Below are 61,664 nucleotides of genomic sequence, written 5' to 3'. Positions count from 1 at the left end.
ATAATTTTTCTTATGCCATGCTCTCAGTCTAATCCTTCACTTTTTTTTATCTCATCCTAGATTTGGGGTTTAGTCCAGTTGGTGAGCCACTTCGGCTGGCGCTGGGTTGGCATCCTGGGCACCTCGGACGACTACAGTCGCTATGGCATCCAGGCCTTTACCAAGCAGCTGAAGGACCAGGGAGGCTGCCTGGCGTTCCACCTCACCATCCCCAATTCGCCCTCCCCAGCTGGGCTACGTGCCATGGCGGACACCCTGCAGAGCTCCAAGGCTCGCGTGGTGGTAGCCTTCGCTACAGAGGGCCAGCTGCTGGAGTTTCTCTCTGAGGTGAGTTCTCCTCTATAAAATATTCTGTCAAGTATTTACTTCATTTTGATTTATTTATCTTCCTTTCTTCAGGTTTTATTGTGCTAAATAAAACTATGTAGAAACTCTCTGAGAACGTGGATAAGCAACATACAATACCAACTGTTTAATTCCTCATCCTCAGCTGGCAGTGAGGAACGTTACAGGGTTCCAGTGGGTGGCCAGTGAGGCCTGGGTTACGGCCAGCCTGCTCACCTCCCCTCAGTTCCACCCACTGCTACAGGGCACCCTGGGCTTCTCCTTCCCAGGAGTCAGTATCCCTGGCCTGGGGGACTTCCTGCTGAAGGTCAGGCCCTCGCCCACACCGGGGTCTGAGTTCATCAATATGTTCTGGGAGGAACTGTTTGGCTGCAAGTTGGATTTTGGGGCGGACAGCGGCTCAAAGTGTCCTAGACTGACTGCTATGTGTACCGGTTCAGAAGATCTGAGTGTGACATTGAGTCAGGATCTCCTATGATGTGTGAGTGTGTGTGTGTGTGTGTGTGTGTGTGTGTGTGTGTGTGTGTGTGTGTGTGTGTGTGTGTGTGTGTGTGTGTGTGTGTGTGTGTGTGTGTGTGTGTGTGTGTGTGTGTGTGTGTGTGTGTACGGGTGTGTAAGTTAGTGTGATTATTTATGAATGTATTTCCAGTAATATTTAACAATCCTTATATGTTACTTGTTTTTACAACATGATCTCCTCCCCTTTCTCTTTGCTTATTTGAGCTCTTCTTGCCATAATATGTACTTGGTCTCTTACCAAACAGGCTATCTTCTGTATACCACCACTACCTTGTCACAACACAAACTATTGGCTCAAACACATTAAGAAGGAAAGAAATTCCACAAATTATATTTTAACAAGCCACACCTGTTAATTGAAATGCATTCCAGGTGACTACCTCATGAAGCTGGTTGAAAGAATACCAAGTGTGCAAAGCTGTCATCAAGGCAGAATAATCTAAAACCCAAAATATGATTTATTTAACACTTTTTTGGTTACAACATGAATCCAAATGTTATTTAATAGATTTGATGTGTTCACTATTATTATACAATGTAGTAAATAATAGAAATAAAGAAAACCCCTTGAATGAGTAGCTGTGTTCTAACGTTTGACAGGTGCTACAAGTAAAGACAACTTAGTGTTAAGTGTTACTCATAACCACAGCTCATAATGGTTGCTGCCCACTACAGTACCTGTTCTCCAGAGTGGTGCAGCGGTCTAAGGCCCTGCATATCAGTGCTAGAGGTGTCACTACAGACCCTGGCTCGATTCCGGGCTGCATCACAACCGGCCGTGATTGGGAGGCCTGTAGGGCGACGCACAATTTGCCCAGCGTCGTCCGTGTTAGGGTTCTGCTGGGGTGGTCTGTGATTGTAAATAAGAAATTGGTCTTAAATGACTTGTTAAATAAATAGAAATTGAAGTACTCTACATGGCACTAGAAACTATTTGGCTTCTTGAACAGTGTGTGTCTTAATTAACTGCTCTAGTAGGTGATGTAAGCATAAGAAGACTGACCATCACTGGTGAAGTGTTTGCAAAAATGTGGTTGGTTTATTTGTGATCTGTAATTAATAAAATGCAATGAATATAAAAAACAAGGTATCTAACAAATGTGGATTGACAGGCCAAGCAATCATTGACAAGACACCAATATATCTGAAAATGTTTATTATATTATACTATTATAATACATACTATGATGAATTACAATAGCAATTGAACACATGCACTTCAATGTTATATAAATTCATAAAGGAATAAAGCTTTTCTCCAACAACATGGAAGTGGTTCCACTCTGTAGGCTACTGCTAATCACATCATTTAGCAGGTCATATTAGATTTTAACACTCTAGATTTGAAAACCTCTCAAAACATTGGAATATCTAAAGTGACCCTGTTACATGTTACTAGTTACAATGTTACCAATGATTACCTGCTAAATTGTTGGTCATCTCTGTCAGAGTAGTCCTACTGAACTGTATAATAAACCTTATAACTGAACGTGACAATGTTTTCCCCCTCAATCATTTCTTAATAACGTATATCATTGGATGTCTTCTCCATAAGGTGTTTCTTGGTGTTCTTCTCCGGCCTGAACAGAATAATAAAGCATTTAGGAACAAATAATAGAAAGAACAACCCAAAGCTAGAGGTGATGATGGCAAAGATCTCCACAGCTACTGTGAACTTCCCAGGAGAGCTGACATAAGCTGGGATAAAGGTGATCCAGACAGCACAGAATATGAGCATGCTGAAGGTGATGAATTTGGCCTCATTGAAGTTATCAGGCAGCTTCCGAGCCAGAAAAGCCAGCACAAAGCACAAGAGAGACAGGAGTCCTATATAGCCCAACACAGCCCAGAATGCCCCTACAGAGCCTAAGTCACACTCGAGAAGGACCTTTTCCTTGTAGGTAGTGAGGTTTTTAATGGGGAAGGGAGGAGACAGGACCAACCACAGAGTGCATATCAAAGCCTGGACAAATGTGAAGGACACTACAGTCAATCTCTGCTGTGGAGGACCAAACCATTTCATGACATTACTGGCTGGAATCGTAGCCTTGAAGGCCATCAACACCACTAGTGTTTTCCCCAGAACACAAGAGATGCAGAGGACGAAGGTGATCCCAAACGCTGTGTGGCGCAGCATACAGGACCACTCAGAGGGCCGGCCAATGAAAGTAAGAGAACACAGAAAACACAGAGTCAAGGAGAAGAGCAGCAGGAAGCTCAGCTCAGAGTTGTTTGCCCTGACGATGGGCGAAGTTCGGTGGCGGTAGAAGACGGTTGCCGTGGCGATGGCCAGACAAGCCCCGCCCACAGAGCAGGCGGTCAGGATGATTCCGAGGACCTCGTGGAAGGACAGGAACTCCACAGGCTTAAGGATACAGCGGTCTCTCTCAGCGTTGGGCCAGTACTCCTCGGGACAGATCAGACAGTCTGAAGAATCTGACCAGGACAAAACAACAGACATCAAATGTTAATAATAATAGATTCAGGTTTTATTTATTTACAAATACATGTCCCACAATGCTGCACTTCGTCAGTTTACAATAAAGAATGTTGAATTAATGTGCAGCTTACATGAGATAATAAGAATAGGAACATGATTGACAGACACTACCTTTGTAGTGCTGGTAATATGAATATACCACTACTTAGTTAACCGTGATAGAAATTACTACATATTTTATGCCAACTATTCCTATTGTCCTACCTGTGTTATTACTGATCTCTCCCTCTGCACATTGGATACAGTCATAACAGCATACAGGCTTTCCTTTCTGTACAGCCTTACGAGTGCCTGGGGGACAGCTCTCACTGCACACTGACACAGGTACTTGTGTACTGTTCTTTACCCAGGTGATTTCCCTCTCCATGTCAAACCTCTGGTCAGGAGGCAGGGACGCATCATAGCGCCCCACTGTCACAAACTCCATCTTACCACTCTCCCCTATCTGCCAGTTGACCAGCTCATATGTGGGCACTGGGTCCCCGTTTGCATCGAAAGACACCTGGTACCCATTACGAGAGAAATTCACCCTCCTCAATCTCTCCAGGACCTGGGGTTTGGAAGGGCAAGGGAGCGAGAGAGGGGACGAGAGAGAAGGAGAGCGGGGAAGAGAGATGGAGATAAGGGAAGAGAGATGGAGAGATAGATGGAGAGAGGGGAAGAGAGACAGAGATCAGGGAAGAGAGAGATGGAGTGAGTAGAAGAGAGATGGAGAGAGAGAAACTGAACTTTCATTTACGTCGTATATTTCTCAAAGGTTTTGCTTCAAAACCAGCCGTAATATCCTTCATACATGTAGTCTAAATAAACATATCTATCAGGACATTATACTACAGACTTGTCATTCACCTGTGTTGGCTTCACATGGAGGTTTTTGTCACAGTTCACAGTGGAGTTTTCTCTCTCTTCACAAACAATGCTGTGGATGGCGTGTGCTATGGCGTAAACAGCTTTATACACCATGTTAGTGACACGCAGCTGAGATGTATCTGTGTAGGGGGTCTGTAGCTGCTGTATATCCTCACTGCCATCACACACCTTCTCCTCAACCCCAACACCTGTAGAGGTCCAGACAGACAGACAGACAGACAGACAGACAGACAGACAGACAGACAGACAGACAGACAGACAGACAGACAGACAGACAGACAGACAGACAGACAGACAGACAGACAGACAGACAGACAGACAGACAGACAGACAGACAGACAGACAGACAGACAGACAGACAGACAGACAGACAGACAGACAGACAGACAGACAGATAGATAGATAGATAGATAGATAGATAGATAGATAGATAGATAGATAGATAGATAGATAGATAGATAGATAGATAGATAGATAGATAGATAGATAGATAGATAGATAGATAGATAGATAGATAGATAGATAGATAGATAGATAGATAGATAGATAGATAGATAGATAGATAGATAGATAGATAGATAGATAGATAGATAGATAGATAGATAGATAGATAGATAGATAGATAGATAGATACCTTTCCCCAGCCTACAGCCAAAGGCTCCCTCCCAGAACTCAGTGAGCAGGGGAGAGTTGGACACCTTCTGTGGGGAGAGGTCCAGGAGGAAGTCCCTGAGGCCGGGGATGACAGAGCGTTGGATGCCAAATCCGATGGCCCCGGCACACAGGCCGAAGCGCAGCATATCTGGGTCAGTGACCCAGGTCTCGCTCCCGATCCACTGGCGGGGCGGAGAGGGCAGGCGGTCCAACTCCATCAGCAGGATCCTCATGTCCCCAGTGGCTGCAAATGCAACCACCACCCGGGCTGTGGAGCTGGGGAACATGATTATATCATATGCTTAATATGCTGGTCATGAATGTCTCAGTGAAGTGAACATAAACAATAGTATTAATAAACACTTTTGACATGCTTAATATATGCAAAACATGTTAGTCTCACAGATCAGCTTTGGGAAAAGAGAGAAATTAATAACAATAATATTTTTTATAAATATAGTCTTGCATTTGTATGAATGAAAAGTTCACAAGTAATCATGGATCACCTGCGGATCACGTCGGCCACCCGTTGCACTCTGCTGAGTGGGTTGGTACGGTAGAAGGCTTCAGAATACTCCACACAGATGCCTTCCTCTTGTGCTGCCTGTAGGAAAGCCGCCATCCCGTTATTACCGTAGTCAGAGTCAGAACGGACCGCCCCAATCCAGGTCCAGCCGAAGTGCCTGATGAGGCGGGCCAGAGCGGCAGCCTGGAACTTATCACTGGGGATGGTTCTGAAGAAGGTTGGATACTGTTTCTTATCACTCAGACAAGCACAGCTGGCATAGTGGCTCACCTGGGTAAAAACAGACAGTCGAACACATTAAAAAGAACATCATGTCGGCCTAACAACTCTAATGTATTGGCTACTTCCTATTCTGCTTTCTTTCTTCAGCTATGTATTATGATGTTAGGGAGACATTAATAATAAGCTGATTTATTGTTTTTCATTTTACAAGAATGAAAAGGATACATATTTCTACACAAGACATTGGTCATTCTATTAATATTTAAAATAGTTTTATAAGACATACTGGTGCTGTGAAATACATGAGTAAAAGGTGTGAAACTAATCCCTGGTCTCCCATAACAACCTAGCCGATGAAAGATAGTCCTCAGATCATGTTGAAATGCATCCAGACATTTTCCAGACTCATATTCCTCAGTCTATGTTAAAATGCCTATAGAAGTTCTCCAGACTTTCTCCACATAATTTCACACGTAAATATTTATTCCTAAAAGAGAGGAGAATGCAGTTGGAATACAGGAAGTTAAAAGAAAATGTATTTCCTGAAAGAGAGGAGAATATATGATTTATTTCTACAGGAGTTTACCTGAGGAATGCCGAAAGGGCCGATGATGCGCAACATGCTGATGGTAGGCGTGGAGCCAGACTCCCCCACGATTGCTGTCACTGTAGCCAACCCCGAGCACTGTTCTCCGGTATCAGACATGGGATCCAGGCCGTTAGCCAGTTGGAAGGCCAATTTCACAGCCATGGGGACCGAGGAGCAGGAGTCGTGCACTTGATAACCGAGTGTGACACCCGGTAGAAGGTCTGAACTGTTGTTTATCTCCTCAACTGCGAAGACCATGGCGCGTGAGAAGCGCAACTCACGGGAATCCAAACTGTAAATAGAAGATAGGTGAATGATCACCTCTTGACTAAATGGTAAACTAGCCTATAGAATATCTGGTTATACAAGGGCAAACATCTTAATATCTAGTCTTATTTTACACACTGTCTACATGCCTACACTTTTGTTATCGGTAATTGAGGACATTGTAGGATAGCCTGCATTTGAAAATGTGACCCTTTGTAACAGTAGGCTTTACCTACTCTCTCAGATACAAACACACTTTTTATCTGTCTTAAAAACACTGTTAATCTGTCTTTAAAACACTGGTTATCTGTCTTTAAAACATTGTTTACCTGTCTTTAAACACACTGTTTCGCTGTCTTTAAAACACTGTTTATCTGTCTTTAAACACACTTTTTATCTGTCTTTAAAACACTTAATATGTATTTAAAACATTGTATATCAGTCTGTAAACACACTGTTTATCTGTCTTTAAAACACTTTTTATTTGTCTTTAAAACACTGTTAATCTATCTTTAAAACATTATTTATCTGTTTGTAAACACACTGTTTATCTGTCTTTAAAACACTGTTCCTCTGTCTTTAAAACACAATTTATCTGCCTCCCCACACAGTCACAGTCCTGTCCCCTGTTCCCTCTTGAGCTCACTGACCTCCCTGTGCACTGCAGGGGCTCAGGCAGGCTGGTGTAGCTGTGATCCACAGTGTGCATGTAGTAGTGCATGGAGAAAACACCCCCGATGACAAAGTCCCCGTCCTGGGAGAACGCCGGAGGACGAGGGGTGCCTTGGAGCCTGCATCTGACAGACTCCAGCCCAGAGGCAGAGGCAGACGAGAGCAAGGCAAGCCCACCAGCCACCACAGCTAGATGTAGTAGAACCAGACTACCAGCCAGACTTGGATCCAGAGCAGGAGCCGGAGAGAGCCTCATTCCCCTGATGTGTAGAAGGTATGGGGTAATACAGCGCCACACAGACCCACATAGGTCAGGTTACCTCTCTACTCTGGTTTAAATACCCACCGTACCTCTGTGGGGATTCCTCTGGGGGCCACACTGTGGGTATGGCCATGCCAAGGAGGGAGGGACCAGAGGCTCACCCAGTCTGGTCCTGCTTCTTTCAGCTATAGAGGGAAAATGCAGCAGCAACAGAACTACGTTGACTGAATTGGTTTAGATAGACATAAACATACAGTAAACACACAATAACCTTCTGGGTCTCTTATATTTCCTCTACAGTCTTGTCCTCTTGGCACGCTGGCTGTAAAGGAAGCTTGTTCTCAAGTGTCTGTCCTTTAATATCTGAGAGACATAAGAAAGATCAGAACGTATTATTACATTGTTTTTATTTTAACATGTGCTTAACCCCTTGTCCCCATACTATACAGTCGTGCCCAAAAGTTTAGAGAATATTCTCCAGAATGTTATGAAGAGTGATCACATGAATTGCAATTAATTGCAAAGTCCCTCTTTGCCATGCAAATGAACTGAATCCCCCAAAACATTTCACTGCATTTCAGCCCTGCCACAAAAGGACCAGATGACATCATGTCAGTGATTCTCTCGTTAACACAGGTGTGAGTGTTGACGAGGACAAGGCTGGAGGACGGTGGTGCTTGGAATCATTGTTCTTTCTCTGTTAACGATGGTTACCTGCAGGGAAACACATGCTGTCATCATTGCTTTGCACAAAAAGGGCTTCACAGACCAGGATATTGCTGCCAGTAAGAGCGCACCTAAACCAACCATTTATCGGATCATCAAGAACTTCAAGGAGAGCGGTTCAATTGTTGTGAAGAAGGCTTCAGGGTGCCCAAGAAAGTCCAGCAAGCGCCAGGACCATCTCCTAAAGTTGATTCAGCTGCGGGATTGGGGCACCACCAGTACAGAGCTTGGTCAGGAATGGCAGCAGGCAGGTGTGAGTGCATCTACATACGCACAGTGAGGCGAGGACTTTTGGAGGATGGACTGGTGTCAAGAAGGGCAGCAAAGAAGCCACTTCTCTCCAGGAAAAACATCAGGGACAGACTGATAGTCGGCAAAAGGTACAGGGATTGGACTGCTGAGGACTGGGATAAAGTATTTTTCTCTGATGAATCCCCTTTCCGATTGTTTGGTGCATCCGGAAAAAAACTTGTCCGGAGAAGACAAGGTGAGCGCTACCATCAGTCATGTGTCATGCCATCAGTAAAGCATCCTGAGACCCTTCATGTGTGGGATTGCTTCTCAGCCAAGGGAGTGGGCATGATGGAGCACCTTGCCATTAGGCAAAAGTGATAACTAAGTGGCTCAGGGAACAAAACATCGATATTTTGGGTCCATGGCCAGGAAACTCCCCAGACCTTAATTAATCCCATTGAAAACTTGTGGTCAATCCTCAAGAGGCGGGTTTTCAAACAAAAACCCACAAATTCTGACAAACTCCAAGCACTGATTATGCAAGAATGGGCTGCCAACAGTCAGGATGTGGCCCAAAAGTTAATTGACAGCATGCCAGGGCAGATTAAAGAGGTCTTGAAAAAGAAGTGTCACCGCTACAAATTTTGACTCTTTGCATCAACTTTATGTAATTGTCAATAAAAGCCTTTGACACTTATGAAATGCTTGTAATTATACTTCAGTATTCCATAGTAACATCTGACAAAAATATCTAAAGACACTGAAGCAGCAAACTTTGTGGAAATTAATATTTGTGTCATTCTCAAAACTTTTGGCCACGACTGTACATACTTCCATCATTTTTTATAACTGGTACCGGGGACATTCAGACGAGTATTGTAATGCCAGTGGGCTTCCTCGAGCAAAACAACCGACTAGTCTCACATTTGTTAGTGTGTAGCCCAAACGGTTTGGACGCTACAAAACAGGAGTTGGCAGATCGGCTGTACTGAATTCAGACGAGTCCCAAGAGCGTGTGGAGGTCATAGAGCAAATCAGAGAATACCATCGTGTTCGTGAGAGTCTCATCTTTCAATAGAGTTCGTAGGCAAACCGTTTGGATGGTACAGACGATTTTGTGAGAAGACGAATTTTCGGGATGTCTCATGGTCTGACAAACATCGCTCTAGCTCTTTCACCTTTCACCACAAATGCGGAAGTGTGAGATCTGCGGATTTGGTGGATGGAGACGCATCCAACGCAAAAAAATATCGCTATCTTAAACTAACAGATTTTTATGGAGATTTTTTTACTATGCTATTTGAATTTCTGTGGGTCTGCGGAAATCGACTCTAGGGGATTTTAAAGCCATTAATAGAATGTTAATGCTCAGTGGTGCTCAAATTAAGCAGTTTGTTACCATATATAGTCAGTCAACATAATTGCTGTGGTATTGCAATTTATTTATCTGGATGATTATGTGAGTTTCATTTGTTCATGATTATTCTGTGCTCTAATTTGGATATTTCTATTGAGGGTTTCATATTTTTGTTTCCCAAGTGTACCAATTACAGTAATTAGAGTCGCAACAATAACTCCAGATTAATAAATATACATTTTCTTTTTTCATCTTCCATGCAGAAAGATTCTACTCAACGGTTGTTGAGGTGGAAGATACAATTGTTAAACAAAGTTTCCAACATAATACTTACACTGACTTTACAAAACATTTGGAACACCTTCGAAATATTGAATTGCTGTAAGTGTGATGGTGATGCAATCACCATCACACTGCACACTGCCCTATCCCATCTGGACTAGAGGAATACCTATGTAAGAATGCTGTTCATTGACTACAGCTCAGCATTTAACACCATAGTACCTTCCAAACTCGTCACTAAGCTCAAGACCCTGGGTCTCGACCCCGTCCTGTGCAACTGCGTTCTGGACATTCTGACGGGCCGCCCCCAGGTGGTGAAGGTAGGAAACAACATCTCCACCCGGCTGATCCTCAACACTGGGGCCCCACAAGAGTGCATTCTCAGCCCTCTTCTGTACTCCCTGTTCACCCATGACTGCATGGCCATGCACGCTTCCAACTCAATCATCAAGATTGCAGACGACACTACAGTGGTATGCCTAGTTACCAGCAACGACGAGACAGCCTACAGGGAAGAGGTGAGGGCCCTCGGAGTGTGGTGTCAGGAAAATAACCTCTTAATCAACGTCAACAAAACAAAGGAGATGATCGTGGACTTCAGGAAACAGCAGAGGGAGCACCCCCCATCCACATTGACGGGACAGTAGTGGAGATGGCGGAAAATGTTATGTTCCTAGGCGTACACATCACGGACAAACTGAAATGGTCCACCCACAGAGACAGCGTGGTGAAGAAGGCGCAACAGTGCCTCTTCAACCTCAGGAGGCTGAAGAAATTTGGCTTGTCATCTAAAACACTTCACAAACTTTTACAGATGCACAATCGAGAGCATCCTGTCAGGCTGTATCACCGCCTGGTACGGCAATTGCACCACCCTCAACCGCAAGGCTCTCCAGAGGGTAGTGCGGTCTGCACAACGCATCATTGGGGGCAAACTACCTGCCCTCCACGAAACTTACAGCACCCGATGTCACAGGAAGGCCAAAAAGATCATCAACGACAACAACCACCCGAGCCACTGCCTGTTCACACTGCTATCGTCCAGAAGGCGAGGTCAGTACAGATGCATCAAAGCTGGGACCGAGAGGCTGAAAACAGCTTCTATCTCAAGGCCATCAGACTGTTAAACAGCCATCACTAACTTAGAGAGGCTGCTGCCAACAAACAGACTCAGATCTCTGGCCACTTAAATAAACTGACTTAATAAAGGTATCACTAGTCACTTTAAATACCGCCACTTTAATAATGTTTATATATCCTACATTACTCATCTCATATGTATATACTGTATTCTATACCATCTACTGCATCTTGCCTGTGCCGCAGGGCCATCGCTCATCGAAATATTTATATGTACATATTCTTATTCATCCCTTTACATTTGTGTGTATAAGGTAGTTGTTGTGAAAATGTTAGATTACTAGTTAGATTTTACTGCATAGTCGGAATTAGAAGCACAAGCATTTCGCTACACTTGCATTTACATCTGCAAACCATGTGTATGTGACCAATACAATTTGATTTGATTTGATTTGATTTGACATACACAATCCATGTCCCAATTTTCTCAAGGCTTAAAACTCCTCCCCTTCATCTACACTGATTGAACTGGATTTAACAAGTGACATAATTAACGGATCATATCTTTCACCCTGATTCACCTGGTCAATCTATCATGGAAAAAACATGCATTCTTAATGTGTTTTATACTCAGTGTATATTTTAGCCTATATGGGATATACTATACATGTTTTGTAACACAAAAGCATACAGTGCCTTCAGAAAGTATTCATACTACTTATTCCACATTGAGTTTTTTGTTACAACCTGAATTAAAACATGTTTTTTCTCACCCATCTACACACAAATCCCAACAATGAAAAAGTAAAAACATGTTTTTAGACATTTTAGCAAATTTATTGAAATTGAAATACAGACATCACCCCTGAGTGAATACTTTCTGAAGGTACTGTATACACTTTTTTGTTACATAAAATGTATAGTACATCTCAAATTATGTACAATATACACTGTGTATACAAAACATTAAGAATCACCTTTGGCAGCGATTACAGCTGTGAGTCTTTCTGGGTAAGTCTCTAAAAGCTTTACACAACTGGATTGTATAATATTTTCCCAGAAACATTTTTTTTAAATCTTCATGCTCTGTCAAGTCGGTTGTTGATTATTGCTAGACAGCCATTTTCAAGTCTTGGCATAGCATTTTAAAAGCTATGGCAAGGGATGGATAAAAAGTGTGACACCAATAAAGCCTACCCCTGCTGTAGGGGAAATACTGTGTTGAGCCAGAGTGCCAAGAGGACGAGACTGTAGGGAAAATAGTCATGAAATCTGTGTAGCCTACTAAGCTCAGCAAAAAAGAAACGTCCCTTTTTCAGGACCCTGTATTTCAAAGATAATTGGTAAAATTCCAAATAACTTCACAGATCTTCATTGTAAAGGGTTTAAACACTGTTTCCCATGCTAGTTCAATGAACCATAAATATTTAATGAACATGCTCCTGTGGAATGGTCGTTAAGACACGAACAGCTTGCAGATGGTAGGCAATTAATGTCACAGTTATGAAAACTTAGGACACTAAAGAGGCCTTTCTTCTGACTCTGAAAAACACCAAAAGAAAGATGCCCAGGGTCCCTGCTCATCTGCGTGAACGTGCCTTGGGCATGCTGCAAGGAGGCATGAGGACTGCAGATGTGGCCAGGGAAATAAATTGCAATATCCGTACTGTGAGCTGCCTAAGACAGAGCTACAGGGAGACAGGACGAACAGCTGATTGTCCTCACAGTGGCAGACCACGTGTAACAACACCTGCACAGGTCGGCACATCCGAACATCACACCTGCGGGACAGGTACAGGATGGCAGCAACAACTGCCCGAGTTACAACAGGAACGCACAATCCCTCCATCAGGGCTCAGACTGTCCGCAATAGGCTGATAGAGGCTTGACTGAGGGCTTGTAGGCCTGTTGTAAGGCTGGTCTTCACCAGACATCACCGGCAACAACATCGCCTATGGGCACAAACCCACCGTCGCTGGACCAGACACGACTGGCTAAAAGTGCTCTTCACAGACGAGTTGCGGTTTTGTCTCACCAGGGGTGATTGTTGGATTCGCGTTTATCGTCGAAGTAGTGAGTGTTGCACAGAGACCTGTACTCTGGAGCGGGATCAATTTCGAAGTGGAGGGTCTGTCATGGTCTGGGGCGGTGTGTCACAGCATCATCGGACTGAGTTTGTTGTCATTGCAGGCAATCTCAACGCTGTGCGTGGCCAGCGAAGAGCCCAGATTTCAATCCCTTTGACCACGTCTGGGACCTGTTGGATCGGAGGGTGAGGGCTAGGGCCAATCCCCCAAGAAATGTCCGGGAACTTGCAGGTGCCTTGGTGGAAGAGTGGGGTAACATCTCACAACAAGGATTGGCAAATCTGGTGCAGTCCATGAGGAGGAGATGCACTGTAGCACTTAATTTAGCTTATTTAGTGCTTTTTCCGGGTAGCCGGAAAGTAGAGCATTGCAGTAGTCCAACCTAGAAGTAACAAAAGCATGGTTTAATTTTTATGCATCATTTTTGGACAGAAAGTTTCTGATTTTTGCAATGTTACGTAGATGGAAAAAAGCTGTCCTTGAAACAGTCTTGATATGTTCTTCAAAAGAGAGATCAGGGTCCAGAGTAACGGCATGGTCCTTCACAGTTTTATTTGAGACGACTGTACAACCATCAAGATTAATTGTCAGATTCAACAGAAGATCTCTTTGTTTCTTGGGACCTAGAACAAGCATCCCTGTTTTGTCCGAGTTTAAAAGTAGAAAGTTTGCAGCCATCCACTTCCTTATGTCTGAAACACAGGCTTCTAGCGAGGGCAATTTTGGGGCTTCACCATGTTTCATTGAAATGTACAGCTGTGTGTCATCCGCATAGCAGTGAAATGTAACATTATGTTTTCAAATGACATCCCCAAGAGGTAAAATATATAGTGAAAACAATAGTGGTCCTAAAACGGAACCTTGAGGAACACCGAAATTTACAGTTGATTTGTCAGAGGACAAACCATTCACAGAGACAAACTGATATCTTTCCGATAGATAAGATCTAAACCAGGCCAGAACTTGTCCGTGTAGACCAATTTGGGTTTCCAATCTCTCCAAAAGTATGTGGTGATCGATGGTATCAAAGCAGCACTAAGATCTAGGAACAAGAGGACAGATGCAGAGCCTCGGTCTGACACCATTAAAAGGACATTTACCACATTCACAAGTGCAGTCTCAGTGCTGTGATGAGGTCTAAAACAAGACTGAAGTGTTTCGTATACATTGTTTGTCTTCAGGAAGGCAGTGAGTTGCTGCGCAACAGCTTTTTCTAAACATTTTGAGAGGAATGGAAGATTCGATATATGCCGATAGTTTTTTATATTTTCTGGGTAAAGGTTTGGCTTTTTCAAGAGAGGCTTTATTACTGCCACTTTTAGTGAGTTTGGTACACGTCCATTGGATAGAGAGCCGTTTATTATGTTCAACATAGGAGGGCCAAGCACAGGAAGCAGCTCTTTCAGTAGTTTAGTTGGAATAGGGTCCAGTATGCGGCTTGAAGGTTTAGAGGCCATGAATATTTTCATCATTGTGTCAAGAGATATAGTACTAAAACACTTTAGTGTCTCCCTTGATCCTAGGTCCTGGCAGAGTTGTGCAGACTCAGGACAGCGGAGCTTTGGAGGAATATGCAGATTTAAAGAGGAGTCCGTAATTTGCTTTCTAATGATCATGATCTTTTCCTCAAAGAAGTTCATTAATTTATTACTGCTGAAGTGAAAGCCATCATCTCTTGGGGAATGCTGCTTTTTAGTTAGCTTTGCGACAGTATCAAAAATTAATTTCGGATTGTTCTTATTTTCCTCAATTAAGTTGGAAAAATAGGATGATCGAGCAGCAGTGAGGGCTCATCGATACGGCACAGTAATGTATTTCCAAGCTAGTCGGAAGACTTCCAGTTTGGTGTGGCGCCATTTCCGTTCCAATTTTCTAGAAGCCTGCTTCAGAGCTTGTGTATTTTCTGTATACCAGGGAGCTAGTTTCTTATGACAAACGTTTTTAGTTTTTAAGGGTGCAACTGCATCTAGGGTATTGCACAAGGTTAAATTGGGTTCCTCAGTTAGGTGGTTAACTGATTTTTGTCCTCTGACCTCCTTGTGTAGGCAGAGGGAGTCTGGAAGGGCATCAAGGAATCTTTGGGTTGTCTGAGAATTTATAGCACGGCTTTTGATGCTCCTTGGTTGGGGTCTGAGCAGATTATTTGTTGCGATTGCAAACGTAATAAAATGGTGGTCCGATAGTCCAGGATTATGAGGAAAAATATTAAGATTCACAACATTTATTCCACGAGACAGAACTAGGTCCAGAGTATGCACTGAGTAGGTCCAGAGACATGTTGGACAAAACTGAGTCGATGATGGCTCCGAAAGCCTTTTGGACTGTGTCTGTGGACTTTTCCATGTGAATATTAAAGTCACCAAAAATTAGAATATTATCTGCTGTGACTTCAATGTCCGATAGGAATTCAGGGAACTCAGTGAGGAACGCTGTAAATGGCCCAGAAGGCCTGTAAACAGTAGCTATAAAAATTGATTGAGTAGGCTGCATAGATTTCATGACTAGACGCTCAAAAGACTAAAACGTCGTTGTTGTTTTTTTTGTAAATTGAAATTTGCTATCGTAAATGTTAGCAACACATCCGCCTTTGCGGGATGCACGGGGGATATGGTCACTAGTGTATCTAGGAGGTGAGGCCTCATTTAACACAGTAAAGTCATCAGGCTTAAGCCATGTTTCAGTCAGGCCAATCACATCAAGATTATGATCAGTGATTAGTTCATTGACTGTAACTGCCTTTGAAGTGAGGGATCTAACATTAAGTAGCCCTATTTTGAGCTGTGAGGTATCACGATCTCTTTCAATAATGGCAGGAATGGAGGAGGTCTTTATTCTAGTGAGATTGCTAAGGCGAACACTACCATGTTTAGTTTTGCCCAACCTAGGTCGAGGCACAGATACGGTCTCAATGGGGATAGCTGAGCTGACTATACTGACTGTGCTAGTGGTAGACTCCACTAAGCTGGCAGACTGGCTAACAGCCTGCTGCCTGGCCTGCACCCTATTTCTTTGTGGAGCTAGGGGAGTTAGAGCCCTGACTATGTTCGTAGATAAGATGCGAGCACCCCTCCAGCTAGGATGGGAGTCCGTCACTCCTCAACAGGCCAGGCTTGGTCCTGTTTGTGGGTGAGTCCCAGAAAGAAGGCCAATTATCTACAAATTCTATATTTTCAAATGACATAAAAACAGTTTTTAAACAGCGATTGAGTTGTGAGACTCTGCTGTAGAGCTCATCACTCCCCCTAACTGGGAGGGGGCCAGAGACAATTACTCGATGCCAACACATCTTTCTAACTGATTTACACGCTGAAGCTATGTTGCGCTTGGTGACCTCTGACTGTTTCATCCTAACATCGTTGGTGCCGACGTGGATAACAATATCTCTATACTCTCTAAACTCGCCAGTTTTAGCTTTAGCCAGCACCATCTTCAGATTAGACTTAACGTTGGTAGCCCTGCCCCCTGGACATGGACCTGCTGATTTCAACTCTCTCACTCTACCACACCTGCTGTCTCTAACGTTTGAACATCTTGGCCATGTACTGTTATAATCTCCACCTGGCAAAGTCAGAAGAGGACTGGCCTCCCCTCAGAGCATGGTTCCTCTCCAGGTTTATTTCTAGATTGTTGTGTAGAGCGAGCATGCCTAGAGGACTAGACTGCAGTGGAAATAAAAGAGAGCCAAATGGTTATCGTGTGTCTAGTGTATGTTTATGTCTATATAAACCATTACAGTCTAATTAGGGCTTACACTGGTGCATGCATATATATCTGAAAGAAGCAGGACCTGACTGAGTGAGCAGAGCAGCCTCTAACCCCTCCCTCCCTGGCATGGCCATACCCACAGTGTGGCCCCCAGAGGAATCTCCACAGAGGTACGGTGGGTATTTAAACCAGAGTAGAGAGGTAACCTGACTTATGTGGGTCTGTGTGGCGCTGTGCTACCCCATACCTTCTACACATCAGGGGAATGAGGCTCTCTCCGACTCCTGCTCTGGATCCAAGTCTGGCTGGTAGTCTGGTTCTACTACATCTAGCTGTGGTGGCTGGTGGGCTCGCCTTGCTCTCGTCTGCCTCTGCCTCTGGGCTGGAGTCTGTCAGATGCAGGCTCCAAGGCACCCCTCAGCCTCCGGCGTTCTCCCAGGACGGAGACTTTGTCATCGGGGGTGTTTTCTCCTTCCACTACTACATGCGCACTGTGGATCACAGCTACACCAGCCTGCCTGAGCCCCTGCAGTGCACAGGGAGGTCAGTGAGCACAAGAGGGAACAAGGGACAGGACTGTGGCTGTGTGGGTAGACAGATAAATTGTGTTTTAAAGACAGAGAAACAGTGTGTTTAAAGATCGGTAAACAGTGTGTTTAAAGACAGAGAGACAGTGTTAATGACAGAGAAACAATGTGTTTAAAGAAAGATAAACAGTGTTTTTAAAGACGATAAACAGTGTGTTTAAAGACAGAAAAGCAGTGTTATAAAGAGACAAACAGTGTTTTAATGACAGATTAACAGTGTTTTAAAGGCAGACAAACAGTATTTTAAAGACAGATAAACAGTGTTTTAAAGACAGGTAAACGTTGTTTTAAAGACAGATAAACAGTGCATGTAAAGACAGATTAACAGTGTTTTAATGACAGACAAACAGTGTTTTAAAGACAGATAAACAGTGTTTTAAAGAGACAGTGTGTGTAAAGACAGATAAACAGTGTTTTAAAGACAGGTAAACATTGTTTTAAAGACAGATAAACAGTGCGTGTAAAGACAGATAAATAGTGTGTTTAAAGACAGACAAACAATGTTTTAAAGACAGATTAACAGTGTTTTGAAGAATGACAAACAGTGTTTTAAAGACAGAAAAAGTGTTTTTAAGACAGATAAAAAGTGTGTTTGTGTCTGAGAGAGTAGGTAAAGCCTACTGTTACAAAGGATCACATTTTCAAATGTAGGCTATCCTACAATGTCCTCAATTACAGACAACAAAAGTGTAGGCGTATAGACGGTATGGAAAATAATACTAGATATTAGCCTGTTTGCCATGGTAACATTCTATAGGCTAGTTTATGATTCATCAGGAGGTGCTCACTGACCCATTTTCTATTTACAGCATGGATACCCGTGAGTTGCGCTTCTCGCGCGCCATGATCTTCGCAGTTGAGGAGATAAACAACAGTTCATATCTTCTACCGGGTGTCACGCTTGGTTATCAATTGTACGACTCCTGCTCCTCGGTCCCTTTCGCTGTGAAAGTGGCCTTCCAGCTGGCTAACGGCCTGGACCCCATGTTTGATACCGGAGAACAGTGCTCGGGGTCGTCTACAGTAACAGCTATCGTGGGCGAGTCTGCCTCCACGCCTACCATCAGCATGTTGCGCATCACCGGCCCTTTAGGCATTCCTCAGGTAAACTCCTGTGGAAAGAAATCATTCAGCTTCTTTTAAACTTACTGTATTCCTACTGTATATTCTCATCTCTTTCAGGAATGAGTTCAACTTTTAATTCACTGTATTCCTAGTGTATATTCTCCTCTCTTTCAGGAATGAGTTCAACTTTTAATTTACTGTATTCCAAGTGTATATTCTCCTCTCTTTCAGGAATGAGTTCAACTTTGAATTCACTGTATTCCAGCTGTATTCTCCTCTCTTTCAGGAATGTACATTTCTGAGTGAAATTACGTGGAGAAAGGCATTTGAACATAGACTGAGGAATATGAGTCTGGAGAACGTCTGGAGGCATTAAAACATGATCTGAGGACTATCTTTCATAGGCTAGGTTGTTATGGAGACCAGAGATTGGTGTCACACTTTTGTGTATCCTTTTCATTCTGGCCTAATGAAAAACAATGAATTGGCTTAGTTTTATTAATTTCTCCCTAACATCAAACTACATAGCTAAATAAAAAAAGCAGGACGTAGCCAATACATTAGAGTTGTTAAACCGACATGATGTTCTTTTTAATGTTTTCGACTGTCTGTTTTTACCTAGGTGAGCCACTCTTCCACCTGTGCTTGTCTGAGTGATAAGAAACAGTATCCAACCTTCTTCAGAACCATCCCCAGTGACCAGTTCCAGGCTGCCGCTCTGGCCCACCTCGTCAGGCACTTCGGCTGGACCTGGATTGGGGCGGTCCGTTCCGACTCTGACTACGGTAATAACGGTATGGCGGCTTTCCTACAGGCAGCACAAGAGGAAGGCATCTGTGTGGAGTATTCTGAAGCCTTCTACCGTACCAACCCACTCAGCAAAGTGCAACGGGTGGCCGACGTGATCCGCAGGTGATCCATGATTACTTGTGAACTTTTCATTCATACAAATGCAAGACTATATTTATAAAAAATACTATTGTTGTTAATTTCTCTCTTTTCCCAAAGCTGATCTGTGAGACCAACATGATTTGCATATCTTAAGCTTGTCAAAAGTCTTGATTAATACTAATGTTCATGTTCACTCCACGGAGACATTCCAATGAATGAGAAACATGACCAGCATATTAAGCATATGATATAATCATGTTCCCCAGCTCCACAGCCCGGGTGGTGGTTGCATTTGTTGCCATTGGGGACATGAGGATCCTGCTGAGGGAGTTGGAAAGCCTGCCCTCTCCGCCCCGCCAGTGGATCGGGAGCGAGTCCTGGGTCACTGACCCAGATATGCTGCGCTTCGGCCTGTGTGCCGGTGCCATCGGAATTGGCATCCAACGCTCTGTCATCCCCGGCCTCAGGAACTTCCTCCTGGACCTCTCCCCACAGAAGGTGTCCAACTCTCCCATTCTCACTGAGTTCTGGGAGGGAGGCTTTGGCTGTAGGCTGGGGAAAGGTATCTATCTATCTATCTATCTATCTATCTATCTATCTATCTATCTATCTATCTATCTATCTATCTATCTATCTATCTATCTATCTATCTATCTATCTATCTATCTATCTATCTATCTATCTATCTATCTATCTATCTATCTATCTATCTATCTATCTATCTATCTATCTATCTATCTATCTATCTATCTATCTATCTATCTATCTATCTATCTATCTATCTATCTATCTATCTATCTATCTATCTATCTATCTATCTATCTATCTATCTATCTATCATCCATCCATCCATCCATCCATCCGTCTGTCCGTCTGTCCGTCTTTCTGTCTGTCTGTAGGGACCTCCTCTACAGGTGTTGGGGTTGAGGAGAAGGTGTGTGATGGCAGTGAGGATATACAGCAGCTACAGACCCCCTACACAGATACATCTCAGCTGCGTATCACTAACATGGTGTATAAAGCTGTTTACGCCATAGCACACGCCATCCACAGCATTGTTTGTGAAAATAGAGAAAACTCCACTGTGAACTGTGACAAAAACCTTAATGTGAAGTCAACACAGGTAAATGACAAGTTTGTAGCATAATTTCCTGATAAATATGTTTATTTAGACGACATGTATGAAGGCCTATGAGTTCTCATTATACTTTACATTTTGTTCTGAAATAACACATCTGATAAATATGAGTTGAATTAATGTTCTGTTTCTCTCTCTCCCTCTCTCCATCTCTATTCCCTTCTCTCCATTTCTATCTCTCTTTCCATCTCTCTTCCCATCACTCATCTCTCTCTTCCCTTATCTCCATCTCTCTTCACCTCTCTCCTTCTCTCTCGTCCCCTCTCTCTCTCTCTCTCTCCCTTGCCCTTCCAAACCCCAGGTCCTGGAAAGATTGAAAAGGGTGAACTTCTCTCGTAATGGGTACCAGGTGTCTTTCGATGCCAACGGGGACCCAGTGGCCACCTATGAGCTGGTCAACTGGCAGATACGGGAGAGTGGGAAGATGGAGTATGTGACAGTGGGGCGCTATGATGCGTCCCTGCCTCCTGATCAGAGGCTTGACATCGAGAGTGAAATCACCTGGTTAAAGAACAGTACACAAGTACCTGTGTCAGTGTGCAGTGAGAGCTGTCCCCCAGGCACTCGTAAGGCTGTACAGAAAGGAAAGCCTGTATGCTGTTATGACTGTATCCAATGTGCAGAGGGAGAGATCAGTAATAACACAGGTAGGACAATAGGAATAGTTGGCATAAAATGTGTAGTAATTTCTATCACGGTTAACTAAGTAGTGGTTTATTCATATTACCAGCACTACAAAGGCAGTGTCTGTCAATCATGTTCCTGTTCTTATTATCTCATGTAAGCTGCACATTAATTCAACATTCTTTATAGTAAACTGACAAAGTGCAGCATTGTGGTACATGTATATGTAATTAAACAAAACCTGAATCTATTATTAGTAACATTTGATATATGTTGTTTTGTCCTGGTCAGATTCTTCAGACTGTATGATCTGTCCCGAGGAGTACTGGCCCAACGCTGAGAGAGACCGCTGTATCCTTAAGCCTGTGGAGTTCCTGTCCTTCCACGAGGTCCTCGGAATCATCCTGACCGCCTGCTCTGTGGGCGGGGCTTGTCTGGCCATCGCCACGGCAACCGTCTTCTACCGCCACCGAACTTCGGCCATCGTCAGGGCAAACAACTCTGAGCTGAGCTTCCTGCTTCTCTTCTCCTTGGCTCTGTGTTTTCTGTGTTCTCTTACTTTCATTGGCCGGCCCTCTGAATGGTCCTGTATGCTGCGCCACACAGCGTTTGGGATCACCTTCGTCCTCTGCATCTCTTGTGTTCTGGGGAAAACAATAGTGGTGTTGATGGCCTTCAGGGCTACGCTTCCAGGCAGTAATGTCATGAAATGGTTTGGTCCTCCACAGCAGAGAATGACTGTAGTGTCCTTCACGTTTGTCCAGGCTTTGATATGCACTCTGTGGTTGGTCCTGTCCCCTCCCTTCCCCATTAAAAACCTTACTACCTACAAGGAAAAGATCATTCTAGAGTGTAATGTGGGTTCAGCTATTGGTTTCTGGTCTGTGTTGGGCTATATAGGACTGCTGGCTCTCTTGTGCTTTGCGCTGGCTTTTCTGGCTAGGAAGCTGCCTGATAACTTCAATGAGGCCGAATTCATCACCTTCAGCATGCTCATATTCTGTGCAGTCTGGATCACCTTTATCCCAGCTTATGTCAGCTCTCCTGGGAAGTTCACTGTAGCTGTGGAGATATTTGCCATCATCACCTCTAGCTTTGGGTTGTTCTTTCTATTATTTGTTCCTAAATGCTTTATTATTCTGTTCAGGCCGGAGAAGAACACCAAGAAACACCTTATGGAGAAGACATCCAATGATATACGTTATTAAGAAATGATTGAGGGGAAAACATTGTAACGTTCAGTTATATGGTTTATTATACAGTTCAGTAGGACTACTCTGACAGAGATGACCAACAATTTAGCAGCTAATCATTGGTAACATTGTAACTAGTAACATGACACAGGTTCACTTTAGATATTCCAATGTAATGAGAGATTGTTCAAATCTAGAGTGTTAAAATCTAATTTGACCTGCTAAATTATGTGATTAGCAGTAGCCTACAGAGTGGAACCACTTCTATGTTGTTTGGAGAAAAGCTTTATTCCTATATGAATTGATATAACACTGAAGTGCATGTGTTCAATTGATATTGTAATTAATCAAATTATGTATTATAATAATATAATAAACATTTTCATACACATTTGAAGTCGGAAGTTTACATTCACTTAGGTTGGAGTAATTAAAACTCGTTTTTCAACCATTCCACACATTTCTTGTTAACAAATTATAGTTTTGGCAAGTCTGTTAGGACTTATACCTTGTGCATGACACAAGTAATTTTTCCAACAATTGTTTACAGTTGTTTCACTTATATTTCAGTTGTTCCACTTTTGTTTCACACTTCCAGTGGGTGAGAAGTTTACATACACTATGTTGACTGTGCTTGTTAAATAGCATGGAAAATTCCAGATAAAAATGTCATGTCTTTAGAAGCATCTGATAGGCTAAATGACATAATCTGAGTCAATTGGAGGTGTACCTGTGGATGTATTTCAAGGCCTACCTTCAAACTCAGTGCCTCTCTCCTTGACATCATGGTAAAATCAAATGAAATCAGCCAAAACCTCAGAAAAAAAATTGCAGACCTCCACAGTCTGATTCATCCTTGGGAGTGTATTAAGCCTGTGTGTAGCTGGTGTAGAGGTGTCAGGCGCAGGACAGCAGATATGAGTAATAAACATAATTTACTCAAAGAATCAATAATACAATGCAATAATCTAGCCCACAATAATGGACCGTATTACATACAAACAATCACTCACAAACAAACATGGGGGAACAGAGGGTTAAATAATGAACAAGTAATTGGGGGAATGAAACCAGGTGTGTAAGACAAGGACAAAACAAATGGAAAATGAAAAGTGGATTGGCGATGGCTTGAAGGCCGGTGATGTCAACTGCCGAACGCCGCCCGAACAAGGAGAATGACCGACTTCAGCGGAAGTCGTGACAGTACCCCCACTTGACGCGCGGCTCCTTCAGCGCGCCGACACCGACCTCGGGGACGACCCGGAGAACGAGGCACAGGGCGATCCGGATGGAGACGGTGGAACTCCCGCAGCAACGAAGGGTACAAGACGTCCTCCACCGGCAACCAGCATCTCTCCTCCAGACCGTACCCCTCCCACTCCACGAGGTACTGAAGGCCCCTCGCCCGACCCCTCGAGTCCAGGATGGCTCGAACAGCATACGCCGGGGCCCCCTCAATGTCCAGAGGGGGCGGAGGAACCTCCCGCACCTCAGACTCCTGGAGTGGACCAGCCACTACCGGCCTGAGGAGAGACACATGGAATGAGGAATTAATACGGTAATCTGGGGGAAGCTGTAACCTGTAGCATACCTCGTTCAGTCTCCTCAGGACTTTGAATGGCCCCACAAACCACGGTCCCAGCCACCACAGCTAGATGTAGTAGAACCAGACTACCAGCCAGACTTGGAGCCAGAGAGAGCCTCATTCCACTGATGAGTAGAAGGTATGGGGTAGCACAGCACCACACAGACCCACATAGGTTAGGTTACCTCTCTACTCTGGTTTAAATACCCACCGTAACTCTGTGGGTATTCCTCTGGGGGCCACGCTGTGGGTATGGCCATGCCAGGGTGGGAGGGACAAGAGGCTCACCCAGTCAGGTCCTGCTTCTTTCAGCTATAGAGGGAAAATGCAGCAGCATTAGAACTACGTTGACTGTATTGGTTTAGATAGACATAAACATACAGTAAACACACAATAACCATCTGGCTCTCTTATATTTCCTCTACAGTCTTGACCTTTTGGCACGCTGGCTGTAAAGGAAGCTTGTTCTCAAGTGTCTGTCCTGTCTGTCTGTCCTAAGAACGATCAGAATGTATTTTTACATTGTTTTTATTTTAGCATATGTTTAACCCCTTATATTTGGCAATAAACTGTCCCCATACTATACAGTCGTGGCCAAAAGTTTTGAGAATATTCTCCAGAATGTTATGAAGAGTGATCAGATGAATTGCAATTAATTGCAAAGTCCCTCTTTGCCATGCAAATTAACTGAATCCCCAAAAAACATTTCCACTGCATTTCAGCCCTGCCACAAAATTACCAACTGACATCATGTCAGTGATTCTCTCATTAACACAGGTGTGAGTGTTGACGAGGACATGGCTGGAGATCACTCAGTCATGCTGATTGAGTTCGAATAACAGAATGGAAGCTTCAAAAGGACGGTGGTGCTTGGAATCATTGTTCTTCCTCTGTCAACCATGGTTACCTGCAGGGAAACACGTGTCGTCATCATTGCTTTGCACAAAAAGGGCTTCAAAGCAAGGATATTGCTGCCAGTAAGATTGCAACTAAATCAACCATTTATCGGATCATCAAGAACTTCAAGGATAGCGGATCAATTGTTGTGAAGAAGGCTTCAGGGCGCCCAAGAAAGTCCAGCAAGCGCCAGAACCATCTCCTAAAGTTGATTCAGCTGCGGGATTGGGGCACCACCAGCACAGAGCTTGCTCAGGAATGGCAGCAGGCAGGTAGGTGTGAGTGCATCTGCACGCACAGTGAGGCGAGGACTTTTGGAGGCTGGCCTGGTGTCAAGAAGGGCAGCAAAGAAGCCACTTCTCTCCAGGAAAAACATCAGGGACAGACTGATATTCGGCAAAAGGTACAGGGATTGGACTGCTGAGGACTGGGGTAAAGTATTTTTTTTTGTCCAGAGAAGACAAGGTGAGCGCTACCATCAGTTCTGTGTCATGCCATCAGTAAAGCATCCTGAGACCATTCATGTATGGGGTTGCTTCTCAGCCAAGGGAGTGGGCTCACTCACAATTTTGCCTAAGAAGACAGGCATGAATAAAGAAGGTACCAACACATCCGCCAAGAGCAACTTCTCCCAACCATCCAGGAACAGTTTGGTGATGAACAATGCCTTTTCCAGCATGATGGAGCACCTTGCCATTAGGCAAAAGTGATAACTAAGTGGCTCGGGGAACAAAACATAGATATTTTAGGTCAATGGTCAGGAAACTCCCCAGACCTTAATCCCATTGAGAACTTGTGGTCAATCCTCAAGAGGCGGGTTTTCAAAAAACCCACAAATTCTGACAAACTCCAAGCATTGATTATGCAAGAATGGGCTGCCAACAGTTGACAGCATGCCAGGGCTGATTGCAGAGGTCTTGAAAAAGAAGGGTCACCACTACAAATTTTGACCTTTTGCATCAACTTCACGTAATTGTCAATAAAAGCCTTTGACACTTATGAAATGCTTGTATATATACTTCAGTATTCCAAAGTAACATCTGACAAAAATTTCTAAAGACACTGAAGCAGCAAACTTTGTGGAAATTAATATTTGTGTCATTCTCAAAACCTTTGGCCACGACTGTACATGCTTCTATCATTTTCCTATAACTGGTTCCGGGGACATTTACACAAGTATTGTAATGCCTATGGGCTTCCTCGAGCAAAACAACCGACTAGTCTCACATTTGTTAGTGTGTAGCCCAAACGGTTTGGACGCTACAAAACAGATGAATTCAGACGAGTCCCCAGACGAGTCCCAGTCCCATGAGAGTCTCATCTTTCAATAGAGTTCGTAGGCGAGCCATTTGGATGCTACAGACGATTTTGTGAGAAGACGAATTTTCAGGATGTCTCATGGTCCGACACACATCGCTCTAGCTCTGTCACCTTTCACCACAGATGCGGAAGTGTGACATCTGCGGATTTGGTGGATAGAGACACTTCCAATGCAAAAAAATATCGCTATCTTAAACTGACAGATTTTTATGGGGATATTTTACTATGCTATTTGAATTTCTATGGGTCTGCGGAAATAGACTCTAGGGGATTTTAAATCCATTTAACTTCTATGGGCTAGGTGGTACGTCACCGTTCCACTCTATTCAACAGCCAGTGGAAGAGCGTGGCGCGAAATACAAAACCTCAAAAATGCAATAATTACAATTTTTCAAACATGACTATTTTACACCATTTTAAAGACAAGACTCTCATTAATCTAACCACATTGTCCGATTTCAAAAAGGCTTTACAGCGAAAGCAAAACATTAGATTATGTTAGGAGAGTACATAGCCACAAATAATCAGACAGCCATTTTCCAAGCAAGCATATATGTCACATAAACCCAAAACACAGCTAAATGAAGCACTAACCTTTGATGATCTTCATCAGATGACACTCCTAGGACATTAAGTTAAACAATACATGCATGTTTTGTTCAATCAAGTTCATATTTATATCCAAAAACAGCTTTTTACATTGGCATGTGATGTTCAGAACATGCATTCCCACCCAAAACTTCCGGTGAATTTGCTAAATTACTCACCATAAACGTTGACAAAATACATAACAATTATTTTAAGAATTATAGATACAGAACTCCTTTATGCAATCGTTATGTCAGACTTTAAAATAGCTTTTCGGCGAAAGCACATTTTGCAATATTCCGAGTACATAGCTCAGCCATCACGGCTAGCTATTTTGACACCCACCAACTTCGGGGCTCACTAAACTCAGAATTAATATTAGAAAAATGGTATTACCTTTGCTGATCTTCATCAGAATGCACTCCCAGGACTGCTACTTCATCAACAAATGTTGTTTTTGTTCCAAATAATCCATAGTTATGTCCAAATACCTCCGTTTTGTTTGTGCGTTCAGGTCACTATCCAAAGGGTAACACGCGAGCGCATTTCGAGACCAAAAAAAATCTAAATGTTCCTTTACCGTACTTAGAAGCATGTCAAATGCTGTTTAAAATAAATGTTTATGGTATTTTTCTCGTAAAATAGCGATAATATTCCAACCGGACAATAGTGTTTTCATTCAAAGAGGAAAAGGAAAAACAGCATGGTCGCGGGACCGCGCATACCCAGTCTCTTAGTCACCAGGCAGACCACTGACAAACTGAGCTACCATACTCTGCCCAGAGACAGGAGACGCCTCAATCTGCTTTCTGAAGGCTTTAGAGAGCCAATGGAAGCCTTAGAAAGTGCAACGTAACCCCAGAGATACTGTAGTTTCGAAAGGGAATAGAAAGAAGAACTACAAATTGTCAGACAGGCCACTTCCTGCATGGAATCTTCTCAGGTTTTTGCCTGCCATATGAGTTCTGTTATACTCACAGACACCATTCAAACAGTTTTAAATCTACTAATAATATGCATATTCTCGTTTCTGGGAAAGAGCAGTAACCAGTTTAAATCGGGTACGTTTTTTATCCGGCTGTGAAAATACTGCCCCCTAGCCCAGACAGGTTAATAGAATGTTAATGCTCAGTGGTGCTCAAATTAAGCAGTGTGTTACCATGAATAGTCAGTCAACATAATTGCTGTGGTATTGCAATTGATTTTTCTGGATGATTATGTGAGTTTTATTTGTTCATGATTTTTCTGTGCTCTAATTTGGATATTTCTATTGAGGTTTTCATATTTTTCTATCCCAAGTGTACCAATTACAGTAATTAGAGTCGCAACAATAACTCCAGATTACTAAATATACATTTTTTTTTTCATCTTCCATGCAGCAAGATTCTACTCAAAGGTTGTTGAGGTGGAAGATACAATTGTTAAACAAAGTTTCCAACATAATACTTACACTGAGTTTACAAAACATTAGGAACCCCTTCAAAATATTGAATTGGAACCCCCCCCCTCCCTCACTTCAGCATCTATTCGTTATGGGAAATGGACTCTACAAGTTGTCAAAAGTGTTCCAGAGGGTTTCTGACTCTTGATGAATCCAATTGTTTTAAGTTGGCTGGATGTACTTTGGCTGGAGGACCATTCTTGATACACACAGGAAACTTTTGAGTGTGAAAATCCCAGCAGTGTTGCAGTTCTTGACACAAACCGGTGCACCTGGCACCTACCACCATAACCCATTCAAAGGCACTGAAATATCATTCACCCTCTGAATGGCACACACACCTAAACCCACTCCAATTTGCTTTCTTCCCCAATAGGTCCACTGATGATGCAATCACCATCACACTGCACACTGCACACTGCAGGATCGATTAGGAGGTGGAGGGTCTGTCATGGTCTGGGGCTGTGTGTCACAGCATCATCGGACTGAGCTTTTTGTCATTGCAGGCAATCTCAATGCTGTGCTTGGCCAGCGAAGAGCCCAGATCTCAATCCCATTGACCACGTCTGGGACCTGTTGGATCGGAGGGTGAGGGCTAGGGCCAATCCCCCAAGAAATGTCCGGGAACTTGTAGGTGCCTTGGTGGAAGAGTGGGGTAACATCTCACAACAAGGACTGGCAAATCTGGTGCAGTCCATGAGGAGGAGATGCACTGCAGAACATAATTTAGCTGGTGGCCACAACAGATACTGACTGTTACTTTTGATTTTGACCTACCCCCTTTGTTCAGGGACACATTATTCCATTTCTGTTTGTCACATGTCTGTGGAACTTGTTCATTTTATGTCTCAGTTGTTGAATCTTGATATGTTCAATCAAATATTTACACATGTTAAGTTTGCTGAAAATAAACGCAGTTGACAGTGAGAGGACGTTTCTTTTTTTGCTGAGTTTAATTCACTTTTTATAGCCACAGTTTGCATGCCTCTTGAGCCGTATACAGCATTCCTCACTGAGTTCCTTGAATTCCTATCAGACCTTGCAGTCATGGCAGATGATATTCTTATTTTTCGTGACTTTAATATTCACATGGAAAAGTCCACAGACACACTCCAAAAGGCTTTCAGAGCCATCATCGACTCAGTGGGCTTTGTCAAACATGTCTCCGGACCTACTCACTGCCACAGTCATACTCTGGACCTAGTTTTGTCTCGTAGAATACATTTTGTGGATCTTAATGTTTTTCCTCATAATCCTGGACTATCGGACCACCATTTTATTACGGTTGTAATCGCAACAAATAATCTGCTCAGACCCCAATCAAGGATCATCAAAAGCAGTACTACAAATTATTGGATGACCCAAAGATTCCTAGATGCCTTTCCAGACTCCCTCCACCTACACAAGGACGTCAGAGTACAACAATCTGTTAACCACCTAACGGAGGAACTTATTTTAACCTTACGTAATACCCTAGATTCAGTCGCACTCCTAAAAACAAAAAACATTTGTCACAATTATAAACTAGCTCCCTGGTTTACAGAAAATACCCGAGTCCTGAAGCAAGCTTCCAGAAAATTGGAATGAAAATGGCACTTCACCAAACTGGAAGTCTTCCGATTAGCTTGGTAAGACAGTACAGTGCAGAATCGAAGATCCCTCACTGCTGCTCGATCATCCTATTTTCCCACTTAATTGAGGAGAATAAGAACAATCCTAAATGTATTTTTGATACTGTCGCAAAGCTAACTAAAAAGCAGCATTCCCCAAGAGAGGATGGCTTTCACATCAGCAGTGATAAATTCATGAACTTCTTTGACGAAGAGATCATGATCATTAGATAGCAAGGTCTGAGCAACACTGACCTAGGATCAAGGGAGACACTTAATTTTTGAAAGATCTCTTGACACGTTGATGAAAATAGTAATGGCCTCTAAACCTTCAAGCTGCATACTGGACCCAATTCCAACTAAACTACTGAAAGAGCTGCTTCCTGTGCTTGGCCCTCCTATGTTGAACATAATAAACTGCTCCCTGTCCACCGGATGTGTACCAAACTCACTAAAAGTGGCAGAAATAAAGCCTCTTTTGAAAACCTTTTCACAGAAAATATAAAAAACTTTTGGCCTATATCAAAACTCCCGTTCCTCTCAAAAATGTTAGAAAAATCTGTTGCACAGCAACTCACTGCCTTCCTGAAGACAAACAATGCATAAAAAACACTTCAGTCTGATTTTAGACCCCATCATAACACTGAGACTGCATTCGTGAATATGGTAAATTACTTTTTGCTACTATCAGCATCTGTCCTCGTGCTCCTAGACCTTAGTGCTGCTTTTGATACCATCAATCACCACATTCTTTTGGAGAGATTTGAAACCCAAATTGGTCTACATGGACAAGTTCTGGCCTGGTTTCGATCTTATCTGTCAGAATGATATCAGTTTGTCTCTGTGGATGGTTTGTCCTCTGACAAATCAACTCTATTGTTTTCACTATATATTTTACATCTTGGTTAATTTTCACTGCTATGCGGACGATACAGAGCTGTACATTTCGATGAAACATGGTGGAGCCCCAAATTTGCCCTCCCTGGAAGCCTGTGTTTCAAACATAAGGAAGTGGATGGCGGCAAATGTTTTACTTTTTAACTCAGACAGAACATAAATGCTAGTTATAGGTCCCAAGAAACAAAAAGATCTTCTGTTGGATCTGACAATTGATCTTGATGTTTGTACAGTCGTCTCAAATAAAACTGTGAAGCTCCTTGGCGTAAATCTGGACCCTGATCTCTCTATTGACGAACATATCAAGACTGTTTCAAGGACAGCTTTTTTCCATAACATAACATTGCAAAAATCAGAAACTTTCTGTCCAAAAATGATGCAGAAAAATGTATCCATGCTTTTGTCACTTCTAGAATAGACTACTGCAATGCTCTACTTTCCGGCTACCCAGATAAAGCACTAAATAAACTTCAGTTACTCCAGTGCTAGCCTCTCTACACTGGCTTTCTGTTAAGACAAGGACTGATTTCAAGGTTTTACTGCTAACCTACAAAGCATTACATGACTTGCTCATATCTATCTTTCTGATTTGGTCCTGCCTTACATACCTACACATACGCTACGGTCACAAGACACAGGTCTCCTTATTGTCCCTAGAATTTCTAAGCAGGGCTTTCTCCAATAGAGCTCAATTTTTATGGAATGGTCTGCCTATCCATTTTGAGAGACGAAGACTCGGTCTCAACCTTTAAGGCGTTATTGAAGACTCATCTCTTCAGTATGTACCATGATTGAGTGTAGTCTGGCCCAGTGGTGTGAAGGTGAACGGAAAGATACTGGAGCGACGAACCGCCATTGCTGTCTCTGCCTAGCAGGTTCCCTTCTCTCAGGGATTCACAGGGATTCTCTGTCTCCAACCCTATTACCCTAAGTCACTGGCTTACTGGTGCTCTTCCATGCCGTCCCTAGGAGGGGTGCGTCACTTGAGTGGGTTGAGTCTCTGACGTGATCTTCCTGTCCGGGTTGGCGCCCCCCTCGGGTTTGTGCCATGGGGGAGATCTTCGTGGGCTATACTCTGTCTTGTCTCAGGGTAGTAAGTTGGTGGTTAAAGATATCTAGTGGTATGGAGGCTGTGCTTTGGCAGAGTTGGTGGGGTTATATCCTGCCTGATTGGCCCTGTCCAGGGGTATAGTCGGACAGGGCCACAGTATCTTCCGACCCCTCCTGTCTCAGCCTCCAGTAATTATGCTGTAATAGTTTGTGTCAGGGGGCTAGGTTCACTGCTATATCTGGAGTATTTCTCCTGTCTTATCCGGTGTCCTGTGTGAATTTAAGTATGCTCCCTCTAATTCTCTCTCTCTTTCTCTCTTTGTCTTTCTCTTCTCTCGGAGGACCTGAGCCCTGGGACCATGCCTCAGGACTACCTGGCCTGATGACTCCTTACTGTCCTCAGTCCACCTGGTCGTGCTGCTGTTCCAGTTTCAACTGAACCCTGACCTGTTCACCGGACGTGCTGCCTTGTCCCGGACCTGCTGTTATCAACTCTCTCACTCTACCACACCTGCTGTCTCTAACGTTTGAACATCTTGGCCATATACTCTTATAATCTCTACCTGGCACAGTCAGAAGAGGACTGGCGTACCCTCAGAGCCTGGTTCCTCTCCAGGTTTCTTTCTAGGTTCCTGTGTAGATCCAGCATGCCTAGAGGACTAGACTGCAGTGGAAATATAAGAGAGCCAGCATGCAAAGAGGACTAGACTGTTGGGGAAAAACTTTGTGGAGGCAGAGTGCCAAGGGCACTAGACTGTGGTGGAAATATAAAAGAGTAAACGTGCAAAGAGGATTAGACTATAGAGGAAATACTGTGTAGAGCCAGCGTGCCAAGGGGACTAGACTGTGGTGGAAATATAAGAGAGGAAACATACCAAGGGGAAAAGACTGAAGGGAAATACTGTGTAGAGTCAAAATGCCATTAGGACAAGTCTTTAGGAGAAATATAAGAGAGCCAGATGGTTATTGTGTGTCTACTGTATGTTTATGTCTATATAAACCATTACAGTCTAATTAGGGCTTACACTGGTGCATACAGTCTATATATCTGAAAGAAGCAGGACCTGACTGAGTGAGCAGAGCAGCCTCTAGCCCCTCCCTTCCTTGCACGGCCATACCCACAGTGTGGCCCCCAGAGGAATCCCCACAGAGGTACGGTGGGTATTTAACCCAGAGTAGAGAGGTAACCTGACCTATGTGGGTTTGTGTGGTGCTGTATTACGCCATCCCTTCTACACATCAGGGGAATGAGGCTCTCTCCGACTCCTGCTCTGGATCCAAGTCTGGCTGGTAGTCTGGTTCTACTACATCTAGCTGTGGTGGCTGGTGGGCTTGCCTTGCTCTCATCTGCCTCTGCCTCTGGGCTGGAGTCTGTCAGATGCAGGCTCCAAGGCACCCCTCGTCCTCCGGCGTTCTCCCAGCACGGGGACTTTGTCATCGGGGGTGTTTTCTCCATGCACTACAACATGCACACTGTGGATCACAGCTACACCAGCATGCCTGAGCCCCTGCAGTGCACAGGGAGGTCAGTGAACGCAAGAGAGAACAGGGGACAGGACTGTGGATGTGTGGGTAGACAGCTAAATTGTGTTTTAAAGACAGAGAAACAGTGTGTTTAAAGACAGATTAACAGTGTTTTTAAGACAGATAGTGTTTGAAAGAGACAAACAGTGTGTTTAAAGACAGATAAGCAGTGTTTTAAAGAGACAAACATTGTTTTAAAGACAGGTAAACAGTGTTTTAAAGACAGATAAACAGTCCGTTTAAAGACAGATTAACAGTGTGTTTAAAAACAGATAAGAAGTGTGTTTGTGTATGAGAGTGTAGTTAAAGCCTACTGTTACAATGGATCACATTTTCAAATGCAGGCTATCCTTCAATGTCCTCAATTACAGACAATAAAAGTGTAGGCATATGGGCGGTATGGAAAATAATACTAGATATTTGGCTGTTTGCATTTGTAACATTCTATAGGCTAGTTTATGATTCATCAGGAGGTGCTCACTAACCCATCTTCTATTTACAGTATGGATTCCCGTGAGTTGCGCTTCTCGCGCGCCCTGGTCTTCGCTGTTGAGGAGATTAACAACAGTTCATACCTTCTACCGGGTGTCACGCTTGGTTATCAAGTGCACGACTCCTGCTCCTCGGTCCCGATGGCCGTGAAAGTGGCCTTCCAGCTGGCTAACGGCATGGACCCCATGTTTGATACCGGAGAACAGTGCTCTGGTTCGGCTACAGTGACAGCTATTGTTGGCGAGTCTGCCTCGACGCCTACCATCAGCATGTTGCGCATCATCGGCCAATTCGGCATTCCTCAGGTAAACTCATATGGAAAGAAATCATTCAGCTTCTTTTAATTTACTGTATTCCTAGTGTATATTCTCCTCTCTTTCAGGAATGAGTTCAACTTTTAATTCCCTGTGTTCCAACTGTATTCTCCTCTCTTTCAGGAATATACATTTCTGTGTGAAATTATGTGGAGAAAGGCATTTGAACATAGACTGAGGAAAATGAGTCTGGAGAATGTCTGGAGGCATTTGAACATGATCTGAGGACTCTCTTTCATAGGCTACGTTGTTATGGGAGACCAGAGATTGGTGTCACACTTTTGTGTATCCTTTTCAACCTGGCCTAATGAAAAACAATGAATTGGCTTATTCTTATAATGTCTCCCTAACATCAAACTACATAGCTAAATTTAAAAAAGCAGGAAGTAGCCAATACATTAGAGTTGTTAGGCCGTTCTTAGGCTGTTCTTTCTAATGTTTTCGACTGTCTGTTTTTACCTAGGTGAGCCACTCTTCCACCTGTGCGTGTCTGAGTGATAAGAAACAGTATCCAACCTTCTTCAGAACCATCCCCAGTGACCAGTTCCAGGCTGCCGCTCTGGCCCACCTCATCAGGCACTTCGGCTGGACCTGGATTGGGGCGGTCCGTTCCGACTCTGACTACGGTAATAACGGGATGGCGGCTTTCCTACAGGCAGCACAAGAGGAAGGCATCTGTGTGGAGTATTCTGAAGCCTTCTCCCGTACCAACCCACTCAGCAGAGTGCAACGGGTGGCCGACGTGATCCGCAGGTGATCCATGATTACTTGTGAACTTCTCAGTCATACAAATGCAAGACTATATTTATAAAAAATACTATTGTTATTCATTTCTCTCTTTTCCCAAAGCTGATCTGTGAGACCAACATGATTTGCATATCTTAAGCTTGTCAAAAGTGTTGATTAATACTAATGTTCATGTTCACTTCACTGAGACATTCCAATGAATGACAAACATGACCAGCATATTAACAATATGATATAATCATGTTCCCCAGCTCCACAGCAAGGGTGGTGGTTGCATTCGTAGCCTCTGGGGACATGAGAATCCTGCTGGAGGAGATGGATCGCCTGCCCTCTCCGCCACGCCAGTGGATCGGGAGCGAGACCTGGGTCACTGACCCAGATATGCTGCGCTTCGGCCTGTGTGCTGGGGCCATCGGATTTGGCATCCAACGCTCTGTCATCCCCGGCCTCAGGGACTTCCTCCTGGACCTCTCCCCACAGAAGGTGTCCAATTCTCCCCTGCTCACTGAGTTCTGGGAGGGAGCCTTTGGCTGTAGACTGGGGATAGGTATCTATCTATCCATCCATCCATTCATCCATCCATCCATCCATTCATCTGTCTCTTTTTCTATATATATCTTTTTACATGTCTGTCTGTCTGTCTGTCTGTCTGTCTGTCTGTCTGTCTGTCTGTCTGTCTGTCTGTCTGTCTGTCTGTCTGTCTGTCTGTCTGTCTGTCTGTCTGTCTGTCTGTCTGTCTGTCTGTCTGTCTGTCTGTCTGTCTGTCTGTCTGTCTGTCTGTCTGTCTGTCTGTCTGTCTGTCTGTCTGTCTGTCTGTAGGGACCTCTACAGGTGTTGGGGTTGAGGAGAAGGTGTGTGATGGCAGTGAGGATATACAGCAGCTACAGGTTCCCTACACAGATACATCCCAGCTACGTGTCACTAACATGGTGTATAAAGCTGTTTACGCCATAGCACACGCCATCCACAGCATTGCTTGCGAAGAGAGAGAAAACTCCACTGTGAACTGTGACATAAACCTTCATGTGAAGCCAACACAGGTGAATGACAAGACGATTGTATAATGTCCTGATTGATATGTTTATTTAGACTACATGTATGAAGAACTAAGAGTTCTCATTATACATTATAAATTCTTCTGAAGTAACACGTGTGATAAATATGAGTTGAATTAATGTTCTGTTTCTCTCTCTCCATCTCTCTTCCCTTCTCTCCATTTCTGTCTTTCCATCTTTCTTCCCCTCTCTACATCTATCTCTCCATCTCTCTTCCCCCCACTCATCTCTCTCTTCCTTTATCTCCATCTCTCTTCACCTCTCTCCTTCTCTCTCGTCCCCTCTCTCTCTCTCTCCCTTCCCTTCCATCCCCCAGGTCCTGGAGAGATTGAGGAGGGTGAACTTCTCTCGTAATGGGTACCAGGTGTCTTTCGATGCCAACGGGGACCCAGTGGCCACCTATGAGCTGGTCAACTGGCAGAGACGGGAGAGTGGGAAGATGGAGTTTGTGACAGTGGGGCTCTATAATGCGTCCCTGCCTCCTGACCAGAGGCTTGACATCGAGAAGGAAATCACCTGGGTAAAGAACAGTACACAAATACCTGTGTCAGTGTGCAGTGAGAGCTGTCCCCCAGGCACTCGTAAGGCTGTACAGAAGGGAAAGCCTGTATGCTGTTATGACTGTATCCAATGTGCAGAGGGAGAGATCAGTAATAAAACAGGTAGGACAATAGGAATAGTTGGCTTAAAACGTGTAGTAATTTCTATCACGGTTTACTAAGAAGTGGTTTATTCATATTACCAGCACTACAAAGGTAGTGTCTGTCAATCACGATCCTATTCTTATTATCTCATGTAAGCTGCACATTAATTCAACATTCTTTATTGTAAACTGCCAAAGTGCAGCATTGTGGGACATGTATTTGTAAATAAATAAAACCTGAAACTATTATTATTAACATTTGATGTCTGTTGTTTTGTCCTGGTCAGATTCTTCAGACTGTCTGATCTGTCCCGAGGAGTACTGGCCCAACGCTGAGAGAGACCGCTGTATCCTTAAGCCTGTGGAGTTCCTGTCCTTCCACGAGGTCCTCGGAATCATCCTGACCGCCTGCTCTGTGGGCGGGTCTTGTCTGGCCATCGCCACGGCAACTGTCTTCTACCGCCACCGAACTTCAGCCATCGTCAGGGCAAACAACTCTGAGCTGAGCTTCCTGCTGCTCTTCTCCTTGGCTCTGTGTTTTCTGTGTTCTCTTACTTTCATTGGCCGGCCCTCTGAATGGTCCTGTATGCTGCGTCACACAGCGTTTGGGATCACCTTCGTCCTCTGCATCTCTTGTGTTCTGGGGAAAACAATAGTGGTGTTGATGGCCTTCAGGGCTACGCTTCCAGGCAGTAATGTCATGAAATGGTTTGGTCCTCCACAGCAGAGATTGACTGTAGTGTCCTTCACGTTTGTCCAGGCTTTGATATGCACTCTGTGGTTGGTCCTGTCCCCTCCCTTCCCCATTAAAAACCTCACTACCTACAAGGAAAAGATCATTCTAGAGTGTGATGTGGGTTCAGCTATTGGTTTCTGGGCTGTGTTGGGGTATATAGGACTCCTGTCTCTCTTATGCTTTGTGCTGGCTTTTCTGGCTAGGAAGCTGCCTGATAACTTCAATGAGGCCGAATTCATCACCTTCAGCATGCTCATATTCTGTGCAGTCTGGATCACCTTTATCCCAGCTTATGTCAGCTCTCCTGGGAAGTTCACTGTAGCTGTGGAGATCTTTGCCATCATCACCTCTAGCTTTGGGTTGTTCTTTCTATTATTTGTTCCTAAATGCTTTATTATTCTGTTCAGGCCGGAGAAGAACACTAAGAAACACCTTATGGTGAAGACATCCAATGATATACGTTATTAAGAAATGATTGAGGGGAAAAACATTGTAACGTTCAGTTATATGGTTTATTATACAGTTAGGTAGGACTAGTCTGACAGAGATGACCAACAATTTAGCAGCTAATCATTGGTAACATTGTAATTAGTAACATGACACAGGTTCACTTTAGATATTCCAATGTTATGAGACATTGTTCAAATCTACAGTTTTTAAATCTAATTTGACCTGCTAAATGATGTGATTAGCAGTAGCCTACAGAGTGGAACCACTTCCATGTTGTTTGGAGAAAAGCTTTAATCCTATGAATTGATATAACATTGACGTGTGTCATGACGTTGGCCTGTGGGTAAGGTTTATGACCCCCCCATAAATACCTTTCCCCCTTCCCCTCTCTTACTGACCCTACTGAAGGACTGCTGTCCTGTTAAATATAGAGAGTCTGGGAACATCAAACAAATGTGGAAAGGTACCACATATTTTGTTAATAAAACCAGTTGGAAATATGCTTGGGAACGTAATGAGTATGTATGTCAGTTCGGTTGTCATCTGAGACATTATGACTGACGACAGGACGACATAAACTGTATCTGAGAAAGTATACACCCTCTAGTTATCAGAGTCACATGGAATTGTTATGCAATTGAAATGTTTGATATTGAAAATGTTTGTTAGGAGATGAAATGTAATTTTAGCTTCCGAATGAGAGATTTGGGTTTTCATAAGGAAACTGCCCTGCTCGATCAGTGGCCCAACCCTGTGAAGAGACCAAGGGGTTATAAACGATGAAACACCTCCATCCCCCTCCCAACTATATAATCCTTTGACGAAAAGATAACCAGGTAGTTCCAGTACGAGAGGCCTGCAGCCTCTACGTTAGAAGGACACACATGTCAACTAAGCCAACCTCGGCGTGAGCTATGGTATGAACTGGTATGAACTTTGAGCTTATTCACTACAGAAGTGCTACTTCCTAGCCGTTGAGTTAGCAGAGGCCGCTGTAACGTGGGCTAGGAAAGTACGGACGACGGATCCAGTCTAACAGACGGACGAAGATACCACCACGTATCCAATTGACCACCAGAGACATTCTTCCGAGTAACAGGAAGATCTGTTGGCCAACCCGGCCAGCATCTACGACCAATCTACCGAAGCGCAGCTCAGAGTAAATATTTATTGCATTTTCCTTTTCCAAATGGGCGGTAATTTAGAATGCATAAGATAATGTATTTACGATAGCATAGCTGCTGTTTCTCTGTTCCTAAATCTTCCCGCTCTTTCATTCAAGCCCAACCCCCTTTCCTTTGTGTAACCAGCCGTCATATCTGTTCCGTCTACTGGGACGTTTTCTGTATGACGACATTGTATTCTGTAAGATTTGTAATTCTGTGTGATTAGTTAGGTATTTAGTAAATAAATAATTAAACCCAATTTTGTATTGCTGATTCAACTTGTTAGCCAGGATTCGTGAAGATAGCCAAGAACTTACAACTTTCATTATGAGACTGAAAATAAGACAAGGGTTAATATTGACTGCTATCGAGGTAAAATATTACTAAGTATTTTAAGAGTTTATTCGGAAGATAACAGCTCTATAAACGTTCTTCCGTGGTGCCCCGACTTTCTAGTTAATTAAATTTACATGATTAGCTTAATCAAGTAATATTAATTACAGAGAAATAATTTTATAAGTTAGCATGTCATATCACTTAATCCGGCATAGCCAAAGACACGACACGTGCATGTGTTCAATTGATATTGTAATTCATCATATTATGTATTATAATAATATAATAAACATTTTCATACACAGTTGAAGTCGGAAGTTTACATACACTTAGGGTAGAGTCAATAAAACTCGTTTTTCAACAACTCCACACATTTTTTTTAAAACAAATTATAATTTTGGCAAGTCTGTTAGGACATCTACTTTGTGCATGACACAAGTCTTTTTTCCAAAAATTGTTTACAGTTGTTTCACTTATAATTCACTGTTTCATACTTCCAGTGGTTGAGAAGTTTACATTCTCTAAGTTGACTGTGCCTTTAAATAGCTTGGAAATTTCCAGAAAAATATGTCATGGCTTTAGAAGCTTCTGATAGGCTAATTGACATAATTTGAGTCAATTGGAGGTGTACCTGTGGATTTATTTCAAGGCCTACCTTCAAACTAAGTGCCTCTCTGCTTGACATCATGGTAAAATCAAAAGAAACAGCCAAGACCTCAGAAAATAATTTGTAGACCTCCACAGTCTGGTTCATCCTTGGGAGAGTAATAAGCCTGTGTGTAGCTGGTGTAGAGGAGTCCGGCGCAATAACAAACCATATTACATACAAACAATCACTCACAAACAAACATGGGGGAACAGAGGGTTAAATAATGAACACGTAATTTTGGGGATGAAACCAAGTGTGTAAGACAAGGACAAAACAAATGGAAAATGAAAAGTGGATCGGCAATGACTAGAACAAGGAGAGGGACTGACTAAGGCAGAAGTCCTGACAGTACCCCCCCTTGACGCGCGGCTCCAGCAGAGTGCCGACACCGACCCCGGGGATGACCCGGAGGACGAGGCGCAGGGCGATCTGGATGGAGACGGTGGAACTCCCGCAGCAACGAAGGGTACAAGACGTTCTCCACCGGCACCCAGCATCTTTCCTCCGGACTGTACCTCACCCACTCCATGAGGTACTGAAGGCCCCTCACCCAACGCCTCGAGTCCAGGATGGCTCGAACAACATATGCCGGGGCCCCCTCGATGTCCAGAGGGGGCGGAGGAACATCCTGCACCTCACACTCCTGGAGTGGACCAGCCACCAGGGGACACATGAAACGAGGGAATAATGCAGTAATCTGGGGGAAGATGTAACCTGTAGCATACCTCGTTCCGTCTCCTCAGGACTTTGAATGTCCCCACAAACCGCGGGCCCAGCTTCCGGCAGGGCAGGCGGTGGGGCAGGTTTCGGGTCGAGAGCCAGACACTGTCCCCCTGTGCTAACACCGGGGCCTCACCGCGGTGGCGGTCGGCGCTCACCTTCTGCCGCCTCACGGCCCGTTATAGGTGCACATGAGCGGCATCCCAGGTCTCCTCCGAGCGCTTAAACCATTCATCCACGGCAGGAGCCTTGATCTGGCTGTGATGCCAAGGTGCCAGAACCGGCTGATACCCCAGTACGCACTGGAAGGAGTAGAGGTTAATGGAGGAGTGGCGGAGTGAGTTTTGGGCCATCTCTGCCCAGGGGATGAACACCGCCCACTCACCCGGCCGGTCCTGGCAATATGACTGCAGAAACCTACCCACATCCTGGTTTACTCTCTCCACCTGCCCGTTACTCTCGGGGTGAAAAATTGAGGTGAGGCTGACCGAGACCCCCAGACGTTCCATGAACGCCCTCCATATCCTGGACGTGAACTGGAGACCCCAATCTGAGACTTTGTTCTCAGGCATCCCGTAGTGTAGGAAGACATGAGTGAACAGGGCCTCCTAAGTCTGTAGGGCCGTAGGGAGACCGGGCAAAGGGAGGAGATGGCAGGACTTAGAAAACCGATCCACATCGACCAGGATCGTGGTGTTGCCCTGTGAGGGAGGAAGATCCGTCAGGAAGTCCACCGAAAGGTGCGACCACGGCCGTTGTGGAACGGGTAGGGTTTGTAACTTCCCTCTGGGCTGGTGCCTGGGAGCCTTGCACTGGGCGCACACAGAGCAGGAGGAAACAGAAACCCTCACGTCCTTGGCCAAGGTGGACCACCAGTACTTCCCACTAAGACAGCGTACCGTCCGACCGATGCCAGGATGACCAGAGGAGGGTGACGTGTGGGCCCAATAGATCAACCGGTCGCAGACAGCAGATGGAACGTACAGACGCCCAGCTGGACACTGGAGAGGAGTGGGCTCTGTACGTAACGCCCGCTCGATATCCGTGTCCAGCTCCCACACTACCGGCGCCACTAGGCAAGAGGCCGGGAGTATGGGAGTGTGATCCATTGACCGCTCCTCTGTGTCATACACCGGGGACAGTGCTTTTGCCTTAGCGTTCTGGGAACCTGGTCGGTAGGACAAGGTGAACACAAAATGAGTAAAAAACATGGCCCACCTTGCCTGGCGAGGGTTCAGTCTCCTCGCCACCAGGATGTACTCCATATTGCGGTGGTCAGTCCAGATGAGAAAAGGGTGTCTCGCCCCCTCAAGCCAATGTCTCCACGCCTTCAGAGCCTTGACGACAGCCAAAAGCTCCCGGTCCCCAACATCATAGTTTCGCTCGCCGGGCTGAACTTCTTCGAAAAGAAGGCACAGGGGCGGAGCGTCGGTGTGACAGCTTCGGTGAGAGAGCATGGCTCCTATCCCAGCCTCGGACGCGTCCACCTCCACTATGAACGCCAAAGAGGGATCTGGATGAGCCAGCACGGGAGCCGAGGTAAACAGAGCCCTCAGGTGACATTTACATTTTAGTCATTTAGCAGACACTCTTATCCAGAGCGACTTACATTAGAAATGCATACATTTCAATTCATTTCATACATTTTTTTTTTTATCTCGTACTGGCCCCCCGTGGGAATCGAACCCACAACCCTGGCGTTGCAAACACCATGCTCTACCAACTGAGCCACAGGGTGACCGAAAAGCCCTGTCCGCCACAGCCAACCACTGCAATCGCACAGGTCCCCCTTCAGCAGTGAGGTAATGGGAGCTGCTACCTGACCAAAGCCCCGGATTAACCTCCGGGGCTTGGCAAACACTAGGAACCGCTCTACTTCCTTTACCGTGCTGGGAGTCGGCCAATTACGCACGGCTGAAACGCGGTCACTCTCCTTCTCCACCCCTGAAGTGGAAATGCGGTACCCTATGAAGGCGACGGACTGTTGGAAGAACAGACATTTCTCAGCCTTCACGTACAGGTCTTGCTTCAACAGTCGACCAAGCACCCTGCGCACCAGCGACACATGCTCGGCGCGTGTAGCGGAGTATATCAGAATGTCGTCGATATACACCACTACACCCTGCCGTGTAGGTCCCGGAAATTGTCGTCCACAAAGACCTGGATGACTGATGGAGCATTCATCAATTCGTAAGACATGACGAGGTACTCATAGTGCCCTGAGGTGGTACTAAATGCCGTCTTCCACTCGTCCCCCTCCCGTATGCACTCCTGAGATCCAATTTTGTGAAGAAGCGCGCCCCGTGCATTGACTCGATCGCACTGGCGATGAGAGGCAGCAGGTAGCTGTACCTCACCGTGATCGGATTGATACCCCGATAGTCAATACACGGGTGCAGACCTCCATCCTTCTTCTTCACAGAACATAAACTTGAGGAGGCAGGTGAAGTGGAGGGCTGAATGTATCCCTGCCGCAGGGATTCGGAGACATATGTTTCCATAGCCACCGTCACCTCCTGTGACAGAGGATACACGTGACTCCTGGGAAGTGCTGCGTCTACCAGGAGATTTATCGCACAATCCCCCCGTCGACAGGGTGGTAATTGAGTCGCCTTCGAGAGCCGAATCGGCATATTCTGAGGGGATGCGCAAGGTGGAGACCTGGTATGGACTTTCCACCGTAGTCGCACCGATGGAAACCCCTACACACCACCCTGAGCACTTTCGTGACCACCCCTTGATAGTCTTCTGTTGCCACGAAATAGTGGGGTCATGACAGGCCAACAAGGGTAGGCCCAGCACCACGGGAAATGCAGGAGAATTAATAAGGAAGGGACTGATTCTCTCCTTGTGACCCTCCTGCGTAACCATGTCTAGTGGAGCGGTGGCCTCCCTAATCAGCCCTGATCCTAATGGTCGACTATCTAGGGCGTGCACAGGGAAGGGCATAACCACAGGAACAAGGGGGATCCCTAAACTATGGGCAAATGAAGGGTCAATAAAATTCCCAGATGCGCCTGAATCTACGAGCGCCTTATGCTGGGAATGCAGGGAAAACTCAGGAAATGTAATAAACACATACATGTGAGCAACAGGGGGCTCTGGGTGAGCGTGGTTCCATCTCACCTGGGGTGACACGATAGTGCCCTGCCTGCTTCCTCGACTCTCTGAGGAACCCCCCCAGCACCGACCAGCAGTGTGCCCTCTGCGGCCACAGATGGTGTAGGGAATGGCCCCTCCTCCGGTCGCACTAAGCGCAGCATCTCCCAGCTCCATGGGCATCGGAGCGGAGCTGCTTGGAGATGGAACTGACAGGCCCCAATCCGGACGTCCGCGGGTAGCAAGGAGGTTGTCCAGCCGGATGGACAGGTCCACTAGCTGGTCCAACGTGAGGGTGGTGTCTAGGCAGGCCAGATCCCGACGGACGTCCTCGCTCAGACTGCACTGGTAGTGATCGATCAGGGCCCTGTCGTTCCATCCCGCGCTGGCGGCCAGGGTCCGGAAGTCCAAAGTGAAATCCTGTGCGCTCCTCGTCCCCTGACTCAGGTGGAACAAACGTTCACCTGCCGCTCGACCCTCAGGCGAGTGCTTGAAAGCTGCCCGAAAGCGGTGGGTGAACTCTGCATAATGGTCCAATGGCGCCGCATCTCCTTCACTCCATACGGCGTTGGCCCACTCCAGGGCTTTGCCTGAGAGGTAGGAGACGAGGGTGGACACGCTCTCACGTCCCGAAGGAGCCGGGTGGACGGTCGCAGGTAGTGTTCCAACTGGAGTAGGAACCCCTGGCATCCGGCAGCCGTCCCATCATACTCCCTCGGGAGCGCGAGCCGAATCCCACTGGGACCGGGTGAAGGAGGGGGGTCTGCTGTAGTGGGGCTGGTGGGGGCGCTTGAAGACCTCCTCCTCTCTCCTAACGATCTATCGTCTGCAACACTCGATCCATGGCGGTGCCCAGACGTTGCAAAAGGGTCGAGTGCTGCTGGACGCACTCCTCTACTGCCACAGAGAGGGTGTCTGCTCCTGCTGACTCCATTCAAGGAGAGTGATTCTTTAATGAGCCTGTGTGTAGCTGGTGTAGAGGAGTCAGGCGCAGGACAGCAGATATGAGTAATAAATGTAATTAAATCAAAGAATCAATAATACAATGCAATAATCTAGGGCACAATAACGGACCGTATTAAATACAAACAATCACTCACAAACAAACATGGGGGAACAGAGGGTTAAATAATGGACAAGTAAATGGGGGAATGAAACCAGGTGTGTAAGACAAGGACAAAACAAATGGAAAATAAAAAGTGGATCGGCGATGGCTAGAAGGCCGGTGACGTTGACCACCGAACGCCGCCCGAACAAGGAGAGGGACCGACTTCGGAAGTAGTAGTGACAGGGAGCAATTTCCAAACGCCTGAAGCAACCACGTTCATCTGTACAAACAATAAAACGCAAGTAAAAACACCATGGGACCACGCAGGCGTCATACAGCTCAGGAAGAAGACGCGTTCTGTCTCCTTGAGATTAACGTACTTTGGTGTGAAAAGTGCAAATCAATCCCAGAACAACAGCAAAGGACCTTGTGAAGATGCTGGAGGAAACAGGTACGAAAGTATCTTTTTCCACAGTAAAACGAGTCCTATATCGACATAACCTGAAAGGCCGCTCAGCAAGGAAGAAGCCACTGCTCCAAAACCACCATAGAAATGCCAGACTACGGTTTGCAACTGCACATGGGGACAAAGATCGTGACCATCTTTATGTTTGGAGGAAAAAGGAGGAGGCTTGCAAATCGAAGAACACCATCCCAACCGTGAAGCATGGGGTGGCAGAATCATGTTGTTGGGTTGCTTTGCTGCAGGAGGGACTGGTGCACTTCACAAAATAGATGGCATCATGAAGATGGAATATTATGTGGATATATTGAAGCAACATCTCAAGACATCAGTCAGGATGTTAAAGCTTGGTTGCAAATGGGTATTCCAAATGGACAGTGACCCCAAGCATACTTCCAAAGTTGTGGCAAAATGGCCTAAGGACAACAAAGTCAAGGTATTGGAGTGGCCATCACAAAGCCCTGACATCAATGCAATAGAACATTTGTAGGCAGAACTGAAAAAGTGTGTGCGAGCTAGGAGGCCGACAAACCTGATTCAGTAACACCAGCTCTGTCAGGAGGAATGGGCCAAAATTCACCCAACTTATTGTGGGAAGCTTGTGGAAGGCTACCCAAAACGTTCAACCCAAGTTAAACAATTTGAAGGTAATGCTACCAAATATTAATTGAGTGCATGTAAACTTCTGACCCACTGGGAATGTGATGAAAGAAATGAAAGCTGAAATAAGTCATTTTCTCTAGAACATTCTTAAAATAAAGTGGTGATCCTTAGTGACCTAAAACAGGGAATCTTTATTTGGATTAACACCTGTTGAGGACAGACGTTCTGCTAGCGGAACCCCCTAGCCAACATCCAATGGAACAGCACGGCGCAAAATACAAAACCTAAAAAATCTAATAATTTCAATTTCTCAAACATACGACTATTTTACACCATTTTAAAGATACACATTTCCTTAATCCAACCACATTGTCTGATTTCAAAAAGGCTTTACAGCGAAAGCAAAACATTAGATTGTGTTAGGAGAGTACATAAACAAAAGTAACAACACAGCCATTTTCCAAGCAAGGATATATTTCACAAAAACCCAAAACACAGCTAAATGAGGCACTAACCTTTGACGATCTTCATCAGATGACACTCCTAGGACATCATGTTACACAATACATGTATGTTTTGTTTGATAAAGTTCATATTTATATCCAAAAACAGCATTTTACATTGGCACATGATGTTCAGAAAATGTATTCCCACCATAAACCTCCGGTGAATTTACAAAAATACTCATCATAAACGTTGACAAAATATATAACAATTATTTTAAGAATTATAGGTACAGTAATCCTTTATGCAACCGCTGTGTCAGATTTTAAAATATCTTTACGGAGAAAGCACATTTTTTCAATATTCTGAGTACATAGCTCGCCATCACTGCAAGCTATACAGACACCCGCCAAGTTCGGTGTCACCTAAACTCAGAATTAGTATTATAAATATTCTCTTACTTTTGCTGATCTTCGTCAGAATGCAATCCCAGGACTGCCACTTCCACAAGAAATGTTGTTTTTGTTCGAAATAATCCATATTTATGTCCAAATACCTCTGTTTTGTTCGTGCGTACAGAGCACTATCCAAAGGCATAACGCGCGAGCGCAGTACCAGAGACGAAAAGTCAAAATGTTCCATTACGTTCTTAGAAGCATGTCAAATGCTGTTTAAAATCAATCTTTATGGTATTTTTAATGTAAAAATGTGCTAATATTCCAACCGGACAATATTAATTGAAGAAGAAAAAGAAGGAACGGCACGATCGCGGGATTGCGCATTGTCCCCAGGCAGTCCACTCAGTGACTGAGCTCCTATACTCTGCCCAGTGACAGGAGAATGCTGAAATAACTTTCTGAAGGCTTTTGACAGCCAATGGAAGCCTTAGGAAGTGCAACGTGACCCCACAGACACTTTAGTTTCGATAGAGATTCAAAAGAAGAACTACAATTCTCAGACTTTCCACTTCCTGGTTGGATTGTTCTCAGGTTTTTGCCTGCCATATGAGTTCTGTTATACTCACAGACACCATTCAAACAGTTTTAGAAACATCAGAGTGTTTTCTATCCAAATATACTAATTATATGCATATTCTAGTTTCTGGGCAAGAGTAGTAACCAGTTTAATTTGGGTACGTTTTTCATCCGGCCGTGAAAATACGGCCCCCTATCCAAAACAGGTTTTAAATGTCAGGAATTTTGAAAAACTGAGTTTAAATGTATTTGGCTAAGGTGAATGTAAACTTCATACTTCACCTGTAAGTGAGGCAACGTGCACAGAGGACTATACTGTAGGGTAAATATAAGAGAGGAAGCATACCAAGAGGACTAGACTTTAGAATAAATTCTGGTACTGCCAGCATGCCGAGAGGACTAGACTGTTGGGGAAATACTGAATAGAGCCAGCTTGCAAAGAGGACTAGATTGTAGGTTAAATAGACTGTCGCAGAATTACTGTGAAGAGACAGCGTGCCTGGAGGACTAGACTATAGAGGAAATATAAGTGAGGCAAAGTGCCAAATGAACTAGACAGTGGGTTAAATACTGTGCAGAGCCAGCGTGCCAAGAGGCCTAGACTGTTGGGTAAATACTGTGTAGAGCCAGCGTACCAAGAGGACTAGACTGTAGAGGAAATATAAGTGAGGCAAAGTGCCAAATGAACTAGACAGTGGGGTAAATACTGTCAGAGCCAGCGTGCCAAGAGGACTAGACAGTAAGGGAAATATTAGAGAGGCTAATGGTTATTGTGTGTCTAATGTATGTTTATGTCTATCTAAACCATTACAGTCTACGTAGTTCTGATTCTGGTGCATAAACTCTCTATAGCTGAAAGAAGAAGGACCTGACTGGGTGAGCAGAGCAGCCTCTAACCCCTCCCTTCCTGGCATGGCCATACCCACAGTGTGGCCCCCAGAGGAATCCCCACAGAGGTACGGTGGGTATTTAACCCAGAGTAGAGAGGTAACCTAACCTATGTGGGTCTGTCTGGCGCTGTGCTACCCCATACCTTCTACACATCAGGGGAATGAGGCTCTCTCTGGCTCCTGCTCTGGATCCAAGTCTGGCTGGTTGTCTGGTTCTACTACATCTAGCTGTGATGGCTGGTGGGCTTGCCTTGCTCACATCTGCCTCTATCTCTACCTCTGCTTCTGGGCTGGAGTCTGTCAGATGCAGGCTCCAAGGCACCCCTCGTCCTCCGGTGTTCTCCCAGGACGGGAACTTTGTCATCGGGGGTGTCTTCTCCATCCATTACTACATGCACACTATGGATCACAGCTACACCAGCATGCCTGAGCCCCTGCAGTGCACAGGGAGGTCAGTGAGCGCAAGAGGGAGCAGGGGACAGGACTGTGGCTGTGTGGGTAGACAGATAAATTGTGTTTTAAAGACAGAGAAACAATGTGTTTAAAGACCGATAAACAGTAAGTTTAAAGACAGAGAGACAGTGTGTTAATGACAGAGAAACAATGTGTTTAAAGAAAGATAAACAATGTGTTTAAAGAAGATAATCAGTGTTTTAAAGACAGATAAACAGTGTTTTAAAGACAGATAAACAGTGTTTTAAAGACAGTTAAACAATGTTTTAAAGACAGATAAACAGTGCTTTTAAAGACAGATTAACAGTGTGTTTGTAGACATAAAAAGTGTGTTTGTGTCTTAGATAATAGGGAAAGACTACTGTTACAAAGGATCACATTTTCAATTGTAGGCTATCCTACAATGTCCTCAATTACAGACAACAAAAGTGTAGGCATATAGACGGTGTGGAAAATAATACTAGATATTAGGCTGTTTGCCATGGTAACATTCTATAAGCTAGTTTATGATTCGTCAGGAGGTGCTCACTAACCCATCTTCTATTTACAGTATGGATTCCCGTGAGTTGCGTTTCTCGCGCGCCATGATCTTCGCAGTTGAGGAGATAAACAACAGTTCATACCTGCTACCGGGTGTCACACTTGGTTATCAAGTGCACGACTCCTGCAACTCGGTCCCTATGGCCGTGAAAGTGGCCTTCCAGCTGGCTAATGGCCTGGACCCCATGTTTGATACCGGAGAACAGTGCTCGGGGTCGGCTACAGTGACAGCTATCATTGGCGAGTCTGCCTCCACGCCTACCATCAGCATGTTGCGCATCATCGGCCCTTTAGGCATTCCTCAGGTAAACTCCTGTGGAAAGAAATCATTCAGCTTCTTTTAATTCCCTGTATTCCAACTGTATTCTCCTCTATTTCAGGAATATACATTTCTGTGTGAAATTATGTGTAGAGAGGTATTTGAACATAGACTGAGGAATATGAGTCTGGAGAACGTCTGGGGGCATTAAAACATGATATGAGGACTATCTTTCATAGGCTAGGTTGTTATGGGAGACCAGAGATTGGTGTCACACTTTTGTGTATCCTATTCATTCTGGCCTAATGAAAAACAATGAATTGGCTTATTATTATTCATGTCTCCCTAACATCAAACTACATAGCTAAATAAAACAAGCAGGAAGTAGCCAATACATTAGAGTTGTTAGGCCGACATGATGTTCTTTTTAATGTGTTCGACTGTCTGTTTTTACCCAGGTGAGCCACTCTTCCACCTGTGCTTGTCTGAGTGATAAGAAACAGTATCCAACCTTCTTCAGAACCATCCCCAGTGACCAGTTCCAGGCTGCCGCTCTGGCCCACCTCATCAGGCACTTCGGCTGGACCTGGATTGGGGCGGTCCGTTCCGACTCTGACTACGGTAATAACGGTATGGCGGCTTTCCTACAGGCAGCACAAGAGGAAGGCATCTGTGTGGAATATTCTGAAGCCTTCTCCCTTACCAACCCACTCAGCAGAGTGCAACGGGTGGCCGACGTGATCCGCAGGTGATCCATGATTACTTGTGAACTTTTCATTCACACAAATGCAAGACTATATTAAAACAAAACTATTGTTGTTAATTTCTCTCTTTTCCCAAAGCTGATCTGTGAGACCAACATGATTTGCATATCTTAAGCTTGTCAAAGTGTTGATTAATACTAATGTTCATGTTCACTTCACTGAGACATTCCATTGAATGACAACCATGACCAGCATATTAAACATATGATATAATCATGTTCCGCAGCTCCACAGCCTGGGTGGTGGTTGCATTCGTATCCTCTTGGGACATGAGAATCCTCCTGAGGGAGATGGACCGCCTGCCCTCTCCGCCCCGCCAGTGGATCGGGAGCGAGTCCTGGGTCACTGAGCCAGATATGCTGCGCTTCGGCCTGTGTGCCGGGGCCATCGGATTTGGCATCAAACGCTCTGTCATCCCCGGCCTAAGGGACTTCCTCCTGGACCTCTCCCCACAGAAGGTGTCCAACTCTCCCATGCTCACTGAGTTCTGGGAGGGAGCCTTTGGCTGTAGGCTGGGGAAAGGTATCTATCTATCTATCTATCTATCTATCCATCCATTCATCATCCGTAAGTCTGTCTGTCTGTCTGTCTATCTGTCTATCTGTCTATCTGTCTGTAGGGACCTCCTCAACAGGTGTTGGTGTTGAGGAGAAGGTGTGTGATGGCAGTGAGGATATACAGCAGCTACAGGTTCCCTACACAGATACATCTCAGCTACGTGTCACTAACATGGTGTATAAAGCTGTTTATGCCATAGCACACGCCATCCACAGCATTGTTTGTGAAGAGAGAGAAAACTCCACTGTGAACTGTGACAAAAACCTTCATGTGAAGCAAACACAGGTGAATGACAAGTCTATAGTATAATTTCCTGATAAATATGTTTATTTAGACGACATGTATGAAGGCCTAAGAGTTCTCGTTACACTTTACAACTTCTTCTAAAGTAACACATTTGATAAATATGAGTTGAATTAATGTTCTGTTTCTCTCTCTCCCTCTCTCCATCTCTCTTCCCTTCTCTCCATTTCTCTTTCCATCTTTCTTCCCTTCTCTCCATCTCTCATCTCTCTCTTCCCCTCTCTCCATTAATCTCTCCATCTCTCATCCCCTCACTTCTCTCTCTCCATCTCTCATCCCCTCACTCATCTCTCTCTTCCCTTATCTCCATCTCTCTTCACCTCTCTCCTTCTCTCTCGTCCCCTCTCTCTCTCCCTTGCCCTTCCAACCCCCAGGTCCTGGAGAGATTGAGGAGGGTGAACTTCTCTCGTAATGGGTACCAGGTGTCTTTCGATGCCAACGGGGACCCAGTGGCCACCTATGAGCTGGTCAACTGGCAGAGACGGGAGAGTGGGAAGATGAAGTTTGTGACAGTGGGGCGCTATGATGCGTCCCTGGCTCCTGACCAGAGGCTTGACATCGAGAAGGAAATCACCTGGGTAAAGAACAGTACACAAGTACCTGTGTCAGTTTGCAGTGAGAGCTGTCCCCCAGGCACTCGTAAGGCTATACGGAAAGGAAAGCCTGTATGCTGTTATGACTGTATCCAATGTGGAGAGGGAGAGATCAGTAATAACACAGGTAGGACAATAGGAATAGTTGGCATAAAATGTGTAGTTATTTCTATCACGGTTTACTAAATAGTGGTTTTTTCATACTAACAACACTACAAAGGTAGTGTCTGTAAATCATATTCCTGTTCTTATTATCTCATGTAAGCTGCACATTAATTCAACATTCTTTATAGTAAACTGACAAACTGCAGCATTGTGGGACATGAATTTGTAAATAAATAAAACCTGAATCTATTATTATTACCATTTAATGTCTGTTGTTTTGTCCTGGTCAGATTCATCAGACTGTCTGATCTGTCCCGAGGAGTACTGGCCCAACGCTGAGAGAGACCGCTGTATCCTTAAGCCTGTGGAGTTCCTGTCCTTCCACGAGGTCCTCGGAATCATCCTGACCGCCTGCTCTGTGGGCGGGGCTTGTCTGGCCATCGCTACGGCAACCATCTTCTACCGCCACCGGACTTCAGCAATCGTCAGGGCCAACAACTCTGAGCTGAGCTTCCTGCTTCTCTTCTCCTTGACTCTGTGTTTTCTGTGTTCTCTTACCTTCATTGGCCGGCCCTCTGAATGGTCCTGTATGCTGCGTCACACAGCGTTTGGGATCACCTTCGTCCTCTGCATCTCTTGTGTTCTGGGGAAAACAATAGTGGTGTTGATGGCCTTCAGGGCTACGCTTCCAGGCAGTAATGTCATGAAATGGTTTGGCCCTCCACAGCAGAGATTGACTGTAGTGTCCTTCACGTTTGTCCAGGCTTTGATATGCACTCTGTGGTTGGTCCTGTCCCCTCCATTCCCCATTAAAAACCTCACTACCTACAAGGAAAAGATCATTCTTGAGTGTGATGTGGGTTCAGCTATTGGCTTCTGGGCTGTGTTGGGCTATATTGGACTCCTGGCTCTCTTGTGCTTTGTGCTGGCTTTTCTGGCTCGAAAGCTGCCTGATAACTTCAATGAGGCCAAATTCATCACCTTCAGCATGCTCATATTCTGTGCAGTCTGGATCACCTTTATCCCAGCTTATGTCAGCTCTCCTGGGAAGTTCACTGTAGCTGTGGAGATCTTTGCCATCATCACCTCTAGCTTTTGGTTGTTCTTTCTATTATTTGTTCCTAAATGCTTTATTATTCTGTTCAGGCCGGAGAAGAACACCAAGAAACACCTTATGGAGAAGACATCCAATGATATACGTTATTAAGAAATGATTGAGGGGAAAAAACATTGTAACGTTCAGTTATATGGTGTATTATACAGTTAGGTAGGACTACTCTGAAAGAGTTGACCACCAATTTAGCATCTAATCATTGGTAACATTGTAACTAGTAACTTCACACAGGTTCACTTTAGATATTCCAATGTTAAGAGAGATTGTTCAAGTCTAGAGTGTTTAAATCTAATTTGACCTGCTAAATGATGTGATTAGCAGTAGCCTACAGAGTGGAACCACTTCTATGTTGTTTGGAGAAAAGCTTTATTCCTATATGAATTTATATAACATTGATGTGCATGTGTTCAGTTGATATTGTAATTCATCATATTATGTATTATAATAACGTAATAAACATTTTCATACACAGTTGAAGTCGGAAGTTTACATACAATTAGGTTGGAGTGATTAATTAAGTTTCACATTGGAATAAATACGTGGAACTCAATATCCACTGCACCTTGGTCCCGTTCTTAATACAACCCTGACAAGTACGCAAGTATAAACACCATGGGACCACGCAGGCATCATACCGCTCAGGAAGAAGATGCGTTCTGTCTCCTAGAGATTAACGTACTTTGGTTCGAAAAGTGCAAATCAATCCCAGTACAACAGCAAAGGACCTTGTGAAGATGCTGGAGGAAACAGGTACGAAAGTATTTATATCCACATTAAAACGAGTCCTATATCGACATAACCTGAAAGGCCGCTCAGCAAGGAAGAAGCTACTGCTCCAAAACCGCCATAAAAATGCCAGACTATGGTTTGCAACTGCACATGGGGACAAAGTGACCATCGTTATGTTTGGAGGAAAAAGAGGCTTGCAAGTGAAAAGAACACCATCCCAACCGTGAAGCAAGGGGGTGGCAGCATCATGTTGTGGAGTTGCTTTCTGCAGGAGGGACTGGTGCACTTCACAAAATAGATGGCATCATGAGGAGAGAAAACAATGTTGATATATTGAAGCAACATCTCAAGACATCAGTCAGGAAGTTAAAGCTTGGTTGCAAATGGGTCTTCCAAATGGACAGTGACCCCAGGCATACTTCCAAAGTTGTGACAAAAATGGCCTAAGGACAACAAAGTCAAAGTATTGGAGTGGCCATCACAAAGCCCTGACCTCAATGCAATAGAAAATTTGTAGACAGAACTGAAAAAGTGTGAACGAGCGAGGAGGCCGACAAACCTCACTCAGTTACACCAGCTCTGTCAGGAGGAATGGGCCAAAATTCACCCAACTTATTGTGGGAAGCTTGTGGAAGGCTACTGTTACGTGAATTAAGTTATCAATGTTCTTAACCTGTTATGGCTAGGGGGCAGTATTTTCACGGCTGGATAAAAAACATACCCGATTTAATCTGGTTACCACTCCTACCCAGTAACTAGAATATGCATATACTTATTACATATGGATAGAAAACACTCCAAAGTTTCTAAAACTGTTTGAATGGTGTCTGTGAGTATAACAGAACTCATTTGGCAGGCAAAAACCTGACAAGGTTTCAGGCAGGAAGTGGACTGTCTGACAAGGTGTCGTTATTCTTGTCTCTGTTTATTGAAGAGTGAGGATCTTAGCTGTCCCGTGACACTTCCTACGGCTCCCATAGGGTCTCTGAAGGCGGTAAAAATCTGAATCGTGGCTTTGCAGGCTCTGGATGAAAAAAAGTAGCGCGTTTGGGTAGTGGCTGGTTACAGTACTGTGAGACTCAAGCTCGTGCCCGCGTCGACCGAAAGCTTTGTTTACTTTCCTCAGTTTAGCTAAAATGAGATTCCTGGTCGGAATATTATCGCTTTTTTACGAGAAAAATGGCATAAAAATGGATTTTAAACAGCGGTTGACATGCTTCGAAGTACGGTAATGGAATATTTAGATTTTTTTTGTCACGAATTGCGCCATGCGCACGACCCTGATTTACCATTTCAGATACCATACCATTTGTATCTATAATTCTTAAAATAATTGTTATGCTTTTTGTGAACGTTTATCGTGAGTAATTTAGTAAAATGTTAGCGAATTCCCCGGAAGTTTGCGGGGGGTATGCTAGTTCTGAACGTCACTTGCTAATGTAAAAAGCTGGTTTTTGATATAAATATGAACTTGTATTGAACAAAACATGCATGTATTGTATAACATAATGTCCTAGGGTTGTCATCTGATGAAGATCATCAAAGGTTAGTGTTGCATTTAGCTGTCTTCTAGGTTTTTGTGACATTATATGCTAGCTTGAAAAATGGGTGTCTGATTATTTCTGGCTTGGTACTCTGCTGACATAATCTAATATTTTGCTTTCGTTGTAAAGCCTTTTTGAAATCGGACAGTGTGGTTAGATAAAGGAGAGTCTTATCTTTAAAATGCTGTGAAATAGTCATATGTTTGAAAAATGGAAGTTTTTGTATTTTAGAGGAGTTTGTATTTCGCGCCACGCCCATCATTGGATAATGGAGCAGGTGTTCCGCTAGTTGAACGTCTAGATGTAAGAGGTTAACCTCTCTGGGCTAGGCGGGACGAATTCGTCCCACCTACGTAACAGCCACTTGCAGCCTGTGGCGCGATTTTCAAAACCTTAAAAATCCTATTACTTCAATTTCTCAAACATGTGACTATTTTACAGCTATTTAAAGACAAGACTCTTGTTAATCTAACCACACTGTCCGATTTCAAAAAGGCTTTACAACGAAAGCAAAACATTAGATTATGTCAGCAGAGTACCAAGCCAGAAATAATCAAACACCCAATTTTCAAGCTAGCATATAATGTCACCAAAACCCAGAAGACAGCTAAATGCAGCACTAACCTTTGATGATCTTCATCAGATGACACACCTAGGACATTATGTTATACAATACATGCATGTTTTGTTCAATCATGTTCATATTTATATCAAAAAATAGCTTTTTACATTAGCATGTGACGTTCAGAACTAGCATACCCCCCACAAACTTCCGGGGAATTTACTAACAATTTACTAAATTACTCACGATAAACGTTCACAGCATAACAATTATTTTAAGAATTATAGATACAGAACTCCTCTATGCACTCGATATGTCCGATTTTAAAATAGCTTTTTGGTGAAAGCACATTTTGCAATATTCTAAGTACATAGCCCAGCCATCACGGGCTAGCTATTTAGACACCCGGCAAGTTTAGCCTTCACCAAAATCAGATTTACTATTATAAAAGTTTGATTACCTTTTGTTGTCTTCGTCAGAATGCACTCCCAGGACTTCTACTTCAATAACAAATGTTGGTTTGGTCCAAAATAATCCATCGTTATATCCGAATAGCGGCGTTTTGTTCGTGCGTCCCAGACACTATCCAAAATGGTAAATCAGGGTTGCGCGCATGGCGCAATTCGTGACAAAAAAATTCTAAATATTCCATTACCGTACTTCGAAGCATGTCAACCGCTGTTTAAAATCAATTTTTATGCAATTTATCTCGTAAAAAAGCGATAATATTCCGACCGGGGAATCTCCTTTTCGGCAAACAGAGGAAAAATCACAAAGACGGGGGCGGCCAGGGCACGCGCCTAAGCCCACAGTCCCTTGATCGGCCACTTGAGAAAGGCGATAATGTGTTTCAGCCTGGGGCTGGGATGACGACATTCAGGTTTTTCCCGGGCTCTGACCGCCCATGGAAGACATAGGAAGTGTCACGTTAGAGCAGAGATCCTTTGTAAAAGATAGAGATGGCAAAGAAGTTCAAGAAATGGTCAGACAGGCCACTTCCTGTAAAGGAATCTCTCAGGTTTTGACCTGCCATTTGAGTTCTGTTATACTCACAGACACCATTCAAACAGTTTTAGAAACTTTGGAGTGTTTTCTATCCAAAGCCAATAATTATATGCATATTCTAGTTACTGGGCAGGAGTAGTAACCAGATTAAATCGGGTAAGTTTTTTATCCAGCCGTGAAAATACTGCCCCCTAGCCATAACAGGTTAAAGCCTTCACCTATTTGATTCATAGCTTTGTATTCATCTGGAACATCCCCGAGGATGGAAATAGCATCCATCTGGACAAAGCTACTCCCATCCTGGTCAAAACTCCTCCTTTGCCTACTTTAGCCTCCTATAACTGGCCTCTGATGACTAACACGAACTGGTTGGACCAATAACCCCGGGGCGCAAGTTCCTAACCACCCTTTTGGTAATTTCTGTCGTATGTGTCCTTTGCTGGTACTAGCCCACCCTACATCAGTTATAGGTGCTGTGAGGTTAAGAATGTTCTCCTGTACTTCTAAACCTAAGTCAGTCACATTAACCTGTTGGGGCTAGGGGGCAGAATTTTCAAGGCCGGATAAAAAATGTACCCGATTTAAACTGGTTACTACTCTTGCCCAGAAATGAGAATATGCATATAATTAGTAGATTTGGATAGAAAACACTCTAGAGTTTGTAAAACTGTTTGAATGGTGTTTGTGAGTATAACAGAACTCATATGGCAGGGAAAAACCTGAGAAGATTCCAGGCAGGAAGTGGCCTGTCTGACAATTTGTAGTCCTTCTGTTGCATCTCTATCGAAATTACAGCATCTGTGCTGTTACGTGACACTTACTAAGGCTTCCATTGGCTCTCTAAAGCCCTCAGAAAGCGGATTGACGCGTCTCCTGTCTCTGGGCAAAGTAGAGCAGCAGAGTTTGTAAGTGGCCTGCCTGGGGACAGTGAAACTGGAGATGAGCTTTCACGAGACTTCACCATTTTTTTCTTTCTCACTTTGAATGAATAGTCCGGTTGGAATATTATTGCTATTTTATGAGAAAAATAGCATAAAAATTTATTTTACACAGCGTTTGACATGCTTCTAAGTACGGTAATGGAATATTTTGAAATTCTTTGTCACGAAATGTGCTCGCGCGTTACCCTTTGGATAGTGACCTGAACGCACGAACAAAACGGAGGTATTTGGATATAATAATGGATTATTTGGAACCAAAACAACATTTGTTGTTGAAGTAGAAGTCCTGGGAGTGCATTCTGACGAAGAACAGCAAAGGTAATCCAATTTTTCTAATAGTAATTCTGAGTTTAGGTTGTCCCAAACTTGGTGGGTGTCAAATTAGCTAGCCATGATGGCTGAGCTATGTACTCAGAATATTGCAAAATGTGCTTCACCGAAAAGCTATTTTAAAATCTGACACCGCGATTGCATAAGGGAGTTCTGAATCTATAATTCTCAAAATAATTGTTATGTATTTTGTCAACGTTTATCATGAGTAATTTTGTAAATTCACCGGAAGTTTGCTGGGAATGCATGTTCTGAACATCACACACCAATGTAAAAAGCTGTTTTTGGATATAAATATGAACTTGATTGAACAAAACATACATGTATTGTATAACATAATGTCCTAGGAGAGTCATCTGATGAAGATCATCAAAGGTTAGTGCTGCAGTTAGCTGTGTTTTGGGTTTTTGTGACATATTTGCTTGCTTGGGAAATGGCTGTGTGGTTATTTGTGTCTATGTACTCTCCTAACATAATCTAATGTTTTGCTTTCGCTGTAAAGCCTTTTTGAAATCGGACAATGTGGTTAGATTAATGAGAGTCTTATCTTTAAAATGGTGTAAAATAGTCATATGTTTGAAATATTGAAATTATTGCATTTTTGAGGTTTTATATTTCGTGCCACGCTCTTCCGAGAGAACCGTTAGGTTAGAAGCACAATTCGACCTCAGGAACGTTCTTGAGGTCTTCCAATCTGTGCAAGCCTAACCTTGACTGTGTGGCATTAACACTTAACAGTTAAAATAAGGCATTTAACCTGTTAGGGCTAGGGGGCAGTATTGACACGGCCGGATAAAAAACGTACCCGATTTAATCTGGTTACTACTCCTGCCCAGTAACTAGAATATGCATATAATTATTGGCTTTGGATAGAAAACACCCTAAAGTTTCTAAAACTGTTTGAATGGTGTCTGTGAGTATAACAGAACTCATATGGCAGGCCAAAAACCTGAGAAGATTCCATGCAGGAAGTGGCCTGTCTGACAAGTTGTTGTTTATCTTGGCTCTTTTTATTGAAGTCTGAGGATCTTTGCTATAACGTGACACTTCCTACGGCTCCCATAGGCTCTCAGAGCCCGGGAAAAAGCTGAACGATATCGAGGCAGCCTCTGGCTGAAACACACTATCGCGTTTGGCAAGTGGCCGATCAGAGTACTATGGGCTTAGGCGCGTGCCCGAGTCGACCCCATGCTTTATTTTCTTTCGTCTGTTTACCTAAACGCAGATTCCCGGTCGGAAAATTATCGCTTTTTTATGAGAAAAATGGCATAAAAATTTATTTTAAACAGCGGTTGACATGCTTCGAAGTACGGTAATGGAATATTTAGAAATTTTTTGTCACGAATTGCGCCATGCTCGTCACCCTTATTTACCCTTTCGGATAGTGTCTTGAACGCACGAACAAAACGCCGCTATTTGGATATAACAATGGATTATTTGGGACCAAACCAACATTTGTTTTTGAAGTAGAAGTCCTGGGAGTGCATTCTGACGAAGACAGCAAAGTTAATAACATTTTTCTTATAGTAAATCTGACTTTGGTGAGTGCTAAACTTGCTGGGTGTCTAAATAGCTAGCCCTGTGATGCCGGGCTATCTACTGAGAATATTGCAAAATGTGCTTTCACCGAAAAGCTATTTTAAAATCGTACATATCGAGTGCATAGAGGAGTTCTGTATCTATAATTCTTAAAATAATTGTTATGCTTTTTGTGAACGTTTATCGTGAGTAATTTAGTAAATTCACCGGCAGTGTTCGGTGGGAATGCTAGTCACATGCTAGTCACATGCTAATGTAAAAAGCTGTTTTTTGATATAAATATGAACTTGATTGAACAAAACATGCATGTATTGTATAACATAATGTCCTAGGGTTGTCATCTGATGAAGATCATCAAAGGTTAGTGCTGCATTTAGCTGTGGTTTGGGTTTATGTGACATTATATGCTCGCTTTGAAAATGGGTATCTGATTATTTCTGGCTGGGTACTCTGCTGACATAATCTAATGTTTTGCTTTCGTTGTAAAGCCTTTTTGAAATCGGACAGTGTGGTTAGATTAACGAGAGTCTTGTCTTTAAAATGGTGTAAAAAAGTCATACGTTTGAGAAATTGAAGTAATAGCATTTCTAAGGTATTTGAATAACGCGCCACGGGACTCCACTGGCTGTTGAGTAGGTGGGACAATTTCGTCACACATACCCGAGAGAGGTTAAAATGTAATATTGTCATTCTAAGATTTATAGATTAACATCTCTTGAAAGCACCTGTAATGCCAGATTTAAAAATAACTTTACTGGGTAATCACACTTTGCGATAAAAACGGGGTGCGATACTCAGAAAAATAGGCTACCGTTACAGGTCAGCGCCATCTTGGAACAATCGCATATCAAATCTACTCTTGTATAATATTGTCAATAATCCCTTACCTTTGATTATCTTCATCAGAAGGCACTTCCAGGAATCCCAGGTCCACAACAAATGTATTTTCGTTCGAAAAAGTTAATCCTTTATGTCCCAATAGCTTGTTGTTGTTAGCGCGTTCTGAAGGCTGCTCCAAAAGTACCGTCGGCCGCGGGACTTCTCTCTCAACAAAATGCATTTTTTTTTTTATTTAAGTTCGTTCAAATATGTCAAACGTTGTATAACATAAATCTTTAGGTCCTTTTTCAACCAGAGCTCCAATAAGATTCAAGGGGGACGGTTGCATTGCCTTTCTAAACGTTTCGAAAGGGGAAGGTAGCCAGGGGCGCCGGCGTCATAATGGTGATGGCCCTCTCCATGTGACCACTTTCCACAGACACTCATTCTGTCAGTTTTCACAGTAGGAGACTCAAACCACTTTGTAAAGACTGGGGACATCTAGTGGAAGCAATAGGAAGTGCTCAATGAACCATAGCTCACGGTGTGATTTATAGGCAAAGTGATGAAGCGTCCCACCTAGCCCATAGAGATTAAATCTCACAGTTTGCAATGACTTCACTCCCCATAGGAATACATTGCCTATTCCACTTAATTCAACCTGAAACCTATGTGGGTTATGAATGCCTTATGAACCTGTCTTCGATCAGGCCACTATGAGGTCTACCTGTGTCGATTCTAAGCTTCCTGGAGCAACCGGAAGTGGTTAAAAACACCCTAAAGGTGTTTTTCTGTAACCTGCCTGCAGATTGTGAAAATCACTGCATTCAACCCTATGTAGATCAGTCAATTCTTAACGTAAAGACTTTAAACTCAGGATTCTGTAAGAGCATTCCCCAATCAGGATATGTGTTTACTTATAGCTTCCTGTGCCAACCGGAAGTGCCTTAAATATGGGTCACAGTGGCTGTTTCGAAGGGTTAAAAAAGTCAGATCATTTCAAAACTTCATATGTGTGACTAGGTAACCCTCATGAACTGTAAATCAGTCATTTATCCCATCAGATTTGCAAAAAACTAACACACACACACACACTCATAGTGGCAGTGTGGGGCTAAGAGATATACAGTGCCTGCAATAGTTACCTTCGTGCGAACAATCAAAGAACCGGCAGACCTAGAGCTCTGAAACTTTAGAAACCTGTTCTAGAGCTCAAGTCAATATTGCATGGTGAGTTATGTGGCTCTAGACGGTTCTCAGACTGAGAAACAGCCTCGTATGTTTGCAATATGTTCAATTCATTTTGACATCACGAAAATGGCGACATTTAGAAATGTTCCAGAGTCACAAGACTAGGTGCATTGAAACCG

General features: G+C 44.0%; 3 protein-coding genes and 1 pseudogene across 3 annotated transcripts; 3 read left to right on the top strand and 1 right to left on the bottom strand.

Moving 5' to 3' along the window:
• Window positions 1-2,121: 2,121 nt before the first annotated feature.
• On the bottom strand, window positions 2,122-7,559 carry LOC106592085 (extracellular calcium-sensing receptor-like; annotated as a pseudogene).
• A 10,735-nt stretch (window positions 7,560-18,294) lies between these two features.
• Window positions 18,295-22,773, top strand: LOC106613264 (extracellular calcium-sensing receptor-like). The gene is made up of 7 exons (XM_045724835.1): window positions 18,295-18,588; window positions 19,172-19,461; window positions 19,707-19,996; window positions 20,296-20,327; window positions 20,372-20,563; window positions 20,880-21,225; window positions 21,494-22,773. Exons 1-7 carry the CDS (start codon window positions 18,295-18,297, stop codon window positions 22,408-22,410), a joined length of 2,361 nt encoding a protein of 786 aa, XP_045580791.1. The 3' UTR covers window positions 22,411-22,773.
• Window positions 22,774-33,030: 10,257 nt separating this feature from the next.
• Window positions 33,031-38,177, top strand: LOC106613259 (extracellular calcium-sensing receptor). The gene is made up of 7 exons (XM_045687042.1): window positions 33,031-33,308; window positions 33,810-34,104; window positions 34,577-34,866; window positions 35,112-35,407; window positions 35,692-35,900; window positions 36,232-36,577; window positions 36,846-38,177. The coding sequence occupies exons 1-7, from the start codon at window positions 33,031-33,033 to the stop codon at window positions 37,760-37,762; spliced, it is 2,631 nt and encodes an 876-aa protein (XP_045542998.1). The 3' UTR covers window positions 37,763-38,177.
• Window positions 38,178-48,407: 10,230 nt separating this feature from the next.
• LOC106613269 (extracellular calcium-sensing receptor) lies at window positions 48,408-53,184 on the top strand. Its single transcript, XM_045724834.1, has 7 exons — window positions 48,408-48,587; window positions 49,140-49,434; window positions 49,847-50,136; window positions 50,379-50,674; window positions 50,787-50,995; window positions 51,388-51,733; window positions 52,002-53,184. The coding sequence occupies exons 1-7, from the start codon at window positions 48,529-48,531 to the stop codon at window positions 52,916-52,918; spliced, it is 2,412 nt and encodes an 803-aa protein (XP_045580790.1). The 5' UTR covers window positions 48,408-48,528; the 3' UTR covers window positions 52,919-53,184.
• The last annotated feature ends 8,480 nt before the right edge of the window (window positions 53,185-61,664 follow it).

This window comes from Salmo salar, chromosome ssa09 (assembly GCF_905237065.1).
Source record: "Salmo salar chromosome ssa09, Ssal_v3.1, whole genome shotgun sequence".
NCBI lineage: Eukaryota > Metazoa > Chordata > Actinopteri > Salmoniformes > Salmonidae > Salmo > Salmo salar.
Note: the sequence above shows the minus strand (reverse complement) of the source record. Positions and strands in the feature narration are given on the sequence as shown.

Bases quoted from the DNA above. Each gene is read 5' to 3' on its own strand.
- LOC106613264 (XM_045724835.1), top strand. From the start codon at position 18,295: ATGGATACCCGTGAGTTGCGCTTCTCGCGCGCCATGATCTTCGCAGTT. The intron at 18,589-19,171 runs GTAAACTCCTGT...GTTTTTACCTAG, and splicing joins GCCCTTTAGGCATTCCTCAG to GTGAGCCACTCTTCCACCTG. The intron at 19,462-19,706 runs GTGATCCATGAT...CATGTTCCCCAG, and splicing joins GTGGCCGACGTGATCCGCAG to CTCCACAGCCCGGGTGGTGG.
- LOC106613259 (XM_045687042.1), top strand. From the start codon at position 33,031: ATGAGGCTCTCTCCGACTCCTGCTCTGGATCCAAGTCTGGCTGGTAGT. The intron at 34,105-34,576 runs GTAAACTCATAT...GTTTTTACCTAG, and splicing joins GCCAATTCGGCATTCCTCAG to GTGAGCCACTCTTCCACCTG. The intron at 36,578-36,845 runs GTAGGACAATAG...TGTCCTGGTCAG, and splicing joins AGAGATCAGTAATAAAACAG to ATTCTTCAGACTGTCTGATC.
- LOC106613269 (XM_045724834.1), top strand. From the start codon at position 48,529: ATGCACACTATGGATCACAGCTACACCAGCATGCCTGAGCCCCTGCAG. The intron at 50,996-51,387 runs GTGAATGACAAG...TCCAACCCCCAG, and splicing joins TTCATGTGAAGCAAACACAG to GTCCTGGAGAGATTGAGGAG. The intron at 51,734-52,001 runs GTAGGACAATAG...TGTCCTGGTCAG, and splicing joins AGAGATCAGTAATAACACAG to ATTCATCAGACTGTCTGATC.